General features: G+C 37.2%; 5 protein-coding genes, 3 non-coding genes and 1 pseudogene across 10 annotated transcripts; 2 read left to right on the top strand and 7 right to left on the bottom strand.

The window, feature by feature from the left end:
• Positions 1 to 20571: 20571 nt before the first annotated feature.
• LOC114278574 (small nucleolar RNA Z162) lies at positions 20572 to 20666 on the bottom strand. Its single transcript, XR_003634962.1, has one exon. It is a non-coding gene; the product is annotated as a small nucleolar RNA Z162 (small nucleolar RNA).
• Positions 20667 to 20794: 128 nt separating this feature from the next.
• LOC114278572 (small nucleolar RNA Z105) lies at positions 20795 to 20866 on the bottom strand. Its single transcript, XR_003634960.2, has one exon. It is a non-coding gene; the product is annotated as a small nucleolar RNA Z105 (small nucleolar RNA).
• Positions 20867 to 20954: 88 nt separating this feature from the next.
• Positions 20955 to 21054, bottom strand: LOC114278573 (small nucleolar RNA Z161/Z228). The gene has a single exon (XR_003634961.1). It is a non-coding gene; the product is annotated as a small nucleolar RNA Z161/Z228 (small nucleolar RNA).
• Positions 21055 to 42467: 21413 nt separating this feature from the next.
• Positions 42468 to 43761, bottom strand: LOC145822236 (protein FAR1-RELATED SEQUENCE 1-like). Its single transcript, XM_082918849.1, has 2 exons — positions 43003 to 43761; positions 42468 to 42542 (listed from the first exon to the last, which is right to left on the bottom strand). Exons 1-2 carry the CDS (start codon positions 43759 to 43761, stop codon positions 42468 to 42470), a joined length of 834 nt encoding a protein of 277 aa, XP_082774975.1.
• A 123-nt stretch (positions 43762 to 43884) lies between these two features.
• LOC114278531 (protein FAR1-RELATED SEQUENCE 5 pseudogene) lies at positions 43885 to 44487 on the bottom strand (annotated as a pseudogene).
• A 168-nt stretch (positions 44488 to 44655) lies between these two features.
• Positions 44656 to 45183, bottom strand: LOC114284654 (protein FAR1-RELATED SEQUENCE 5-like). The gene has a single exon (XM_082918848.1). The coding sequence runs from the start codon at positions 45181 to 45183 to the stop codon at positions 44656 to 44658; it is 528 nt and encodes a 175-aa protein (XP_082774974.1).
• A 1447-nt stretch (positions 45184 to 46630) lies between these two features.
• On the top strand, positions 46631 to 52856 carry LOC114278550 (BRCA1-A complex subunit BRE-like protein). 2 transcript variants are annotated; one of them, XM_028220620.2, is made up of 13 exons: positions 46631 to 46938; positions 47032 to 47119; positions 47217 to 47403; positions 47501 to 47591; positions 49421 to 49456; positions 49578 to 49676; positions 50226 to 50356; positions 50449 to 50497; positions 50644 to 50733; positions 50819 to 50872; positions 51685 to 51750; positions 52362 to 52459; positions 52554 to 52856. In XM_028220620.2, exons 1-13 carry the CDS (start codon positions 46861 to 46863, stop codon positions 52621 to 52623), a joined length of 1137 nt encoding a protein of 378 aa, XP_028076421.1. In that variant the 5' UTR covers positions 46631 to 46860; the 3' UTR covers positions 52624 to 52856. The 2 variants fall into 2 exon arrangements, with proteins under 2 accessions (XP_028076421.1, XP_028076419.1); XM_028220618.2 differs by having other exon boundaries at positions 46648 to 46938; positions 50208 to 50356.
• A 1157-nt stretch (positions 52857 to 54013) lies between these two features.
• LOC114278551 (tubulin beta-1 chain) lies at positions 54014 to 58263 on the top strand. Its single transcript, XM_028220621.2, has 3 exons — positions 54014 to 54731; positions 56758 to 57027; positions 57341 to 58263. The coding sequence occupies exons 1-3, from the start codon at positions 54329 to 54331 to the stop codon at positions 58021 to 58023; spliced, it is 1356 nt and encodes a 451-aa protein (XP_028076422.1). The 5' UTR covers positions 54014 to 54328; the 3' UTR covers positions 58024 to 58263.
• Positions 56046 to 61369, bottom strand: LOC145823107 (uncharacterized). Of its 2 annotated transcripts, XM_082922282.1 has the most exons (5): positions 60784 to 61350; positions 60449 to 60511; positions 60199 to 60273; positions 59466 to 59892; positions 56046 to 56460 (listed from the first exon to the last, which is right to left on the bottom strand). In XM_082922282.1, exons 1-4 carry the CDS (start codon positions 61129 to 61131, stop codon positions 59470 to 59472), a joined length of 909 nt encoding a protein of 302 aa, XP_082778408.1. In that variant the 5' UTR covers positions 61132 to 61350; the 3' UTR covers positions 56046 to 56460; positions 59466 to 59469. The 2 variants fall into 2 exon arrangements, with proteins under 2 accessions (XP_082778408.1, XP_082778407.1); XM_082922281.1 differs by lacking the exon at positions 56046 to 56460 and having other exon boundaries at positions 59259 to 59892; positions 60784 to 61369.
• Between the last annotated feature and the right edge of the window lie 10468 nt (positions 61370 to 71837).

Below are 71837 nucleotides of genomic sequence, written 5' to 3'. Positions count from 1 at the left end.
CAAACAGAGCCTCTCAAGAGCAAACCGGAAGGCATTTCTGGGCAAAAACCGAGTGCTTGCATCCTTCATTACCCGAGGCAGAGCTGAGGCAGTCTAGTTTAAACATCTTGCATGATTAGTTAGTGGTAATTTAATTAACTAGTTTGTTAATTAGTTAAGTGTTGTAATAATTAGTAAGTAGTTTACTAGTTATTCGATTAATTTGTAATAATTGGTCTAATTAGTTTAATTAGATTAGTTTGATTAGCTTAGCTTAGCGTAGCTTAGCTTATTTATTCGGACCCTCCTTTGCGAGGGCATATTGTTGTAATAAGTGTGTGTGTGTGTGTGTGTGTTCATGTTTTTCATCCCCACATCTTTCTCCTTTTTATTTAATGGCTTTCGATGGTTAGTTTAGGGTCACATTTTGATTAGCATACCTTATGCTTGCATGTTTGCATCATTCATCTGTCTTGCATGCACCGAGGCTCAGTGTATCATTCAAACTGCATTGTATTTCAACATTGATTTGAATGCGTGTATCAAATTGTTGCATTCATATGCCATCTTAGATAGTCGAGCCTATTAGTTGTATATTGCATGTGTTGCATTAGGCATCTTAGCATAGTTAGGATCATGTATATTTCTAACTAGCTTTTGTTTTGGCTTGGAGTACACTGTAAGTTTTACGCTTTAGCATACTTGCATGAGTGTGAGTGATGTCACATTTCGCATGCTTACCATGAGGCTATTTGCTTAAGTGATTAACTGCATAAATGTCTGTGGATGAAGGCTTGGTTGCTTGAATTAGAACAATTCGATGAATGAATGTTTTAAGCCCACTTTGCGAAATGGCAAATCATCATGTTTCAAGCCCACTTGAGGGTGGCAAATCCGCGCTTTAGCCCACTTGAGGGTGGCACTTTCAAACCATTTTCAAAAACAAACATGAGTTGATTTGTTCCAAATCTCGCGACTTTAGTCTATACTTGTATGTGTGCGTCACATAGTAAAGTTAGCTAATAACCGGAATAAGAACATATGAGGTTTATAAAACAACATATCATGATAGTATCCTTTGATCGGGCGAGCGGGGGTGCTCATTTCAGGACCTTCCCCTCTCGTACCCAAGTTCCCGAGTCGAGGCAACTTTGGTGATGACGGACACGTAGCTTTTGGCACGAGTCGTGATTTCTTAAATTTTTCAAAAATAAAATATTTAGGTGGCAACTCTGTAATCTGGCAAAGCAGTCCAGTTTTGGCATTATTTGATTCAAAATTGATTTTCCAAAATGATTTGCCGGATTGGACTCTTTGGTGCTTATCAGTGTCACATTACACTTTGTGAGATTAGATTCAGAACCGTGACAGGAGTCCAAACTGTAGGACCAATTCACGCCTCTCCGAAAGGGGAGCGATCTAATGGGATCTTCTAACCTAAGAATGAATTTATTCTTGTAAAATCCATATATATATATATATATATATAGAGAGAGAGAGAGAGAGAGAGAGAGAGAAAAAAGAAATAAGAAGAAGAAGATGAAAAAAGATGGAATAACTGAGAATATTTACATTCATCTAAAGAATTGTAAAATGCATACAAAACATAGTTAGGGTGTTTAATTACCTATAGCTCTCTAGGGTTTGGTCATCCTTCAAGATCTGCCATTGCTGGCACTGAGGTGGTGGTTCTATGGCAGAAGGAGGTGCTGCGCGACGGGCAACAGCGACGGATCGATGATGGCAGATCCAACACTGATGATGGTTGTTGTTGTTGGGGATGGGAGTTTCAACACTAGGGTTTCTACAGGGAAGAGAAAGATAATAAAACCCTATTTATTGCTAAGTGAGTAGTGAGAGGGTGAGAGGGGTAGACGAGGAGAGAAGGGGGTTTGATTTGTTCAACTGTGGATTCTACTATATATATATATAAATAAATACTAAATATAATCATACTTAATTATATATATATAATCACATTTAATTAAAAAGTGTGGTTAAAAAATATATATAATCACACTTAATTAAAAAGTGACATAAAAAATAAATATTATCACACTCAATTAAATTAAGTGTGATTAAAATATCAATTTAATTTTTTTTATCACACTTCTAATAAAAGTGAGATATTTTTATTTATCAAAGTGTGATCTTTAACTGTTTTTGTAGTAGTGATATAATCACACTTTAATTAGAAAGTATGATTAAAAAATATATAAATAATCACACTTTAATTAGAATGTGTGATTAAATATATATATATATATATATATATATATATATATATATATATATATATATATAATCTCATTTACTTAAAAAGTGTGATTAAAAAGTAGTAGTGTATATATAATCACTTTAATTAAAATGTGTGATTAAAAAATATATAAATAATCACACTTTAATTAGAATGTGTGATTAAAAAATATATATATAATCACACTTATTTAAAAAGTGTGATTAAAAAGTAGTACTGTATATATAATCACACTTTAATTAGAATGTGTGATTAAATATATATATATATATATATATATATATATATAATCATACTTAATTGAAAAGTGACATAAAAAAATAAATATTATCACACTCAATTAAATTAAGTGTGATTAAAATATCAATCTAATTTTTTTATCACACTTCCAATAAAAGTGAGATCTTTTTTTTGGGGGGGGGGATGCACCAATAAATCCCAAATTAATAACTTATGCACTTTTAGTCCTAAAAGTTTTCTTATAGACTGAAAGGTCCCATTACAATGTTAATAACATCAGATACAATGTTAATAACATCAGAGTCATGTTACAAACATTGGATTTCAAACATCTAATGTTCATCAAATTTCAATAATGTTTGAAAATATAGGATGAAAAACATCTAATGTTCATCAGATTTCAATAAATTTTGAAATTATAGAATGAAACATCAGATCATTTACATCATTCACATCATGTTGATGTAAAAATGGGACTAAATGGAGCATAAGAAAACTTTTAGGACTAAATGGTTCAACGTTTCAAAAACTAGGACTTATGGGTAAATTTTCCTTTTTTTTTTGTCCAAGTGTGATATTTAACTATTTTTGTAGTAGTGAATATTTACATTGTTGGCAAACATCTAATTCATGGGGATGTGATCCTTCAAGAAGAAAAACATATAATAAGAAAAAGAAAACATTTTATAAAAGAAAACGTTTTAATAAGTAAAAAGGAGGAAAATATATATTAAAAAATAGACATTATAAAAAAATCTTATAATTTCAATAAAAAAACAAATTTTTTGGAGAAAAATAATTATTGTTCAGAAGGAAAAAATACCTGTAAATGTTGGGCATGTGGAGAAATAGGCCACTTTGCTAATCAATGTAGAAATAAAAAGAATAATAAAATAATAGAAGTCTTAGGAAGTCTAGATTATGTAGAATTAGAAGAAGAAGAAGAAGCTTTAGAATTAGTTTTAGAGAATAATAAAGGAATAATAGAATTAATTGAAGAAGAAATAGAAATAGAAGACGAAAGCTATAGCGACACCGAGAAAAAGTCAAATTTTATGATGACAGAAGAAGCAAGTATAGAAAATTTGAGAGGAGAACAATTTGTCATAGAAAATTATCAAGAAAAAGAAATAGAAAAAGATTGGATATTGCCAATAATACGAAAGGACGAAATATATCAGAAATCAATATTCAAGTTAAAAAGCAAATATATATGTAAAAGGATGGAAGAAGATATTGAAATTAAGGACTGTGAATATGAGGTAGAAGAAATAAATTTAATAAATTATGAAAATATATTAGAGAATAATAAAGATAATAAATATAAATATATGCATATAGAGAGTGTACAAATACAAATAACACCGTTATTTGACCAAGGACAAGATATAGATATATATATGCATTTTTGTGTGATATTAGACTATGAAATTTTGGAAGATCCATAATCAGTGGAATAAAAAGTAATCTCTGTAGAGGACCATTAGGTTTTGATTGCAGACCACGATATTATATTAGCTTAAAAGATGTATTCATAAATAAATTTTTAACTCTAATAAAAACCGTAAGAATTGATATACATGAAACCAAATATCTATTAAGGATATTTTGGAAAATAATATATAGGTTAGATAATACCATAGATTCTAAAATGCAGCATAAATTATAGAAGAAAATAAATTTAAACCTACCAATGGAATACCAGTAGATAGAATTACACCTAAAAGAATAAATCCTAATGAGATCAAATTAAATAATCTATGGATATCAAGTTTTAATAATCCTAAAAATATTACAAAAAGACAAAATATAATTAAAATCGATAATATCAAAAATATTAAAATAGAAACTCCTAGCACAATAGAAAATAATGATGAAATGGATAACGTAAGCACATCGTCAGGAAGACACTTTATAGATAATTCTAGTATACAATTTGGAAGGAGTTTAGTTAGCAAAAGAATAATAGGTTATAGAACTACCAGTGTACCAGTATATGAAAATAAGGAGAATCTTATGGCACGGACAAAAGACGATGAAGAAGAGGCACAAAAAGAATATGATACATTTGTAAAACGGTATAACAAAAAGAATGAAGAAAATAAAATGTCATTATCATTCACTAATGTTAATAGTGTATATATATATCAATAAAAAAACATATAGAAGGATTTAATATCTACGAACTATGTGCTTACTTAAATAGTGGATGCTCAATATGTTTTGGGAAAAGAAAACTCTTTCTCGAATATATGTGAAAAAAGTAAAATCCACCATTAATAGTTTGAATAACTAACAATAGTACGATGATACATACTGAAGCCATAGAAAATTTAGTTATTCAAATTAATTCAGTTACCTTTATCATTCCTAAACTTTGGACAACCGATCAACTATCACATGATGTAATTATAAGCAATAATTTTCAAAGATTATACAGCCCTTGCACACAAATGTTACACTCTGTTATATTTACAAATAACAATAAGGTAGTTGAAGTCTTAAAACTAAAAGCAGCTATTACACATCATAATATTGACTTTGTACGTAGCAAGCGTGGTGAAGAGGTAATCTCTCCAACTGGGCACCAAACTACACTAAGTATTAAAGACATTCATTTTGCTTGGTTGGATTTTTCCAAAAATACTTTTTAAAAAATTCTACTTTTTTGTGTTTCGTATTTTTTTGCTTTTATTAAATTTTTTAATATTTTAAGCAATTTTAGAGATACTTAACATAAATATACCTAAAAATTAAAAAAATTTGAAAAAAATCTTTTAAAAATTCACTAAATACCAAAAATACAAATAAAAATACGAGAATTCAATATATTTTTTTATATTTTATGTATTTATTAATTTTTTTAAATATTTTTCAAAAATTTTTTATTTTTTAGATACATCTAAGTAAGGTGCATCTAAAAAAGTAAAAAAAAAGTTTAAAATTTTAAAAATATTCACTAAAAACAAAAAAACACGAAAATCAAAAAACTCAGTTTTCAAAAACTTAATCCAAAAAAGTCAAACCAAACACACTGATTAATATTCAAGAAGAAATTCAAAGAGAACAACAAGAAAAATGCAAAAATTTATATAGTGAAGAACCGTTAAAATTTTGGCATAAAGATAAAAGTATAGCTAAAATAGACTTAATCGATCCTAATAAAACAATTAACGTAAAACAATGATATATACTTATAATGATATAGAGGAATTCAAAAAATAGATAGAATATCTAAAACGAAAATGATTAATTAGAGATAGTGAAAGTCTACATAGTAGTCCAGCATTTATGGTTAGAAATCATGCTGAGGTTAAAAAAGGAAATGCTAGAATGGTAATAAATTACAAAAAAAAATTAAATGATAATACTAAAAGAGATGGTTATTTTATTCTAAATAAGAAAGTCCTTCTCAATAGAATATAGGATGCCTCCTTGTAACGCCCTCAAAAAAATAACATTAAACTCAACAAATAAAACATTCATTGACATACGAAATATCCACATTCTTCTATTCATCAGAGTTTCATTACAAAAGTATTACATGTTAACAACAAAAGCAAAATGCCCTACGGGCTTACAGCTTTCCAAGTTAACACTTGGTTACAACAAAAGAGTGCTAACTCATCTACACATTAAGCCCTTGGCTTGAATATACATGTAATACATCAAAAGAAACTAAACAGTAAAAATATGCTCGCATCTAGCCTCCCAAGCTATGTCCTTGGAGGTGGCATGCTACCTGCACCTGAAAATGATGTTCCCATATAGGGTGAGCCACAGCCCAGAAGAAATACACTAAACCAACCATGAACAATGACTAAAAGATTAGCAATTGATAGATGGCCAACACCGATACATCCACATAAATCACATTTTATGTCATACGACTTATGAGTCCAAGTTACTTTTCATTTTTCCTTTTTCAACAGATAAGCATATTAGCTCTATCATCATCTCAACAGATATGTATAAAAACTATATCCCACATTCACAGATAAGCATATAAGCTATATCCACATTCTCAACAGATATGTATAACAACTATATCCCACATTCACAGATAAGCATATAAGCTGTATCTACACTTCACAAATATAAGAATATGAGCTCTATCTTCACTTCTCTAGACAAGCATATGAGCTGTATCTATGGAGTTTATCCCCTATCTTCTCCCAATACTATCCGGTTTAGAGGTACATCCCCCATTTTCCCCTAAACCGCGGAGTACATCCCCCATCTCCTCCTTTACACATAACGTATACAAACACATTGGTTCTATATACCATTATTCAATACATACAGTTAATGTATTCTATCAACCGTCAAATTCTATGACATGTTCCATTGATTAGTTTTCGTTTGCCTAATCATTATGCATTGTCTACAACAATCACGACTATCTTCCACCGATAGCCCAAAGCAGTTATTTCTAAACAGAAAATAAATGCACAAATGGATATTCAATCAACATTTCATTTCGGTGAGTGATAAATAATTCAACTACACCCTTTAACCCCATACATTCCCAATCTCAACATTCCTATTTCATAACCTCATTTCTCACGATTAATTAACCCAATTAATCAAACAATGTAATTAGTGCATTTTCCATAATTAACATTACAACCCTTAAGGTCCCATTTTCATCAATGATTCAACATTTATTCCATTTTTCTATGCCAAACATGCATCTAGGTTTATTATAAATAAAACCCCAACTTTTGTAAAATTACACAAAAGCCCCAAACTTTCACCAAATTATCAAACCAACCCCAACATCTCAAAATACTAAAATTTAAAGACAAAATCCATAGAGAGGAGTAGGATATCCCTACCTCAAATCCGGAGCCCCAAGGGAGAAGATGACAAAACCCAACGTGCTCCAAATCCCGAAATTTTCAGATTAAAATGTAGCCCTCGACGATCAATAACTTTTTTGTAAAGGCCAAAGATGAACAAATCACTCCTACTAGATCAAAACCTAGAGAGAAGGTAGAGTTCTAGAGTGAGAGGCTCAACAATGGTGTTTTTGGAAAAGTAGGAGAGAGAAGAGAAAGTGAAAAGGTGATTTGAAAAGTCAAAACTCGGAACTTAAACCCAATCGCCCCGTTCGAGCGTCCAAACCCCCGCTCGAGCGGCACTCACAGACTCCCGCTCGAGCGGCCAAACTCCCGCTAGAGCGCCGGATGCACTCTCCCAGCATCTCGACACAACAGTTCCCCGCTCGAGCGCTCGAATCCCCGCTCGAGCGTCAATCACAACCTCCCGCTCGAGCGTCCAATCCCCCGCTCGAGCGTCCAACACTGCACAAGAAATATTGGATGGGTGTATTCCCCGCTCGAGCGTCAAAACCCCCCGCTCGAGCGGATAGGCCAAAATCTGGGCAACTAGTTTTGGTTTCTAAACTCAACCAACCTGTGACAAACCTGCCCAACACATCCTATAACTCAAATACAAGGTAAGAAAGGATGTAAACAAGATAATAATCAACTACCAACATCCACGGACACATGTCCGGATCACTATACAACAAGGGTAAATCCGGGATCGCTATAACCTCCCCCCCTTAAAGAATTTCGCCCCCGAAATTAAGCACAAGTTTTCAAAAACAGGTTTTTCTCCATTTTTAACAATGTTACATTTTAACATTCAAAAACTCGACCCATTACCGATCATCCCATCTCTTATCAAGAGGCATTTCACAATATGTAAACAACATATGTACTTTCAACATGCATCAACATTACGCATTTCCTTTCCAATTTCAATAATATATTTCAACATATATAATGTTACATTCAACTTCCATATGAGGCAAGTTCCAAAACATACTTTCAATAAATCAAAACATTTTCAATGTTTCACAACTTAAGACATATACAAAAGCTCTTAAGTTCAACAATAGTCCAAAATGTAAATACAAGATTATACAACAACAAACAAGTCCGGATATTTCTCGCGGACCTCCAACTCACGTTTCCAAGTGGCCTCCTCCACTCCGTGATGTTTCCACAAAACCTTCACTAAAGGGATGGTCTTGCCACGCAGGACTTGATCCCGTCTATCCAAGACCCGAACTGGTCTCTCCTCATACGAGGCATCCTCATCTACCTCTAAGTCGGTCCAATCTAATACATGCGATGGATCCGGCTCATACTTCCGAAGCATGCTAACATGAAAGACGTCATGCACCCCGGACAACTGCGGCGGTAAAGCCAAACGGTAAGCGACTTCACAATCCTCTCAAGGATCTCAAAAGGGCCAATAAACCGAGGGGATAACTTCCCACTCTTCCCGAACCTCATCAAACCTCGCCTAGGTGATATTTTCAAGAAAACATGATCACCTACCTCAAACGCCAAAGGCCTCCTCCTATGGTCAGCATAAGATTTCTGACGACTCTGGGCTGTAACAAGCCTCCTACGGATAAGTTCAACTTTCTCCGTCGTCTCCCTAACCAACTCCGGACCCAACAAAGGTGCATCACCCACCTCGGCCCAACAAACTGGAGACCTACACGGTCGGCCATACAAGGCCTCAAACGGTGCCATACCGATACTAGACTGGAAGCTGTTGTTGTAGGCAAACTCCACCAATGGTAAGTGCCTCTCCCACGTCCCACTAAAGTCAAGGACACAACCCCAAAGCATATCCTCAAGGATCTGAATAGTACGCTCGGACTGCCCGTCAGTTTGCGGATGATAAGCCGTACTAAAGGTCAACTTAGTGCCCAAGGCACTCTGCAAACTCTGCCACAACCTAGCAGTAAAACGAGGATCTCTATCCGAGACGATCATCACTGGGACCCCGTGCAATCTCACTATGTCCCGAATATACAAGTCGGTAAGATGGTCTACCGACTCTCTCACCCGCATAGGAATGAAGTGCGCCGACTTAGTCAACCGGTCTACAACCACCCAAATGGCGTCACTACCCCGCTGAGTCCTCGGAAGACCTACAACGAAGTCCATAGTGACATGCTCCCACTTTCACTCGGCAATAGGCAAGGGTTGCAACAAACCCGCTGGCCTCTGATGCTCGGCCTTCACTTGCTGGCAAGTAAGGCACTTCGATACGAAAACGGCCACATCTCTTTTCATACGCAGCCACCAAAACTGGCGACCCAAATCCCGATACATCTTAATGCCTCCCGGATGCACCGCAAGACGTGAATGGTGAAACTCTCGGAGTACTTCCTCTCAGCAAGACTCCGGCACAAACAAACGGTCTCCGTATCTCACACTCTGGTCGGGATACACCGTCAAACCCTTCTCAACCTTCCCACCTGAGATCTTCTCTCGGAAGGATTCTACCTCAAGGTCACCTCTCTGTGCCTCTAACACCCTAGTCACAAGTATAGGCTGCGCAACAACAGAAAACAAGGCCGCAGCCTCAACAGATTCGCCCAGTAGCAAATCAAACTCACCAAGAGCTCCCAACATCTCCCATTCTCGGATGGCAATACAAGCTGCATCACTAATGGATTTCCTACTAAGGGCATCGGCCACAACATTGGCCTTCCCCGGGTGATAATGTAACTCAAAGTCGTAGTCCTCAATGAACTTTATCCATCTCCTCTGCCTCAAATTCAAGTCTCTCTGTGTAAACAGATACTTCAAACTCTTGTGGTCCGAGAACACCTCGAACTTCTCACCATAAAGGTAGTGCCTCCAAATCTTCAAGGCAAAGATCACTGCTGCTAACTCTAGGTCGTGTGCGGGGTAATTCTTCTCGTGAATTTTCAACTGACGTGAGCCATAAGCTACCACTTTTCCCTTTTGCATTAACACACAACCCAAACCCTCTCGTGAGGCATCACAATAAACCGCATAACCCAACCCTCTCTCCGGAATAATCAAAACCGGAGCGGTGGTCAATCTACCCTTCAGCTCTTGGGACGACTTTTCACAAGTCTCACTCCACACAAACTTGACCCCTTTCCGCGTCAATCTAGTCAATGGCGAAGCTAGCTTGGAGAAATCCTTCATAAACCGACGATAATACCCAGCTAATCCCAGAAAACTGCGGATCTCAAACACACTCTTAGGCTGTGCCCAATCTTGCACTGCCTCTACCTTGGATGTATCAACAGACACTCCTTCCCCGGATACCACGTGGCCTAAGAATTTCACCTCTCCTAGCCAGAACTCACACTTCCCAAACTTGGCATACAGCCTATGGGCTCTAAGCAACTCAAGCACCACTCTCAAGTGTTCCTCGTGCTCCTCCTCTGAAGGCGAATAGATAAGAATGTCGTCCACGAAAACGACTACGAATCGATCCAAGAATTCCCGGAAAATTCGGTTCATCAAGTCCATAAAGACTGCCGGTGCATTGGTAAGCCCAAACGGCATCACCAGAAACTCATAATGGCCATACCGCGTACGGAATGCCGTTTTAGGAATATCCTCCTCCCTGACCCTCAACTGGTGGTAACCCGATCTCAAGTCTATCTTAGAGAAACAATGGGAACCCTTCAACTGGTCAAACAAATCATCTATACGGGGCATAGGGTACTTATTCTTAACCGTAGCCCGATTCAACTTCCAGTAGTCAATACACAATCTCAAGGCACCATCTTTCTTTTTAGCAAAGAGAGCCGGTGCTCCCCACGGTGAAACACTAGGGCGAACAAAGCCCTTATCTAGCAATTCCTGGAGCTGAACTTTCAACTCAATCAACTCTGCTAGAGCAAAATGATAAGGTGCCATAGAAATCGGCGCCGCGCCGGGCACTAAGTCAATGGAGAACTCGATCTCTCGATGAGGTGGCAAACTAACGAGATCCTCGAGAAAGACGTCCGAGTACTCACAAACTACCCTCGGCAAAACAACCTGGGTTTCATCACACTCACCACTCTCAAAGCTAGCAAGTAGACTACTAAGCTCACTTCGCCCTCGCGAATCATACCCCAGTGGCAAAACGCTACCAACCCGGTCTCCCAAGAAATGGAACCATTCCCTGCTCAAGGTACATAACGTGACCCTCTGGCGGTAGCAATCGATAACAGCCCGGTATGACGATAGCCAGTCCATACCCAAAATAACATCAAAGCCCTTCATGGGCATGACAACAAACGGAAAAGGAAGCCTATGGTCGGCGACCTCTATATCACAACCTCTAATACCTTGTTTCAAGATCAGTTCACCCCCAAGAGGTGACACTACACAAATAGGAGATGCTAACTGTGCTAACTCCAATTCCAAAACAGATGCAAATGCAGCAGATACAAAAGAATGAGATGCACCCGTGTCAATCAACACACTAGCAACCGAGTTGCAAAACAAAAAAGTACCTCTCACTACCGATGGAGCCGGTACTAAATCCTGAGCGGTAACAGCATACACGCGCCCAGTAGGCCCCTGATCTACCTGCTCACCTCTAGGAGCATACGACTGCTGCACTGACTGGGACGATGAAGCCCCCGGATTGGCCCTCAAGGCCTGCACAGACTGAGCTGGCTGAAAACTCTGCGTCTGCCTGGAACCAGACACTCCTGAAGTGGCACTCAACTGCGGGCAAAACCTCTTCAGGTGCCCAGGCTGTCCACACTGATAATAAGACAAGGGCTGCCCCCTACCCAAACTCTGACTCTGCGATCTAGCTGAAGAAGAAGCAGCTCTCTGACCCCCACCCTTCTGTGGGCAAACTGAAACCTTGTGACCTAGCTGGCCACATTTGTAACAAGCAAACTCCCCCTGATTGCCTCTCCCCGAGCCTGCACTCGGCACTGGAAAGGTCGATCTAGAAACTGCACCCTGAGGCTGCTGAGGGTTATAACCCCTCTGTCTCTTGCCATCACCCTGGCCATCCTGGCCCCTCTTGGAGCCCCTCTGCTCCTCCTTCTCTTCCTGCATCATAATTTCCATATGAGCAGCAGCATCTACCAGGTGTCTATACTCTCAGATGTAAGACCCGCCAACTCTCAACTTGAGGCCCCGCCTCAACTTCCGCTCAAACTCATAGCAACGGCGTTCCTCGGACGCCACCAGTTCAGGTGCAAACCTGGACAGACTGGTAAAAGTAGCCTCAAACTCGACCACTGACAAGCCCTGCTGTTTAAGCCGGCTAAACTGATCCCTCAACTTCTCCCTAGCTGCTGCAGACAAAAACCTCTCCTGAAAAGTATTTACAAACGCCTCCCATGTACCCCCAACACGAGCCTTCTCGTACTTCTACCATTGACCCGCATCTCCCTTCAACTGGAAGGATGCCAAGGTCACTTTCAGTGCTCCGTCCTCGATGCCAAGCATCTCGAACATCTTACTCATTTGCTCTAGCCACTCATCAGCCCTCAGCGGCTCCTTCGGATCACCAATAAACTCATCCGGGTTAGATCGGAAAAACTCCCTCTTCAAGAAAGAAGGTCCTGCCTCAGCTGCCTGATTCCCAGCTCTAAGAATACCCAAAGCTCCTGCTATCTCTCTAGCCAAGGCACCCATGGCCTGCTGACCTGCTGGCTCGGCCACATTGGCCTGGCCAACTCCCTCCTGCACTGCCGGATTCTCATTCGGTAAAGATACTTCTTGCCTCGCAGGTCTACCACGCCTAGCACCTCTTCCTCGTCCTGACATCCTAATAAAGGTAGCACTAAACGTTAGCACACTCATAAATGTGCCGAAACTAAACACTCACGTCCTAATGCATGGACAACTGTAATTCACTCCACGTAAGCATATAAACACATAAGCACTTACGAATTTCATTTCCGGATAATGATAGTCCCGAGGCGTTACTAGAGTTCCGGTCAGAAACAGCATTGATCAAGTGCCTTTCCAACGAGACTCCCAGAAACCCAAGGATCCAATTAACATCCTAGAAATTAAATCCCATACCCAAATAAACACATAAGCATGTTATCAATTAAACACATAGCATATGACACTACATCTAAGTCTCTACCAAGCGAGACAAACCCATTGTGATCCTAATCACTCCCCACGTACCCAAAGTATTCGAACCCGGTACGCTCTGATACCAAGTTGTAACGCCCTCAAAAAAATAACATTAAACCCAACAAATAAAACATTCATTGACATACGAAATATCCACATTCTTCTATTCATCAGAGTTTCATTACAAAAGTATTACATGTTAACAACAAAAGCAAAATGCCCTACGGGCTTACAGCTTTCCAAGTTAACACTTTGTTACAACAAAAGAGTGCTAACTCATCTACACATTAAGCCCTTGGCTTGAATATACATGTAATACATCAAAAGAAACTAAACAGTAAAAATATGCTCGCATCTAGCCTCCCAAGCTATGTCCTTGGAAGTGGCATGCTACCTGCACCTGAAAATGATGTTCCCATATAGGGTGAGCCACAGCCCAGAAGAAATACACTAAACCAACCATGAACAATGACTAAAAGATTAGCAATTGATAGATGGCCAACACCGATACATCCACATAAATCACATTTTATGTCATACGACTTATGAGTCCAAGTTACTTTTCATTTTTCCTTTTTCAACAGATAAGCATATTAGCTCTATCATCATCTCAACAGATATGTATAAAAACTATATCCCACATTCACAGATAAGCATATAAGCTATATCCACATTCTCAACAGATATGTATAACAACTATATCCCACATTCACAGATAAGCATATAAGCTGTATCTACACTTCACAAAGATAAGCATATGAGCTTTATCTTCACTTCTCTAGACAAGCATATGAGCTGTATCTACGGAATTCATCCCCTATCTTCTCCCAATACTATCCGGTTTAAAGTTACATCCCCCATCTTCCCCTAAACCGCGGAGTACATCCTCCATCTCCTCCTTTACACATAACGTATACAAACACATTGGTTCTATATACCATTATTCAATACATACAGTTAATGTATTCTATCAACCGTCAAATTCTATGACACGTTCCATTGATTAGTTTTCGCTTGCCTAATCATTATGCATTGTCTACAACAATCACGACTATCCTCCACCGATAGCCCAAAGCAGTTATTTCTAAACAGAAAATAAATGCACAAATGGATATTCAATCAACATTTCATTTCGGTGAGTGATAAATAATTCAACTACACCCTTTAACCCCATACATTCCCAATCTCAACATTCCTATTTCATAACCTCATTTCTCACGATTAATTAACCCAATTAATCAAACAATGTAATTAGGGCATTTTCCATAATTAACATTACAACCCTTAAGGTCTCATTTTCATCAATGATTCAACATTTATTCCATTTCTCTATGCCAAACATGCATCTAGGTTTATTATAAATAAAACCCCGACTTTTGTAAAATTACACAAAAACCCCAAACTTTCACCAAATTATCAAACTAACCCCAACATCTCAAAATACTAAAATTTAAAGACAAAATCCATAGAGAGGAGTAGGATATCCCTACCTCAAATTCGGAGCCCCAAGGGAGAAGATGACAAAACCCAACGTGCTCCAAATCCCGAAATTTTCAGATTAAAATGTAGCCCTCGACGATCAACAACTTTTTTGTAAAGGCCAAAGATGAACAAATCACTCCTACTAGATCAAAACCTAGAGAGAAGGTAGAGTTCTAGAGTGAGAGGCTCAACAATGGTGTTTTTGGAAAAGTAGGAGAGAGAAGAGAAAGTGAGAAAGTGATTTGAAAAGTCAAAACTCGGAACTTAAACCCAGTCGCCCCGCTCGAGCGTCCAAACCCCCGCTCGAGCGGCACTCACAGACTCCCGCTCGAGCGGCCAAACTCCCGCTCGAGCGCCGGATGCACTCTCCCAGCATCTCGACACAACAGGTCCCCGCTCGAGCGCTCGAATCCCCGCTCGAGCGTCAATCACAACCTCCCGCTCGAGCGTCCAATCCCCCGCTCGAGCGTCCAACACTGCACAGGAAATACTGGATGGGTGTATTCCCCGTTCGAGCGTCAAAACCCCCCACTCAAGCGGACAGGCCAAAATCTGGGCAACTAATTTTGGTTTCTAAACTCAACCAACCTGTAACAATCCTGCCCAACACATTCTATAACTCAAATACAAGGTAAGAAATGATGTAAACAAGATAATAATCAACTACCAACATCCACGGACACATGTCCGGATCACTATACAACAAGGGTAAATCCGGGATCGCTATACTCCTGGTTCTCCAAAATGGACTGTAAAAATTGATACTGGCAAATAAAAATGAATAAAGACAGCATCCCACTAACAGCCTTTAGTGCACCACAAGGACATTATGAATGGCTTGTAATGCCATTCGGAATGCACCTCAAATATTTCATAGAAGAATGGATAACTTAAACAATTGAATAATATTTGTCTTGTATATATAGATGATATTTTATTTTTTTTCTAGATCCATAGAACAACGTAGAATAGATATTAAAATAATAACAAAAAAATGTGGAAAACGTGAAATAATATTAGGTGAAAAGAAATGCGTGTATGCATAAAAAAAAATAGAATTTTTAAGACTTGAAATCAAATGAGGAACAATAACAATACAAAGTCACGTTCTCGAAAAAATTAATAAATTTCCTGATAAAATCACGAATAGAAAACAATTAGAAAGACTTTTAGGATGTTTAACATATGCCTCAAATTTTATAAAAAAATTTAGCCAAAATAAGAAACGTTTAAAAAAGAAACTAAAAAATGATGAGTTGGACTTGGAACTCAGCCGACTCCATCTTAGTAAAATTCTTAAAAGAAAAATGTAAAGATTTACCTACCCTAACTCTTCCTAATGAAAATGATGAGTTAGTACTAGAAACTGATGCAAGTAACAATCACTAGAGCGCAATTTTAAAATAAAAGAAAATAATCAATTATGTAGATATTGTAGTGGAAATTTTAATCAAGCTGAATGTAACTATTCTATCATGAAAAGAGAATTATTAGCCATAGTAAAAGGAATAGAATTTTTTTTAATATTTTTGGCACAAAAATCGTTTTTAATAAGAATTGACTGCAAAGGCCTACTAAGTTTCATAAATAAGAATTTATCTAACATACAGGCACAAGGAAAACTTTTACGATGGCAACTTTGGTTAAAACAATTTACTTTTGATATAGAATATATTAATAGTAATAAAAATAGTTTAATAGATACTCTAACTCGAGAACTTGCAGATGACATCCATATCCACAAGACTTACACCGCCAGATAAGAAAACACTCCTGGCATGAACTCAAGAAATGCTGGACTTGGTGACACAAGATAGTGCTGAAATTATCAGAAAAATGAAATTTGCTGGAAAGAGCAGTTCTGTGAATGAGCTTATTAAAACGACTCATTTACTAACAAAAACCTTTTTAAGATTAAAAGCATTATATTCGTTTCTTCAACTCCTCACTGAGCTCCAAGAAAGAAAAAAAAAATGTACATTTCTTAAGTTATTTCTGAAATAGTATGAAGAATGTGTCACCTATCTAAGAACTTAGTGGTGCTACTTCAACGAACGAACTGCATTGTACAGTTATAGAATGTTAAAAGTTTCATTCAATCCAGACAAGATCATCAGCCCAAAAGATCATTTGGTTCAAATGTAGAAATTGGGAATAATCAATACATTCGACGTTCCACCTCACCCACAAAGTACAATGTTCACTCAACTCACCAAATTTCAATAATTCATGTTTAGAAGAATTTATAAAATCTTGGAAGAATATCCAAGCATGGCACCCATCACATTTATAACTGCTCAAACAGAGGTAAAGGATGAACATCTAAATGCAACTCATTATCTGATAAAAGTCAAAGACAAGAAAGACTTAATCCCCTATAAATGTGATTGGTTCTAAGATTGGGATGAATCTTTTATATTAGATCCAACAGAAGCAAGGGCAAGATGATTTTTTTCTAATATCTCATGAAACTACAGAATTAGCAAGGGTTAGATTCAAATTTGTTCATTATGAAAGAGCTACGTTTGCTATAACACCATTCTTGACAAAAAAATTAATTGTTCTAAGATTGCCTTGTGAATCAGTATATGATTATTTGGAACGAGTAAAATTGGGGACATATCTATATGAGAAAGGATGTAAAATTCTAGAGAAATATCTTATGAAATAAGATCTAGAAAAATGGGATGAGATATTTGAAGAGTATGATAAGAACTATGATCTTAGTAATATCATGGATGATGAAGGGGTGTGGAATCTAGACAATGCAATGAGTTGACAAAACCATGAGTAGTTTGGCAAGCCTTGGGCTAAAGACTACATTTCCATGTGACTACCCCACCAGTTTGGCAAGCCTTGGGTTAAAGACTACATTTCCATGTGACTACCCCACCAGACGTCTAGACGTCTCTTGTTAATAAATAAATCAACATGTAGCCATATCACCTGCTTGTTTGTCTCTTATTTGTCTTCTAGTAATAATAAAATATAATATATAAAATATTGTATAGAATAGGTTGAAATCCGAATTTAGAAGTCCACAAGGTGCCTATACAAAGGTTGAGGGTAGCTACTTCTGTGAACTAGAAACTTGCCAACGCCAGAGCCCTACACCGACTACGCTTAGGTAGCGGTCAAAATCTTTAGATATTGTTCTTATTTTGAAAGCATAGTAGGCCTATAATCAAAACAATTAAAACTTTTTCCTTTTTATGAATTTTTATCACTATTTTTATATTCAAGACCTATTGCTAGATCGTAATTAAGTAATAATATTAATAGCAAATTGCCACTAACATCGTAAATTTTTACAAAGTCAACTAAGTACTGGAACTACTAAAGATATAGAAATTACTAGAAAAAGAGTTGATAAAATATTTGAAAAAATTGCATATTATCAAGAACTAGGTGTAGTATAAAAAAATAATAAAAATAAATATAAATATAAAGTAAAATAAAATTTAAAAATAAAAATAAAAATTAATTAATTAAAAAAAATATAATAATAATAATTTTCCACATCATCGCCACATCATTTGAGCCAAGTTAAGCTGCAAAAATTAAGACTACCTAGCATCACTCTTAAAAAAAATAAAAATTTAATCTACTCTCAAAACAAACATCAACTACATTGGTTCTCAAAACAAACATCAATTACACTGGTTCGCTTTGATTCTTGATGACAGGGGTGTGCACGGTGCGATTCGAACAATTTGATAATAAAATTACAAATTAAATGACGAATTAACAGGTTAATGGATTGAAAAAATTACGATTTGCACGATTTTTAACAGATTGACGAATTGAAAAATATTTTAACTAATTATCATACATTTACATAATATATAATAAGGGTGAGCAGCGGATATATCGATCTATCAAAACCGATCGAACCAAACCGATTCGCTGCATTTTGGACGAATGCGTGATGACAAGCGAACGATTGCGAATTTTCTCCAAACCAATCCGCAAATCTGACAGACGGATAGCGAATTTGAGATTCCTTTGGCCGCTCCAATCCGCCAATCTGGCGGACAGATGCTGAATTTAATATTCCTTTGGCCACAATCAAACCGCCAAACCGCGAACACCCCTAATAATTTATAAGACTTTATGTTTTCAATTTATTTAAATATTATGTTTGTGTTTTCAATTAAAAAAGAATTTAAATATTCTATTGAAAAAAAAAATTCAACTTGAATATCTTTTTTGAATTAAAAAAAATAAACGTATTATTTATCTATATTTTTTAGTTTTAAAATCTATCTCTAAAAATAATAAATAGAAAATATGATATATATTGATTGATTTTTGTTTTTAAAAAAAGATATATATATATATATATATATAATAATACATAGACATATATTTGTTTATGATTTTGATAGTTTGAATTATTTTTATATTTTAAGAATCATAAATTGTAATACTTTGTGTTACGTGGATGAATCATGCTGTGATTGTAATATGTGAATAAAACATGCAATGATTGTGATATTCTAAAATTTCAAACTTTCTTGTTTTGAATGAGGCATATAGTAATTGTAATATTTTTTTAAGCCAATGACTGTAATATTTTCTTCTTCTTCTTCTTTTGAAAAAGTGCACAAGTTGAATTATGTTAAAAATTTATAAAATTTTAAACCGCCAAACCGCCCAATCCACATCCGCCGAATTGACAGACGGATGCAGATTAATTTTCTTCAATCCACCAATCTGACAAACGGATGGCGAATTAAAAGTTTCGTGACCGCAACCGACCCGTACCCACCCTTAATATATAGCATTAATTTATATAATATTTTAACATATATAATATAAAATAATTTTACATAATATATTTCATACATATAATCATTAATTTATAATAAATTTCATATTTTAAATCTTTTTTTCACACTTATTTTTACATTAATATTTCATTAGAAGTTTAAAATATATATATATATATATATTAATTATAACGAAACGGCACGATTCAATTGACGAAATTTAAATTTTAAAATTTAAATCACAATTAACAATTAAAGCTGTGTAAACTACTGCAATTTGATATAATTTTAACAAATGGAACAATATTTTATATAACCCTACTACATTAGAAATGTTCACTGATTGAAGATTTTTCTTTTTTTAGCTGATTCACTTGATTGAAGATCAAGGATTGATTTAACATATATAATACAAAAAATTAAAAAGTCACTATCCTATTTAAGTCATATCATCTTATTTAAATCACATTACCTGTTTAGCACATCACATCAAAGTCAATCCATATAAACTAATAAGTCAAAAAATACACTTTTTTTAGATCATTCAAAACCAACCCTAATTCAAGAACTTTTCTTCTGTCTTCTTCCCCAAAGGAGACGAAGAAACCCTTTTGGAAAATAGATTTCAGGATTGTGTAGAAACCAAACATTCGACTTCAAAAGTAAACCCAAAATTTTTACTAAATTTTTTATCAATGTCTTAATTGAGTGGGACTCAAATAAAAATTTACATAAAACTTCTAAAAATCTCTTAACATTTTTGCGACTTCAAATTTAACAAAAAGTTAGATATATATTTTTTTGTTGACTTAAACTTCTTATTGCCAAACAATCTAGTGCTACAAACCTCCTTTTGAGTTTCCCTATTTTTTTTAAACCAAAAAATCATATAATTTAGGGTATACAGAAGAAGTCACAGGAACAAACAAAAGATATCAAAGAGGAGGCACTCAGAATGAAAAGGACTTTCGAAAGTTTATGTAGAAAAATTTCATAGATCTTAAGACCTCATCAAATGTGCATCCTCATCGTGCCTCTCACAGATCTGATCTCTTTATCCACGATAGAGAAGCTCTATAAAATGTATATATAATTCACAAAAAATAAAAACAAAAACGTGAAGTTGAAATCAAAATCGAAGAAACAGATAGAGATAGAGCAAGCATTCAGAATGAGTAGGAGGTGTTTTATCCTTTCATCAAACAATCGGAATAATGTTGTTATCATCACTATGCTCGCTCCAAATCTTCAATTTATCTCTCTATAATTAAATACGTAAAAAATAAGTTAAAAAAAATCAATCAAAACACTAGAGTGAGAAGCCGAAACCATCAGAAATATTGGAACAGTACATCAGAAACGACACTTGTTTAAGTGTCTCAGACGACCGTCGTGAGAATTTGAATCCAAAATCATCATATGGTTGGTTTCGCAGTTTCAAATCTAATAAAAATCTCCTAGAAAATAAAGAGAGTAAATATGGACTGAGATTTGATCAAATCAATTCAATCCATTTCTTCGCCTCCATGAGATCTTCGATTGAATTCATAAAAATCTATGGAGTTTCGCAGTTTCAAATCTAATAAAAAGCTATAGAAAATAAAGAAAAAATTTGAAAAACAAAGTAAATATGGACTGATATTTCATCAAATCAATTCAATCGATTGCTGATTACCTTCGCCAGAAATCGCCCCCATGATCTTTGATTGAATTCATTGAGGGCGCAACGGACACTATTTAAAGGGAAAAGTCTGTCATTAGGGCATCTATTTCTACCAGTCTGTATTGACGATTGTACCCTTCACGGGGTTAATTTCAGGAGCCCCTATCGCCATTCGTTGCATTGAGTTTGGAGAAATTCCTATTTCCACATTAAGTTTTCAGGGACTTTATTTGGGGATGTATTATTTTAATTTTTTATAAAAAAAATATATAAAAAAATTGAGAGAATAATATAATAATTTATAATAATTTTTTAACTTTTTAACTAAAATATTTAGTTCCCAAATAAGGCCTTAGTGTACATATTTTTTCAAAACCCACACTTAGAGAAATTTTGGCTTTGTTTGGTTTGATTTTGGGGAAAAAAATTTGGAAATACACTCCACAAATACTTTTTTAAGAGTAATCAAACTAAACAGATTTTTTCAAAAAAACTCTCAGAAATGTGTTTGGTTACCTTGGCTTCCCAGCATCCAACAATGAAGCAGAGTATGAGGCGCTTATCGCAGGACTCAAGTCAGCACACTTCATGAAAGCAGCCGAACTAATGGTATACAGTGACTCTCTGCTGGTAGTAAACCAAATTTCGGGCGAATACGAAGCAAAGGACGACAGAATGGCCAAGTACCAAGAGTTAGTCAGAACAGAGATCAAGAAGTTTGATGTGGTAAGGATAGAACAAATTGGCAGGGAGAAAAACAGCCGAGCGGACGAGCTAGCAGGCCTGGCCTCAATGGCAGATACATCGATCCCTCATCCATTACTCATCGACTTCTTACCAAGACCAAGTATAGAAGACCCCGAAGCAGAAGAAGTATATTGCACTGAATTAGGCCCTTCATGGATGGATCCCATCATCCTGTTCCTAAAAGACGGCATCCTACCAGCAGAGAAAAAAGAAGCCAACAAAATAAGGGCAAAGTCGCAGCGATTTTGGCTATCTCCATCTTTGGCATTATACAAGAAGTCATTCTCTGGGCCTTACCTCAAGTGCATTCATCCCAGCAAAGTAGAAGCCTTCCTATTCGAAATACATGAAGGGGTATGTGGAAGTCATCAAGGGGGAAGGTCGCTCGCCTACAGGGCTATTTCGCAAGGATATTGGTGGCCGTATATGCAAGCAGACTCAGAAAAATATGTGAAAAAGTGTGAAAAATGCCAGAAATTCGCGCACCAAATACATCAACCAACAAGAGAACTCCTACCTTTAACTAGCCCATGGCCTTTCGCAATGTGGGGCTTAGACATAGTAGGACCACTTCCAACAGCACCCGGAGGCAGAAAATTCTTTCTCGCAGCAACAGACTACTTCACAAAATGGGTGGAAGCAGAAGCACTGGCGTCAATCAAAGAGAAGGATGTGAAGAAGTTTGTTTGGCAGAATATTATCACTCGGTTTGGCATACCAAAAGCACTGATCTCAGACAATGGAACTCAGTTCGACGGCAGGATCTTTAGAAGCTTTTGTGAAGAGTACAAGATAGAGTTCTACAATTCCACACCGGCATATCCCCAAGCAAATGGGCAAGCAGAAGCATCAAATAAAGTCGTCTTGGATGGACTTAAGAAAAGGCTAGAGAAGGCAAAAGGCAAGTGGGCAGATGAACTTCCTCATGTTTTATGGGCCTACCGCACCACACCTCGACGATCAACAGGAGAAACACCATTCTCCTTAGCATATGGAATGGAAGCGATGATCCCACTAGAAGTTGGCCTCCCCACAATTCGAAGCGAAAATTTTGATCCAGACTTAAATGAAGAAGCCATAGCCTTAGAACTCAACCTTGCAGAAGAAAGAAGAGAAAGAGCGTTGGTCCACATCACCGCATACCAACGAGAATTAATCAAAAAATACAGCAAAAAGGTTCATCCAAGACAATTCAAAATTGGCGATTGGGTATTGCGCAAAGTAATGGGAAACACCTTGGTCCCAGGAGACGGCAAGTTAGGCCCAAATTGGGAAGGTCCTTATAAGGTGGTTGGGTTAGCCGGCAAAGGGGCATACCACCTAGAAGACAAGGACGGCAAGGCAATCCCTAGGCCATGGAATACAGCCAATCTCAAGTTATTTTACTTTTAGCTTTTCTTTTTCAAACATGTGTAATTTTTTCTTCCTTCAATAAAATGAGCAATTCTTTCTAGCACAAATTATTCTTTGTAAAAGTTAGCTTTCGAGACTAAGTTTTTTGCGAGCATTCTATTCCAAGTTAGCTGGAAAAACTAACTCAGAGGTTGGCTGGATTAAACCAACATCCTTCCTAAGCCCAAGATAAGGATCCAGGCTGCAGGACATTTGGTCGGAATAACCAAATACTATAAGTTAGCTGGAAAAACTAACTTCAAATAGTTGGCTGGAATAAACCAACACCTGTAACTCTTCAGCCGAAGTAAGTGCAAGGCTGAAGAGTGGTTGGCTGGAATAAACCAACACCTGTAACTCTTCAGCCGAAGTAAGTGTTAGGCTGAAGAGTGGTTGGCTGGAACAAACTAACTCTTGTTACTCTTCAGCCGAAGTAAGTGCAAGGCTGAAGAGTGGTTGGCTGGAATAAACCAACACCTGTAACTCTTCAGCCGAAGTAAGTGTTAGGCTGAAGAGTGGTTGGCTGGAACAAACCAACTCTTGTTACTCTTCAGCCGAAGTAAGTGCAAGGCTGAAGAGTGGTTGGCTGGAATAAACCAACACCTGTAACTCTTCAGCCGAAGTAAGTGTTAGGCTGAAGAGTGGTTGGCTGGAACAAACCAACTCTTGTTACTCTTCAGCCGAAGTAAGTGCAAGGCTGAAGAGTGGTTGGCTGGAATAAACCAACACCTGTAACTCTTCAGCCGAAGTAAGTGTTAGGCTGAAGAGTGGTTGGCTGGAACAAACCAACTCTTGTTACTCTTCAGCCGAAGTAAGTGCAAGGCTGAAGAGTGGTTGGCTGGAATAAACCAACACCTGTAACTCTTCAGCCGAAGTAAGTGCAAGGCTGAAGAGTGGTTGGCTGGAATAAACCAACACTTAATACTCCTCAGCCGAAGTAATTATGTCGGCTAAGGAGTGGTTGGCTGGTAAGTATAGTTTAACCAACCAAAAACCGAAATAACACTTGGAGTGAAAGGAAGTCATTACAAACGCAAGCATACACACAACAACTGGAATAAAAGAAGTAAAATTTTCATTCAAAAAGAAGTCATTACAAGGGGGCTTAGTTCGGTTACAGAGAAAAGAGTACAAATTTAAGAGAAAAGTTCATCTATCTCGGCATCAAAGGCCGCATCAGTATCAGCAGGAAGACCGGTCTCTGGCGGCAGGACTCCTTCAGTCACAATAGTGGCATCGACCGGAGCCACAGTGTCATTTGGCTGTTCAATAGTCAGATCTTCAACTCTAGACTCCGGCCGATCTATCTGATCCACGTTTTCAACCGGAGTATCCTCAGAAGCAGAATCTTCGTCAGTATCTGAACCCTCAAGGAATTGCTGCTGCAGGGCATCCGCAAACCCCGCAAGGGACTTCGGTATAAAGTACTCTGGAGGGTTGAAGACCTCGGTCTGTTGATCATAACCGAGCTTCTCCACAGCCGCCCTCCAGCCGCACTTGAAGAAGAGCTCCTTGGCGGCATCGCATTGCTTGACGTAGGCCACTTCTGCCTCCTTGAAACCTCGCTTGTACCCCCCCTTGTCGACCGCCTCCATGTTCTCTTTTAGTTCGCTTATTTCGGCGTCCTTCCTCTTCTCAAGCTTCAACAACTCCCGCAAATACTTGTCCTTCATAACGATGGCAGCTTTCTGCTTCTCCGCTTCCGCCGAATTGACTAGATCGGCAAGACGGCCGTTCTCCGCTTCTAGCTCGGCCATTCTCTTTTCGGCTTGTAGTAGTTCGGCCGACTTTGCTTCGGCTTCCGCCATCGCCTGCCTTGTGGTTTTGCGGAGTTCTTGGACTTTCCTATACGTGACATTGTTCTTTTGCAAGGCCTGGCCAAACAAAAATCTCATCTCAGCCGAAGTAAAAGTTAGGAAAAATTTAGACAGGAAAAGACAGACAGAGCTACTTACCAAGATCATGGACTTGGAAGCAGACCGAATTGATTTCATTTCGGTGTTCAGTTGCTTCAAGTGGTGCTCCATGTCCTTGGGGAGGCACACACTTTTGGCCATATTAAAGGCCAGTTGGTGGTCTTTTTCAGCCACGACCGAGTCAGTGGCTTTGATGTTACGGTCATTGAAGATCAAAGGCGGAGCCCACTTCGGAGATCGAGCTCGGTCCGTTTGCTCTGGTTGGGACGCAGCATGAGGACTTTGGGGGACGGTTTCGACTTCATCAACTAGTTGTTGTTCGGCTGACGTAGATCGGGCGCGTTTTGAAGGGCGAGATGAAGAAGGCCGTTGTGAAGGAAGGGCCACGACGGCAGGCTGCACCTCAGTAGTTGGTGTTACTTCGGCTCTAGTTGTTGAAGTTAGAAGGGCCCTGACTCTGCTCTTCTTTGCCATTTCTTCCTCAGCGGTTAATGGAACAAGTCTTATCTCGGGCAAAGTTGGGTCCGGTTCCGGTGCCTCTTCAAGAAGGAAGTCAGTCACCTTTGCTTTCCGTCGACCGCTGTAACGGTAGGTCGGTTCGAAATTTAGAAGCTTGGCCCAATCCCTTTCTTTAACCCGAAAAGCGGCTCGCAAGACTCCGAGGTTAGGATAGCTATACAGGGAATGGAGATGGGCAAAATCTGCAAAAAAAAGAGAAGTGTTAGTTCGGCTAGTAGACTAAACAACCGAGATAACTTACGAAGCAGAAGACCAAAGTAAAATTACCTGGCTCTCCCATTTTCCAATTTATAGGTCGGCCAGGAATTTGAGCTTGAAAATCCTCAAAGTTCCCAGAGACCCAAAAGAAATCATCATCATTTAGATCTTTATCCGGAGTATGTTTAATTATCTTCTCTCGACGGCGACGAATTCTAAGGTAGTAGACCCACCCAGCATTCTTCGAACCGATGGAATACTGATGGAATATTTCGGCTAGGCCAAGATTTAGTCCGGTTTGATGGTTTAATGCGGCTATCCCCATTATAATGCGATATGTGTTGGTGGATAGTTGGGTGGGACATAACCTAGTCTGTCTAAGAAATTCGCAAATTAACGGCTGGACAGGAAACCGTAGTCCGGTCTCTATTATGGATTGAAGGGTGAAAGGGACGAAGCCTTCATTGTCCCAGGGAGTAGCATCTTTCTTGGCCAACTCCAGTTGGACATCATCAGGAATCTGGTAGTCCTGCCTGAATTCGGCCATGCCACCAGGGGTTTCGACTAAATATCTATACTTACCCATTTGTTGTATAAATTACGGATAAGTTATTTCGGTACAAAATTTTGGCTCAGTAGCTCGGTTTAGCACACGCAGGAGTGCCTGGGCAACCTAAGTCTGCAAAGTAGAAAGCAAGGGGGTTAAGCACAGATCGTTGGACCGCGCTACAAATTATAAGCAAGATATACAAATCCTACTTCGGCTTAGTTGGCTGGTTCTACCTTGGCTCATCAGAAGGTTTCTTAGCTCGGTTTTGAGCAGTTTAGACCGGTTTAACGTCTAGGGGCAGCTTTTCTGAGTTCGGTCTAAAAAAAACTAAGAAAGCTGGTTTAGTCCCAAGGCCTAAAACGATTACAGTATAATTACTTCGGTTGAGCTCTTAGGGGCGGCTTTCTGAGTTCGGTTTGAGGACTAAGAAAGCCGGCTTAGCCCTAAAATCTTAGCTCGGTTATAGACCGAAGTACCTAGTTCGGTATGAGCAAGCTTGTTCGGTGAACTTATCTTGGCTAGAGTGGGTCAGAAGAAACTACTGATATTCCTACAAGTTCTAGTTCGGTTACGTTCTGAATCTATCCACATACATAACACAAACAGTATCCAAGTTCGGTCGGGACGTGATTCTGGATCAAAATCGAAATTTTTTCTCTAGGGTATATGACATATACATAGAGTTCTAAATAGAAGTACAAAAGCGAATCAGAAATGGACAAACTGTTTGCAAAAAGCATACAGAGCATGGAAAGCAAAATACGAAAACAAAGAAAGCAAGAAGGATAGGCTTGCTTACCTGTATAAGAGAGAAGCTAGAAATGGAGGCAATGGCAGCAATGGAGGCACGAACACAGTAAAACTCAAAAACTCAGGAACCAGGGGAGAAGAGAAAGTGAAGAATTGAAGGTGAGTGATTCAAGAAGGAGAAAGGCTGTTTTGTGAAAAGGGAGAGAGAAAATAGGCGGCAAAAAGAGGCGGGAACAGTACGAAAATTCTGAAGGACGGCGTGACAGTTGGCCACAGCCTATCAGAGTTTACCACGTGTCACGGGAATGGGAAGCGATACAGTCGCTGTGATTGAAGAGACGTTTCTGACCGGACATAGTTGTACCCGAGGTAAACTTAGCTCGGCTGGAAAGGCTAAAGGATTTTTAGCTCGGCTGAAAAAGCATGACAAACTCCAGCTCGGCCAGAAGGCTGGTAATCCCAATCATGTTGCATAAATGGAATTAAGGGGCAATTGAGAGGGTAATTTTTGGGAAAATTGGGCCGAACTTCGAGTTTGGTTTTTAGGCCCAAAACGCAGTGGACTAGGTAAAAAGGCCGTACAGAATACTCCGACCCAGAAGGGCAAAGTTACTCCGGCCTTGGGAAGACAAAGCTACTTCGGCCCAAGGAGGCAAAATTACTCCGGTCTGCAGGCAATTCACAGTTAGGCCGGTCTCAGAGTTAGTCCGGTCGCAGTATATTCTGAGAAGACCGGTGTCGGAATTAGTCCGGTCGTGACTTTCATCGGTTAGGTCGGTCCGAACTTGTTACCTGGAAGTTTGATCTAAGCGCATCAAGGTCGAACAGGGCAGCCGAAGTAAAGAGTTGAAGGAGAAGACCGAGCTAAGGATAGTTCGGCCTTCTGTGGCTCGGTATAGCCAAGTTTACTTCGGTCAAAAGGAAGTTCGGCCGTAAAGAAAACCATCCCACTTGGTTTAAGCAGTGGGGGAGGGTGTAAAAGGATAAGCATTATCCTTAAGAGATTGAATCCTAGGAGGACTCTGTATGGAGAAATACAAGTCCTACTAGGATTGTGCCATATGAAACTTATAAAAGCTCACAAGCATCACCTTGGAGGAGGTAATTGAACATAATCTTTCTGAGAACCTAGAACTTTGTCTATTTGTCAAGTTTTCTGACTTAGGCATCGGAGAGGTTTCCGGCACACACCCGCCGGCTAGCTCACGTTTGTGTTTTCAGGTGACAAAGCGACGTCGTACGGAGGAGCGTGGATTTGGTCAACAGGATTATACGAGGAGAATTATTTCCTCCCCGTACAAGCACGAAATAATTCTTCTCGTATGATCCTGTTGATCAAGTTTGTGCTCCTCCAAACAATGTTGCTTTGCTACCTGAAAATACAAACGTGAGCTAACCTGCGGGTGTGTGCCGGAAACCTCTCCGATGTCTAAGTCAGCAACTAGACAATAGACAATAAGCTCTGTGTATAAGAATTGGCATACATGTACAAAGGTCTGGTCATAAGCTTTTATAGACTTTACTTTGGCACAATCCTAGTAGAATTCCAACTATCCCTATGAGAGTCCTCCTTGGAATCACACACCCTACTCACTACCAACCAAGTGAGATGGTTTGCACAATCCCAGTAGGACTCTAACTCTCCTTAGCAGAGTCCTACTAGGAGTCTCATCACTGCAAGCCAAGTGAAATGGCTGAACCATTTACCTCGGTTATACATTCCTGACCGAACTGCCTTATCTCGGTCCCCTAGCATTCGGACCATATGATCGAAAGCCAATCTATCAAATGCCACCCTACCGAGTTATACACAGCTCGGCCCTCGCCATTGATGTTGCCTCCTTTACCTCGGCTAACATCTTTACCTCGGCTGACATTGCGGTCAACCAAGTTATTTCGACTCAGTGATACTTTAAGCACCACTGTCAGTCTTGACTCTGAGATGACGCCCTACAGAGCTATCCTTTAGCTCGGTTCTCCCCCCGCTGATACCTCGATTTTGTCTGTTTAGACAGAGCTAACTGTAGCAGTCTCTGACCGAACTAACAAGGACGAGGTCCAACTTGCGAAGCCCAAACACCACAGCTCATATCCTAAATATGAGATGTCTTCTTGGCCTAAGGCCGAGCTACACCAGCCCTTATCTTGGCCCATTGCGCGGCCCAACTTCCAAAGAAGACTTTCCTAGCTCGGCCCAATTTGTTTACAAATTACCCTCTCAATTGCCCCTTAATTCCATCTGCGCAGCATGATTGGGATTACTTTCCTCTAGCCAAGCTAAAAACGCTCAACTCTGCTGAACTAGAGAAGTTTGTTCGGTCTCACAACTCGTTCAGTCCCAACAAGTCTGGTCAGTTGCTCAGCACGTCATTCCATTAATCTGACATGTCTGATACGACATTGTCCCAAGGACATGTGGTGTGCCCCCATTAGCCCCGTTCTCCTATTACAACCGTCATGCCAAAATTTTGAATATCCCTGTTTTTTTGCCTACAACGTATATATTCTTCGAGTTTGTAATCGTACGTCGAGTCGTTCTTTCTGTGTCTCGCCGAGCAGACTAACTCGGTTTACAATAACCCTACCAACCTGCTTTGGCCGAGGTAACCATCATCCCGGCCAAAGAGTTCAGAAATTTGTTGGTCAAACCTGCCAACCTTCTTCAGCCTAGATCCTGATCTCGGCTGAAGAGAACGAAGTGTTGGTTATTCCGGCCAACCCTCTCCAGCTTAGATCTTGATCTCGGTTGAAGAGAACAAAATGTTGGTTATTCCTGTCAACCCTCTCCAGCCTACATCCTGATCTCGGCTGAAAAAAATAAAATGTTGGTTTTTCCAGCCAACCCTCTCCAGTCTAGATCCTGATCTTGGCTGAAAAGATCAAAGTGTTGGTTTTTCCAGCCAACCCTCTTCAGCCTAGATCCTAATCTTGGCTGAAGAGAGCTCAAAGTTGGTTATTCATGTCAACTTAGAGTAAAGTGTTTGATTATTCCGGCCAAACGTCCTGTAGCCTAGATCCTTATCCTCGACTTAGGAAAAGTAAGTATTGGTTTTTCCAGCCAACCTCTTCAGCCCAAATCTTGATCTTAGCTAAAGAGAGCCCAAAGTTGGTTATTCCTACCAACTTAGAGTAAAGTATTTGGCTATTCCGGCCAAACGTCCTGTAGCCTAGATCTTTATCCTCAGCTTAGGAAGCTCAGATCCTGATCTTAACTGAAGAGAGCTCAAAATTGGTTATTCCTGCCAACTTAGAGCGAAGTGTTTGGTTATTCCTGTTAAACGTCCTGCTGCCTAGATCCTTATCCTCAGCTAAGGAAATAAAAAAGTGTTGGTCAAACCTGCCAACCTTTTTTGTTGCCCTCCAGTCGGGCAAAGACTTATTTAGAAAGAGTTGGCCAATCCTGTCAACCTTCCCAATTACCCCCCAGTCGGGCAAAGACTTTTGCGCGGTCAATCCTACTTGTCAACCGTGTTAACTCTGGCCAAAAAGCTTTTTGTCTGGTATCACTATTGCGCCAGACTCTGCCTTGGTGCACGCCCCATCTTCCTCTGCCCGGATGTGTTGGTGCACTCTCTTCATTAGGGCTTCCATAGTAAGGGACGACATCATTGTCATTGAATCCCTCAACTTATTGCCAGCCGGCAAACCTCGTTTGTACTGTGCGATAGCTAGGTTTGTAGGGCAATCTCCAATCTGATTAAAAGTCTCCCAATACCGGTTTATTATAAGACCTCAATGTTTTTTTCTCGCCCATGTCTATGGAGAGAAGCTGGTCAATCTCCACTGGTGTCTTGGTGTTCGTTCTGAATCTGGTCACAAATGCCTCCGCTAGTTGCGCCCACGAAACTATGCTGCCTTCTGCCAACCTTTCAAACCATGTTAAACCCATGTCACCAAGGCTAGAAGGAAAAAAAATACACATCAAAGCCTCATTTCGCCAATACACGGCCATAACCTAGCGAAAGTGGCTCAAGTGTATGTAGGGGTCCAACTTCCCTTTATTAGTAGTGAATTTAGGCTAGTGGAAGCCTAAGGGTAATGGTGCATCCTCAATTGTCGGAACGAACGGCGAGCTCTGCAACCTTGCTAACACTTTGTCTGCTGGTTCATAGGCAAGGCGCAGCTCTGGTATTCCTACCTCGGCACTCCCATGTGTTCTAGGAACCAATCGTTGTAGTGCAGAAACTCTGCAGGGGTCACGAGCCTGAGTGTCTTCTCTCTTTCGAGCCCTTTCAGTCCTCATTCTCTCAGGCCTAGAGTAGGGTGTCCTGGAAGTCTTTGATTGTGTATCGCTCGACTTAAGGCTTTTTCTTTCAGCTTGTGATGGTGTGACTTGTCTGTCACAATCTCCTGAGTAGCAAGAGTGTGTGTTGCCATTGCGCCCCTATTTTGTTGCCACCCATTTGCCGTTTATCTGGTGCTTCATCGTCTCTATGTCAGCCGCCATTCTTCTCATTACTTTGTCTTGCTCCTTTACGCGATCTTCAAGAACTTGAGGATCCATCTTCTGCCTCTGTCTATCAGGGCTTTGAGAGCGGTGTGGACTCGAGCCCTGTCTTTCTCTTGCTTCTCTTTGCGAATTCCTTCGCTGGGGATCTAATTTCGCCATGGGTGGGATAGAAGGTAAACCTTCGCGTCTCCCACCCCCTTCCGGTGTTTGCCCATCAATAGTAGGTTGCAATAAGTCTTCATTGTGCGTTATTGCTTTCAACTAGAGAGGAAAACTTGATCAAAAGGTTTTGCTCTTTGTGAAATTCCCACAGACGGCGCCAATTGTACGAGCACGAAATAATTATTCTCGTATGATCCTGTTGATCAAGTTTGTGCTCCTCCAAACAATGTTGCTTTGCTACTTAAAAACATAAACGTGAGCTAACCGGCGGGTGTGTGCCGGAAACCCCTCCGATGCCTAAGTCAGCAACTAGACAATAGACAATAAGCTCTGTGTATTCTAGAGTAAGAATTAGAATACCTGTACAAATGTCTGGTCATGAGCTTTTATAGACTTTACTTTGGCACAATCCTAGTAGAATTCAAACTCTTCCTATGAGAGTCCTCCTAGGAATCACACACCCTACTCACTACCAACCAAGTGAGATGGTTTGCACAATTCCAGTAGGACTCTAACTCTCCTTAGTAGAGTCCTACTAGGAGTCTCATCACTGCAAGCCAAGTGAGATGGCTGAACCCTTGACCTCAGTTATACATTCCTGACCGAACTGCCTTATCTCGGTCCCCTGCCATTCGGACCGTGTGATTGAAAGCCAATCTATCGAATGTCACCCTGCCGAGCTATACACAGCTCGGCCCTCGCCATTAATGTTACCTCATTTACTTCGGCTGACATCTTTACCTCGGCTGATATTGCGGTTAACCAAGTTATTTCAGCTCGGTGATACTTTAAGCACCATTGTCAGTCTTGACTCTGAGATGACGCCCTGCAGAGCTATCCTTTAGCTTGGTTCTCCCCCACTGATATCTCGGTTTTGTCTGTTTAGACCGAGCTAACTGCAGCAGTCTCTAACCGAACTAACAAGGACGAGGTCCAACTTGCGAAGCCCAAACACCACGACCCATAATTTGGTCCAAATCCGAAATATGAGATGTCTTCTTGGCCTAAGACCGAGCTACACCAGCCCTTATCTTGGCCCATTGCGCGGCCCAACTTCCAAAGAAGACTTTCCTAGCTCGGCCCAATTTGTTTACAAATTACCCTCTCAGAAATGTGTTTGGTTATCCAATTTCCAAGATTACTTTTGAAACATGTTTGCAAAAAAGGCAAACCAAACAAGTTTTTGTACTTTTTTATCTCAAAAACTACTTTACAAAAAAAAACCAAAGTTATTTTGGAGAGAATATTTGAAAAAAGACAAACCAAACAAGTTTTTGTACTTTTTTATTTCAAAAACTACTCTACAAACACAAACCAAACAAGGCATCTATTCCCACACACCAAGTTTTCTTACTCCACGCACTTAATGAATTTTTTCAGAATCACAATTTTATCCTTTTAACAAAATTACCATCTTACCTACCACCGTCTTAGCTACCACCGTCTCACCCACACATCTCACAATTTCTCCATACACATCTCATCCACCACTATCACGCCAGCCACTTCACCAATGGACACCGCCAGCCATCGCCTCTCATACCCAAACCTTAACCATGCACAGCATTGATCTGAGTCGCCTCGTCTTGCCTTGATTAGAGCTCACAAAAAATGGATAATTCAACCCGTCACAAACCACACCACCGCTGTCAACCACTCACGCATCGCCGCTCATAGTGCTGCTCTTTCGCCAGCATCCCCCGCAGCTTGAAAACCATATGTTCTCTCATCCCAAACCTCCTCCCAAGCCTGAAACGCCCTCGAAATCCGCCGGTTTGTTCCCGAACTCGCCTCATAGTAGCGGGCTCGGCCTCGTTGGCCAAATTGACCCACGCCGAATTTTATCCTCCAGCCGCGTCTCCTTCATCGACTCTAACCACCCCATAGTCGATTCGCTGCTAGAAATTGTGGTTCTAATCGCTAATGTGCAGTCGATTCGGTGATGTCGCCGATGCCCAAGGGTTCGTTACGTTCAGGTTCAAGTTCGGCTGATAATAGTGTAAAGGAGGAGGATGATAGTTTTGGAATTTTTGATGTGAGGTTGAACTTGAAGGGGAAGAGTAGGGGTTCTTTGGTGCTGGAGCTGAATTTAGCGGCATTGAGTACGAGTAGGTCCATTTTCATGGACTTGATTGTGGATTGTCGAAAGAGTGTAACCGGTTCGGCTGCTAATCTGTGTAGGATTGAGGTTCCTGAGGTGGAGAACTTGAATGTGTTTCGTGACGCAATTAAGCTGGTATTTGATGACGATATCCCCAAGCGGCTTTTAAAGATTAGGGTTTATCGGTCCATTGATATACTTGAGGTATCAGCAGTCATCATGTTCACCAGGGGTGTTTTGTTGTGTTTAAGATACCTCGAGGTAATGCCTTAGAATGAGGAAGAAGAGAAGAAATTGAGGAGCTTGTTTAATAGGTTTAAGCTTGATGATGATGCAACAAGGGACATCCCTGGCAAGACTCTATTTATTGGACTTGGTAGATTTCCAACAACGAAATTTAGCTAGAGAGTTGGTATTGTCCATCATCACTTACCAATGATGGAAGGAGAGGATATGCACTGAGAATGTAAGAGTATATTTAGAATGTGAAGTGTGTGGACTGAGTTAAAGAAGTAAAAATCAAATTACTATAAATGTGTGGATTGAGAAAATATATACATAGAGATAATTTGGTGTGCGGAAATAGAATTTCCTCCACATTTAGGCTTCATTTTGAATGTGAGTTGGCTTTTTGACTACTTTAACTTGCGACTATAAAGTCTTGTTTGGATTGATTTTTTTGACTATTTTGACTTTTGGGAGAGAAAAATAATAATTATTATGATTTAGATGTTACATTTTATTTTATTGATTTTTTAGTATATTTTGTTTTTTTGTAACTATTTTAGCCGAATAGCCCCAAAAATTAACATGTCAAACGAGGGCTTAATAAATTTAAAATTTTATATTTTGCTCAATACACATTTTACCATATAAAAAATACCCTTACTTTCTTCATCATTTAAACCCTAATTGTAACCTCCTAGAATCCTTATTTTCTTAACCACTACCTTCGTTGCTAGAAACTTGTATTGTCGCCACCACTTTCATCCTTCTATAGTTGCCGGTCACCATTATGAATCCATTTACTCCATAGCGTCTACTTTTATTACCCACTATTTCTTTTTAAATCCTAGCCATTATGACTCTCATGTTTATATCGCTCCATCCGCTATGAATATATGCCATGTTTGTTTGGGTGGACATGAGCTTGGGATTGGACTAATAGTCCAATAAAATTATTAATCCGATGTTTGGTTAAATAATTTAAGTACGGACTAATTATTTTAAACTTGACTATTAGTTAAGATAGGATACATAATCCAACGGATTCGTAATCCTAGGACTATTAGTCATGGGAATGCTAATTCAGTCCGCCTAAACAAACATGACCATAGGGTCTTCCACGTCTTCCAGTATTAGAGAAGGGGTTAAGGAGGATGACATCAAAGAAATTAGAAAAGATGACATTGAAGAAAAAGTGGAGGAGGTTGGTGCCGCCAAGGGAATGGTAAAGAATTAGAGTTTTAGATGAAAAAAACAAGATTACTCTGATAATTTTATTTTAAGATAACATTGTAATATAAAAAATAAATAAAAAAAACCATTGAGTATGTGCACCTAGTATCTAATTTGTAAAAATAGAATTACCCATTCTATTCTAATAATATTAGTATATGAACCCGTGCGACTCACGGGCTAAATAATAACATAAAATTTAGAATAACATAAAATTTATTTATAAAATATAGAAAAATAATTTAGAATAAATTAAATTTTAATCATTTTATTAGAATATATATTGCAGTTGTTGTAATTTAATTGGTAAAGAGGAAAAAAATAAAATAAATTAATATATATATATTTATGATAAAATAAAAATAAATTTCATTTTATACATTTTTTAGTTTTAGTTTATTCTATGTTAAAATTTATCATAAAACTTAACGACTATGCTCCAGACTCCCCACACCCTTACAGCATTTGTGAGAGAGAGTGAGAGAATAAAAAATAAAAAAATAAAATGAATGGTCACAAATCAATTGGGAGTTGTGGGGATCACCAAAAATGAGGGTCCCAAGTATTTTTAACAATATATATTAATAAAATCGTTAAAATCAGCCAAAAGCCTAATCAATTTACACAAAAATTAATTAATTAAAACTTTAAAATTTAAATTATCTTCAACTGAAACATGCACAACATTATAATATTAAATGGGAACATATGTTTACTTTATATAACTGAAACAATTAACTTTTTCCTTATTTTCCTGATATGGGATTGAGTCAAATAAAAATTAACAATTGTTTTGACGGAAAGTTTGTTTCGAATCAAACAATATCAATCATTTAATCTTTAATTAGATCACTTTTTAGTTTATTTTAAATCAAACAAATCTAACTAATATATTTTGATAAAACTGCTAAGATTGCAATTAAACCAGCGAATCAGTTAAACTAAAAACGATTCAGCTTAATTAGTTAGGTCAAAAGACCAACCAACTTATATAAAAATTAATTAATTAAAACTTTTAAATATTATTTTATTTTGAAAATTTAAACTGTCTTGAACTGAAACATATACAACACTACAATATTAAATAGGAACATAATATTCATTTTATATAAGCGAAACAATTCATTTTTTCTTATTTTCTCGATGTACGATTGTAAAATAAAAGTTAATAGTTGTTTGAGCGGAATGTTTATTCTAATCAAGCTATCAATTGTTCAATTTTTAATCAAATCAATCTTTAGTTTATTTCGAATCAAACAAATCCAACCAATATATTTTGATAAAATCGTTAAAATCACAATTAAACCAGTGAATCAGTCGAACAAAAAATGATTCAACCTAATCGGCTAAGTCAAAAGATCAACAAACTTATACAAAAATTAATCAATTAAAACTTTCAAATTTTATTTTCAAATTTAAACTGTCTTTAGCTGAAACATGCACAACACTACAATATTAAATAGGACTATAAGATTCACTTTATATAAGTGAAACAACTCACTCTGTCTTTATTCTCCCGATCTGGGATTATAAAATAAATTATATCATAAACTAATTAAAGTTTTTATTTTAAAATTTAAATTATCTCGAATTGAATTATGCACAACATTGCAATATTAACAGGGAGTATAAAATTTACTTTATATAAGTAAAACAAACTTTGCTTTTTATTCTTCTCCCAATATGGGATTATAAAATAAATCATAAACTAATTAGAGTTTTATTTTTAACTGGTTAAATGAAAGTTAGCCAATGAATTTTTTTTAATTGTTTAAAATTAATAAAATCAGTATTAGAAATCGCGATTAAATCGACGAATCAGTCAAATTCAAAATGATTCAACCTAATCAGTTAAGTCAAATGAACAATCAACTTATACAAAAATTAATTAATTAAAACTTTTAAATGTTATTTTAATTTTTAAACTTAAACCGTCTTGAATTGAAGTATATAAAATACTACACTATTAAGGTTTATTTTTTATAAGTGAAACAACTCACCTTTTTTTTTCTTCTTCTTATTTTTCGGATATAGGATTATAAAATAAAAATTAACAATTATTTGGATGAAAAGTTCATTTATAATCAAGTAATTTCAGTCTTTCAATCTTTAATCAGATAAATTTTTAATTTATTTCGAATCAAACAAATCTAATCAATATATTTTGATAAAACCGCTAAAATCGCGGTTAAACCAATGAATCAATCAAATAAAAAATGATTTAGCTTAATCGGTTAGATCAAAAGACGAACCAAGTTACACAAAAATTAATTAATTAAAACTTTTAAAATTTAAACCATATTGAATTGAAATATGCACAAAATTACAATATTAAATGGATGAAAATATAAGATTCACTTTATATGAGTAAAATAACTCATTTTTTTCTTATTTTCCTGATGTGGGATTATCAAATAAAAACTAGCCAATGAAGATTTTTTTAATTGTTTAAAATTAAGAAAATCAGTATGAGATATTGAAAGTTTCACAAAACTACTCACTAAAAACACTACAATATTAAGAGGTTATTTGGGATGATCTAAATTAGTGTACTTTTTGATTTTTTTATGAAATATGGATTGGGCTTGAGTTAGGTTTGAAGTGATGGGTTAGAGACGTAATGTGACTTAAATAGGATAGTGACTTTTTGATTTTTTTTAAGCATGCCAAACCAGCCCAAAATATGATGGGAATACAAGATTCACTTTATAAAAGTAAAATAACTCATTTTTTTATTTCTTATCCCAATGTGAGAGTATCAAAATAAAAACTAGCCAATGGAGATTTTATTAATTTTAATTTAAGAAAATCAATATAAGATATTAAAACTTTCACAAGACTCCTCATTAAAAATACTAAAATATTAAATGAGATAGGAGTATAATATTCACTTTATAAGAGTAAAATAATTTTTTTCTTTATTATCTTGATGTGAGATTATCAAATAAAAACTAGTTAATAGAGATTTTTATAATCATTTAAAATTTTAAAAATTAGTATGAGATATTAAAATTCTTAAAAATTTCATTTTATTTATATAATTTATAATATAAATTTTTAAATTTACCATAATGGAAAATAAATTAATTTTTTTTATAGGCCTTAAATATTTTTCTTTTAAAAAAAAATACTTGGTAATTCAAATTTGTGTGACCCTAAAACGTCGAGATATGAAAAGAAAAAGGAAAATGCTCCGTAGCTCGAGAAAGTGATGCTCGAATGGCACAGAAAATATTATCTTACCGGTAAGAGAATCAAAAAACATCCTAAAACGACATCGTTTTGGGATTTCGAGCCACGGAAAATTCGAGCTACGAATTGGAACTGAAAGAAAAATGACTTAGACCTTCAAAAAGGACACCTCCACGATCCTTCTCTCTTTGATTGGTCAATTTTTTTTTCTTTTTTCTTCTTCAATCACCAACTCTTCCGTGTGTGTGGGGTCAATTTTTTTTTTCTTTTTTCTTCCCCAATCACAACTCTTTCGTGTGTGCGCGCGCGCGAGAGAGAGAGAGGGGGGGAGGTGTGTGTGTGTGGTGGTGGGGGGTGTTTTGGTGATGGGAGGGGTTGTCAATCACTTCCTTTAGGAAAATTGGGGCTACATAGAGCGTGCGGATCCTCTAGAGTAACTCTCTAGAGTGATCTCCTAAAGTGGATGATCGGACGGTTATGCTTAAGCCTCACCAAAACGACGTCGTTTTGGTGAGGATTTTCAAAAAAAAAAAAAAACATTTTCCTGATTTCAAAATTCCCCCCAGGCTAAAGAGGTATATCAGACGAGCGGGAAGAAGCAGAGCTGCGAAAGAAGGAGAGAGGGAAGAAGAGTTAGAGAGGCTGCTCCGTCGTGCATCCCGTCGCCCCACCGTCGCAGTCGCCCCGCTGTCGCTGCCGTCCCGCAGTCTTCCCGTCGCCCCACCGTCGCAATCGCCACTGTCCTACCGTAAGTTTCAGTCTCTCATCTCATTCCCTATTCCTCTCTCTCTCTCTGTTCTATTCTTGTCTACCAACAAGTTAGGGTTTTCTATTTCATGTATTGCTTAAATCATTGATTTGCACCCTTTATACACATATATGTGTGTAGATATATATGTATTTCAATCTTATTTCAGTTTTGCTTGTAGATTTTACACTCAATAATCTCTCGAAAATTGGTATATGAGTTTGTTCTTTGTTTCGTTACCTTCTGTTTGGTTACCTGGAAAACGAAGAAAAAGAAGGAAAACACCAACATTGTTGTCTTACTCACTCAGTTGGAATGCTCACACACCAACTGTTTGATAATTTGCTCCTTCCAACTGTGCACACATCATGCCCAATCCTACCTTAGTTTCACTATTTGTTCTAGTCCATTAGCTGTTAAATGAACTCTTCATAGCTCTGCTCAACTTTCGTACCTGACCCAAATGACATTATTCCTTCTTGGCCTCTGGATTATAGCAAATTGTAAGTCCATAACATTGCCACAGGGCGAAGATTTAGATTACACAACATACATTACACACACACGGCGACTTAAATTCAAACTCGAAGATAAATTACAATCAGTACGGCCAAGTGATACAAGTTCATACTAAAAATCCCAACAGGATACTGCATTGCAGTCATTCATGATCTGCATTCTTCACGACTTCACGACTGTAACAGGACAAGCAGCATTGTTCAGCACGTAGTTGCTAACACTGCCCATGATAGCCCTAAAAATTTGAAATCAAACAAAACCGAAAACCAGTCAATTTCAATAGATAACATGGCGCGCAATCATGGTCTGAATTACGTTCCATTTGAAACTAATCAAAGAATGACATTGTATCAGCTTCAAGGTAGATTGTTTCCCTTGAGAAAACAGGACATTAAAATGAAAGTAACACGATGATGGATGCTCTTCTTGTTAAGTAACACGATGATGGATGCTCTTCTTTTCAAGCTCCACCCAGAGAGCTTATCCATGAAGAAACTTTAACACTGTATTTGGATCATAGACTTGGGTAGAGGTGTATGAAGAGAAAAGAAATGGGAAGTAAAGAGTGAATTAAATTTAACTACTACTTCATACACTTTTCCCATCTCATTTCTATTCCCTTAACAAATTCCTCCCTAAGCACAATGAGAGTGCATCCAAAAAACGTATAATTTCTTTATGTCAAAAAATGATCAAGTTTGCAGTTAGGGATGAGCACTGCAGCATTGTTAGTTGGTAGTTGATTGTGGCCACTTTGGCATTGCTTGTTATGGTTGTCGTGTTGGTTCCTCACCACATGGACAGTGATGGGGAATGATAAAGTATTCACTTCTATGCTAATTTAACTAGGATTGAGCTGTTATACTGTGATAACTTGATTTTCCTAAGACACTTGTTAATAACTTGTTTTTTATGCAGAAAAAAAAAGGCTTCATCTTCTATTGATAATACGAACTTAAGATTAAAGCCAAGGTTTTGTAATTGTGGAAGAATAGCTTACGTGCGTATTGTACGAACCAATGCGAATGGAAACAAAGGACGTGTCTACTTTGTTTGCCCAAGAAAATATGTAAATACCTGTTATATAAATGAATCTGTTACTTTTTACAAATTTCATTTGTCTTTTATTGATTAATTGATTCTTGTCCATTGTAGGATTCGAACGACCATTGCAATTACTTTAGGTGGTTCGTAGATGACGACGACGACGACGACACTACCTCATCAATCCGTGCCAATGCTGGACTTCGGACAGATTCAAAAATAGAAGAAATTAATGATCTAAGGACAAGGCTTGGTGAGCATGATAGAAGGCTTCAAAGGATTGAGAACATCTTGAAGGCAATGACTTATGTCATTGTATTTTGTGTATTTTTGTACTTCATCATGTAAATGACTCAGTTCTTAGGTTTTGGAACATCCTATGAATGTAATCTACTTTTCTACTTGTTTTGTAATTTTTTTTTTGGTGCTTAAAAATCTGAAGGTTTGCAAAAACAAGTGTGTAACAGGTTTATTTGAGATGAAATGTTGAATGAACAGTTTGTGAAATCTATTGAATTATGTTGGTTGCTTAACAATGTGTATTATATGTGATGGTTTGAAAATGTTGAATGTTGTATAACAGGTTTCTGAAATGTTGAATAATGTTGAATGTTGAAATGTTGAAAATGTTGAATGTTGTATAACAGGTTTCTGAAGTCTATTGAAAATGTTGAAATGTTGAATGTTGTATAACAGGTTGCTGTATTGTATGAAATGTTCAATGTTGTATAACAGGTTTCCCAAAGCAGAATTTTAAAATCTGCAACAGTTTAAAAATCTACAGCATTGTAAAAGCTTATTCTAAGTCTTGCCTAGCATCATCCACACAGAATTTGAATCTGCAAACAGAATTGAAGCAAAAATTCTGTCAAGTATTTAAGCAAAAATTTGTATTGCCTTGCATCATCCAGACAGAATTTAAGCAAGAATTTAAGCATTATAAAAGCAGAATTTAAATCCATCAAAGCTGCAAACAGAGATATTGCAACTCTAATTCTATTTCAGCAAAAAAATCTGCAACAGTTTAACTCTATTTCAGCAACATTTCATCAACTCTATTTCAGCAACATTTGAGCATTATTCAAGCAAAAAATTTGCAACAGTTTAACTCTATTTCGGCAACATTTCAACTCTATTTCAGCAATTTTTCAGCAACAAATTGAGCAACATTTTAACTCCATTACAGCAACATTTCAGCAACTATTTCAGCAACATTTCATCAACTCTATTTCAGCAACATTTGAGCATTATTCAAGCAAAAAATCTGCAACAGTTTAACTCTATTTTAGCAACATTTCAACTCTATTTCAGCAATTTTTCAGCAACATTTTAACTCCATTACAGCAACATTTCAGCAACAGTTTCATGAAAGGTTTTCAATATTACATATCCAACAAAAAATTCACAAAAATTTCCAAAACAAAATAACGCTAAGATGTTGACGTGTGATCCATATGCCCATGCCCACGCCCACGCCCACGCCCACGCCCACGACCATATAGTACCTACAAAAAAAAATAATATTACGTCAAAGGAACCATAAAATAAATTGGAACTTTAAATGAATGAATGACAAAATAAAAGAGGAAAGGTGAAAAATAAATTACTTCACTACATGCGGGACTATTTGAGGCTTGCGAGTGATAACTACTTGCATTGTTAAGCAATGCTTGATAGGTTCCATGGACGGAATACATCGATGGCATGGAAAAATGCATATTGTGATGAAGAAAACTTGGTTGCAACAATAACAAACATATATCAATTTCAAATGATAATACTCACCTACAAATCTCTACTAAAACTTCTTATTAAACTAACTTACATCATAGGCGGGATACATAAATTGAGACGAAGAAGCTCTAACTTCAGGAACACTCGGCGAGAATGGAGGAAGTTGAGGAGCACTTGAAAATAAAGGAGCCGTAACTGAGGAAATAAGGGAGGTGCTTCAGGAGCACTTACCGAAAATAAGGGAGGAGTTTGAGGAGTAACAGACATGGAAGTTTGAGAAGCATTATATGAACGTGTTTTATTTTTCTTTGCCAACGCAAGCTCCAAACCACCTTTTATCCGCCTTTGTCCCTTGCAAGTGCACTCTCTTCTCTTGAGTCCTTTTGCTTGAACTACATTTTTATCCGCTACACTATCCACTTCAAAGCTTTCGGAGGGGCTTTCTTCTTGAATAGTATCCGAACAAGGCATATTGAATTTTGCGCTTAACATGGTTTCAATGTCTGCAATTAATTCATCCGCTTTCTCGACCGTCAAATTATATGTTTCCTCACTTTCAGAAGCTCTACACGCTACTGATCTGAATATTGCCATCAATGATCTATAACGTGAAGTTTGATGCAATCTTACATCAACCTGAATATCATGCCCACACCTATCTTTCACATTTTCAGATCTTGCTTTTTTAGTCCATCTCTTCAGAATATATTGTGAAGGAATCTCTTTGAATTTGAGTCTTTCTCTAAGGATCTTCAAACAATGACTACACAAAATGCCCTTCATTTCAAACTTCTTACAACTGCAAGTGATTGAATCATCACACTCATGCCTCACATTCCTCACCTTTATACCATCACTATCAAAAACCGTATAAACGGTACTCTCACCATCATTTTCAATTTCTTCAATGTTTACTTCAAGGGACTTGACATACTCATCCTGAAATTCTTCAAAAATTTTATTTGTGTAAATATCTGCAGCTTGCTCCATAATTTTCACTTTAATATTCACCCTTGGCAACTTTTGGCATAGAGCATATTCGGCTTGTAACTCTTTGTACCTCTTCTCAGATAGAACTCAATCAAAATGCATGAAAATTGCATTAAGTTATGATCAGACTGAATGAAAATCCTTCAAGAAAGCATTAAAGGATTCACTAAGTTGGGTGCTACTCATGCCCGCACCCCATGTATTTCTAACATATGGCAAACCCCATTTTTCCTTCACCCCAAATGTTAACTTCAACCAATGATTATCTTTTACTTCATACTTGTCAAGCATTTCCTCCCATTTTAACGTAAACTCTTCCTCATCCTCAATGTCGTACATAAACGTGGATAAAACACTCTTTATCCCCTTATCCTTCACCGCCTTATCCTTGAAGATAGAATTTGCATGCCTTAATGCATTTTGCATCAAATGCCAAGTGCAAAGGCAGTGGGTTGTGTTAGGCATAACAATAGGTATGGCCTTAGCCATTACAGCATCCTGATCCGTAAAAATTGTTTTTGGAGCCTTACTTGACATTGTCTCCAAGAATCTTCTAAAAATCCATACAAAAGAATCGGCGGTCTCATCATACATCAAAACTGCACCAAATATCACAGTTTCCCTATGATGGTTAAATCCAACAAAAGACGCAAATGGTCTATGTGCACTATTTAACTTGTAAGTAGTGTCGAAAGTCACAACATCACCAAATTGCCCATAATCCATGATCATTTGAGCATCGGCCAAAAATATGTTTGTAATCTGCTCCTCGTTATCTAATTGGACCGAGTAAAAAAAAGATGGATTCTCCAATGATTTGTCACGAAAATATTGCAAAATGCTACCTGCCTCCCCTTATGCTAAACTGTTTTGCCTCTTCGTTCTCAAATAATTTTATTGGTCCAGTTTTGTGAACCCAAGTGACTCTCTTCCACCAACTTCATTACCCATGAGCTCAAATGCAGCATTAAGACGGATTCCAGATTTTTCGGCTAAATCTATTTCGATTGCCTGTGATGCAGATATCTTCCTTTGGGATGGTAACATATGCGTACATTCTGTTGGTACAAAGATATGATTATGTTGTTCAACAAAATCACTAACAAAAAATTTCTGCATATTCCTATCCCACTTAATGACAAGTTGGGCTTGACAACCAGTCCTCACTTCCTGCCTAGGATTTTTTGTTAATGGATCTCGTTTGTCGACAACCCGAAATCCCTCCTTATTATAAACAAATTGCCTTGAAGTGATTTGCCCCTCTTTGCTCTTGTTTACATAACCCCTTCTAATACTAAAGCCCAACCTTCCTCCATAAGTATTATAGAAATCATATGCTTCTTGTTCTGTATCAAACATCATGCGAACTCTAGGCTTCCAATCACATTCACCCCCGTCATTCTCATGATTGTTAGGTTCCATATGAATGTGCCAAGTCACTTAAAAAATTAAGAAGTGCTCAATATTAGCATAAAAACTGTAAATTATGTTTGCAAAATAATACAAACTAAATAAGATAAACAACGAATAAAAGAAATTAGATAATCAAGGCAAACAAAAAAAATAGAAATTAACAAAAACCAAATGCCAAGTGCAATATGCTATCTTTGTGGTTAGAGTTGCAGTAACAAACTTCATTTGAGGAGGGTCAAACTTTATCAATAAAGTAGGATAGAAGAGAAATAAAAAGAGTTGATGCCATTTATATATGAATGGAATTTGGGCTATGATTAATGTCAAATAATTTCTTTTCCCAGTATTGCTTGGTAGAGAAGGGCACAAATGATACATTTTGCATTAGCTATAAAACTTAAAGAATGAGCCTATAACAAAAACTACAGAACGTCATAACAAGTTTCTAGCTTGTATGTTTGTTACAGAGATTTATCTACACAATATGTTTGTCAAGTTTCATTTTACTTGAAATTCTATCAGAAGAAGAAAGAAGCACCTATAAAACACATTGAGGAGCAACCCCATTGAAAAAAAAAAAAATTGATTAATGAATATCTGATAAAAAAATACATGTTCCCTCAGATGTTGATTAATGAATATCTGATAAAAAAATACATGTTTGTTACAAAGAAGCACCTTCTCAGATGTTGCCAGTGGTGGACGTTTCTTTATATGTTCCCTCAACCCAATTAATGAATATCTGATAAAAAAATACATGTAATGACTACAAAGAAAAACAATGACTACAAGGAAACTTCAGGATGTAAATTGCCTATGTCCACTTAAGAAACAGGAAAAAAAAAATGTTGTTTGACAGAGAAATAATCTGGTTAGATTTGCATACAGAGATGGGAGAGCTTCACGTTGACTTACATAAGCATACAGAGCTGAACCCATTTTTTTCCTAAGGTTGCTTCACGTTGACTTATATATAATGTATAATGTATATATATATATCTATTATCACAGGGATTGAGCAATATATATCAGTAAGATTGAAGCAACATTTGTGTGGAGCAATATATATCAGCAAGATTTCAGCAAAAAAGGCAAGATTTCAGCAAAAAAGGCAAGATTTCAACATAAAATTATATATATAATATAATCACCTATATATTGCAGGGGCAGGGGCAAATGGCTTAACAACAATTGGAGCAGGGGCAACGGCCACGGCGGCGGCGACGGTGGGCCGACAGGACGCTCTTTGCGACGACGGCCAACTCTTCTTCACTCTCTCTTTCTTTATTTGATTCTTCCCACCGTCTGTATAACCGTGTGTATACATATAGAAGGAATTTTGAAATTCCTTTTGAAACCCCTAATTCTGATTTTTTTATATTTTTTTATTTATTTTTTTTTGAATTCTCACCAAAACGACATTATTTTGGTGAGATTTAAGCACATCCATTCGATCATCCATTTTACGATATCACTCTAGTGAGTTACTCTATAGGATCCGCACGCCTACATAGAAGGCGAATAACGTTGTGACGCGTAGGTCCGCACTACACGAGTAGAAGATGACTCGTGTACCAGACTCCAGACTTTTTTCACTTCCGCTGTAACTCGGCGATCGTTTCACAACTCAACGGCGAACCGGTGATACAATAGCAGCTTGAGATTGTGAACTTCCAAAACTCGGCCATGGCGATCGATATTGTTCCTCCTCTCATCGGCGCACAGCTCAATTACCTCGTCACTCACTCTCCTCTCCCTATCAAGGTAAGCCTTAAGCACATTTCTCTCACAAACTAGGGTTTCATTTTGGCATTTTCTAAACCATAGATCAAAAATTGCTTGCATTTGATGTTTCAGGTTGAGCAGATGTGGTCTGGATCCAAGCACAATGGCTTGCTTGATCGCTTTACTTTAGCCATTCCCTTTTGCCTCGACTATATCAGATGTCAGTTTGATTGTTCTTCATCTATACATAGAACAAATGTACGATTCTTACTTGATTGTGATTAATTTTTTGAGTTTTTTGATGGATTTGATTGTAGGGGATGTTATATATAATGCGCTTTATCCATTAGCGGCACCAGACATCATCTTTGGACCCGAAGATGAAGGCTTTCGTCCATACCCTCCGGTGAGTGAAGAAGGAGATTTGAAATCCCCGAAGAACGGTTTGTCTGATTGGAATTGCAAAGACCCAACTCGCCTGTTGTCTCTCATTCTTGAACTCAGGTTAATTCACCCTTTTTCTTTTTAAGGGATAAAATTTCATTGAATTTACTAGTTTTGGGCGTTTTTAGCTAAGATTTTAGTAGGTTTTGCTTTGTAGGGAATTGTATATGACCTACCAGAAGAAGCGGGTTGGAGAAGTTGATGATGAGAGAGTGAAATTTGAAATTAGCACTATAGTTCCAAGAGAGGTAATTTTTTCGAAGTCTAAATGCCTCATTTCACAAAAAGAGGGAACATGAATGGAGTTCTTCTCTTTTCTTTGCATGTATAAGGTTTCTAGTCTACCTTTGTGATTGAAAGTTGTTTTAAATTGGGAAGCTGGAATGGAAGCGCTATTGCATATTGTCATTGAAATCTTTGATAACATTTTTTGATGAGAAAAATATACATCGTGCCTTGTGAATTGGTTTAGAAAACAAATTGTGTTACTACTGCATAATACTGATGACTATGACCTGACTCTATGATGAGTTGCATAACCTGCAAAAGTAGCTGTCTTGTTTCCCTCCGTTATGGTTCATAAAAATGTGTGAAGATGGTTGGAGAGAAATTGAGAAAAGCATTACATTATATGGTTAATGAGCCACATGCCGGGCTTTGTATCAAATGTTGAGGCCATAAACTGCAACAATCCACTTGGCATATTTTTCTTATGTCAATTGCAACCAAGAAGCCAAACATGGCATATGAGGGCCCAAATTGCTGCCAAGTAACCTAGGCCGGGACTGAGTGAAAATTTTCTATTGTTCAAGCTATAATCTTAGAAAAAATGTGGTCTGGAAATTTTGCTTGAAATAATAGATTGATTTAGAGGAAAATAGAGACATGCTCCGCTTCTCCTTTTCTCTTTGTTTTCCCTAGTTTTGAAAGCTTATAGTGCATTTGGGAAACTAATAGTGGTATACTTCTTTCTTTAGTTTAGATAGTTTAGGAGAAAAGAGTGTATTAAGGCCAAGTTTGGCAAGTTGAAAAAAAGTTAAAAATCCAAAAAGTTAATTAAAAAGTTAAAAAGTTATCACTATTCACCAAAAGTCAAAAATTACGGCTGCACAACTCCCAATCTTAATTTTCCCCTACATATTAATTTATACAAATTTTTAATACACATTTTTCTATAAAAAGTCAAAAAGTTAACCTAAACATCCATATTTTTTTTCTCAATTTTTTAGTCTAAAAAGAAAAAAAGTACAATAATTTAGGACACCCCAAACAACCCCTAAATTATGCCCTCTTATTTGGGAAAGATAGAAACAGTAAGGGAGCTTGGTTAGATTGCCTGAATTTGTCAGTCAATGAATTCAGGAGCTCATCCTTCTTTGAACTTTTAGCATGTGACAGATAAATCTAATTCCATACTGTTGTATACAGAAAGTGTGTAAAACTTTTACTATTGTGCTTTCTATTGTATAGTGTTTATATTTACACGGTGGATTATATTTTTCACAACATTTTCACTTATTTTCAGTGTAATTTAGGTTCACTTTTTTGTGTAATTTTAAGAAATGTCTAATTCATATACAAATTATTATGCATTTTTTTGTTCTTTTTGTTGGGCAGGATCTTACGATCCTTGAACCTATCCTATGATGATTCAATCCTATAAACCCCTCCAACGATCCCAGAGCTGCTTATAAGTGTTTCTTTCTCTCTGGTTTGTTGTGTTCTTCGTGTGAAATGCAATACACCACCAATCATACTTCTTTTTGAATGCATTCATTATTGACAATTAACGGCTTGGTTATGTTGGTTGATAATTTGATCCCCTCATTGGGCCATTGATATTTACTTCGCCATAATCATCTTTTCTGTTTATTTCTCAAGTTATTTGGATATTAAAAACATGATTGACTGAAGTTTGAAGGAGTACCTGTTGCCTTAAATTTATTTCAGCCTCGCTTAACATTTTCTTTACTTGCTTAAATCCACATTTCATTAAATCCACACTTCATTAGATATTGTTATTGTTGTTGTTTTGAGAAAGTAGATTGTTATCTAAACCTTAATCATCATGCTGCAGGGAATTGAAATGTACATGGGCACAGGTATTGAGAAGGTATTTTTAACAGGAACATCTTTGCATCTTTATAATTGATTTTATGAGCCTGTAAGAGGCAATCATATTATATTAGTTTTGACTGTATTACGGGTTTCTTTGCCTCTGTATTGTAGTGTAGACAGAAGAGGTAAAATTTGCAGTTCCTTTACTGGATATGGATATAAATAAAATGGTCACTGGTTGCCCCTGGCGTCACCAGCAGAAGATATACTTACAGGTTACTTTTCATATATCTTTTATTGGGAAATATACATGTATGCAATTTTTCAGACCAACATGCTTATGGGAGCCTCCTTGGAAGTCAAAGGAAAGTACTGATTGCCAAATTAATGAAACAAAACTTAGGGAGTGTAGATCTTCTCTTATATCCTGGAAACTGGAAAAAGAAATATGGTTTTGAAAATAGTCCTCACTTTTGAAAGTGGAGGTGGCAACAACTTTGGAAGACTCAATTTTCTTCTATTTCTTTTCTTCTAAGTGAAAATTAGGAATGGGTTTTCTTCCTATTATTTAACTTTCCACTAGTCACTTCAGAAATAGGAAGAATTGACTGTAAATTTTCTGATAAAATTCCAATTTCTTTGCCAGTCGCTGCAATCTATCTTGTCAAAATATAGTGACACTTAATTACTCGTTATCGATCCCAACTGGAATGAGTAACCAGTTATAAGGATTTTTCTATATTGCAGATTCTGAAAACTATCATTTCATTGTTACTCTTTCTCCCTTTGCTTTATATTTTAAGCAGATTCGATGGTGGGTGCAGGTTATATTTCCTATTGGCAGAAAATATGTGCCTGCCCCTTCAGCCCCACGATTAAAATTGGTATCTTCTCCTGAGCTGAAGGCTCTATTTTCCATTGAAGATTTCAGGCTTCCCGCATGGTTGGAGGGAATGTATGTATAGCATGCAGTTCTTTTTCTTCACATTACTTTTTTTCTGAGGTCATATTAGCAAATTTCAGCTATTATTTCTCTTCTCTTGAAAGGTGCATGGCCGAATATCTTCCCACTTTAGAAGAGATGCTTCAGTCACAGGTCAGCTGCATTATTGATCAGCTTAGCTGACAACTTGAACATTCCTTTAGTTGATGATGTTTTCAAGTGAACGGCTTGTATATCAACAATCAGAGATATGGCTTGAAAGATTTATTTATTTATTTATTTTTGGTTTTATTTTAAAGATTGTAGATGCAGTTTCATCTATCGATGTTAGAAGGATGTTTATTGTGTCACTAGTTCCTCTATTTGGACGGCCGGTAGAAGCTGATCCGGTATAGATCCTTTTACATTATGTAATTGATTCAATATTTAGACCGATTAAACAAAATTCTGATTTCTCTTTGATTTGGTTGGCAGGTCTTTTGTAGAAAGGCAACATATCTGGCTTGTTCTGGGGTGTTTACATTTTTGGTAAGATATAGTTATATAATTTCATATTTACATGATGGGGACTCTTTGATTTTTTACTAGTTAATTCATGCAACATTTCTGAGCTATTTTATTGTCAATCTGATGTCTTGCTAACATTGCTTTAGATTTTTATGTAACATGATATGCTGTACCTTTTTCACTTAAATGTCCATGTCATTTACATGGATAGTTCTTCTTCCCCTCCTCTTTCTTAGTTGAAGCACCTGTATGGATATTGACATTCCAAAATATATATCAACAAATTCACAGCAAGTGCCTGTGTGGTTTGCTCTTTGATTTCACAAGTAAGAAATGAGAAGAAATATTTTATTTTTGAGGCATCTCTCACCTACTATTGTGTTAAGAGAGTAAATATTGTAGTTAACTTCCAAATAAACAGATTGATGTAGTTCCAAAAAAAAAAAACGAAAAAACAGATTGCTGAGTTAGTTCTCATTTACTGAACTTTCTTGGAGATAGCTAAAAACACAAGGAAAGTATTGTGATGATGCACCTGGGGGGCAGCTCCCAGGCAAAATATTCAGTGCTAGACTGATAAGGGAAAGTGATGACACCACACAGATTATCATTTTATTGTACAATGGATAAGCACTGGTGTAAAGAGATTTTATTAGGAGTGCCAGACTAGTTCTTTGAAGTTGTGAAAAACATATGGTCTTGTAATAGTTTTCTGGTCTCATAATATCACCACATGTTCATTGTTCAGTTTTTTTATTGTCATGTGACTCCAATGCTGTTGCTTATTTCTTTACTCTAAACGCAAAGTTTGATTGGGAGTCTGGTTCCTGTAGGTGCATTTTTCCCTTCCACTCCAGTTCCCAAAGCAACAACCAGCTTTGATACTTCAAAGTTCCCAGGTAATGATATAAAAATTATATATTATATGTTTTCTCTTCTCTACTTAAGCTTATTTATATTTTGTTGCAACACATGCATGCAGCCAAACTAGTGCATTTTGTTCTTCTGCATGTGCACTGGATGAATTTTTTGATTATCAAGCTACGGTTTCATTTTTAAATTTTGACTGCTTAGAAAGTGAATCTTAACAGTGTACTGGTTAACTTTACCGCTCTATTATGCTGCCCACTCGGCTAAGCAGGAGAAGGAAAGAGGGTTTTAGAAATCAATAACTCTTTTAAGTTATTTATTGTTGACATGTGCCTGCGTAGTGTGTGTGATTCTGCTATGCTTTTTAGTTCTTCTCTCTTTCCTCCTTTTTCCACCAAGAAGGAAAACTTTGTAATATTGTGCTCTCTATCGGAATTAATATGATTAGCCTGAAGAATTTGTACTTGTTATAACTTTTTCCTCTTTCCTTGTGATTTTTGTAATTGTTTTTTACTATAAAGAACCTTCAAGAACTGTTTCGATTTTACACATCTTTTTCATCATTCTGCTGAAATATTGAAGTTTAAAATGAAATTCACATTTATGATTGGGTTACACTTTTTTCTTTACCCCTTTGTAGCATTTCAATTCTCATGGTGCACCCATCAAGTCACCTATTTTGACGGAGTTTCCATGGAGTCCCAGATGGGAATCATCAGAAATGGCTGAGCGGATGTAGTGAGTTTTTCCTTTCATCCTACCTTTTTCCTTGAGTTTCCACGAGGTATGTCACTCCCATACCTAATTCTGATGATCCAAATGATCTTGGCAGTGATTTTCTGGTGGAAGAATGTTTGAATTTCAAGAAGTTCTGCAATGAGAGTATGCTTCAGCAACGTTAGTGCAGTGCGTTGGAGACACTTTTAATGTTCCTTGAGCTCTCACCCTTGTGAATAGAGGAAGACAATGTGTTAGTACAGTTTGAGACAATTTGGGATTGAAAATGATTCTCATGTGTGAGATGGAGGAAAAAATCAAGAACATTCTGACTTTGTGATTGTAATTCATGGTGAGCATTGAACTTCTTTTGACAGAATGATCCGGGTGAAAGGCTGTATGAGGGAAGTTTTTCTGATTTGCTTGTGTGTTTGTTTTAACTGTTCATCTTGTTTCGCTTAGTGCTAAAAAAAATAATTTGTCTTTGGTGAATTTTTTTTAAAAATTGTGTAAAATGTTTTTACATGTTTGGTCCTTCTATTCTAGAAAGATTTGAAAAAGTAAAAAATAAATAAATAAATAAATAAAAATTGAAACAATTTTAGAAATTCACTAAAGTGATATATCAGCTTACTTGAATTTTTTAAACAACACAAAAATAATAATTTTTAACAATTTTCTCAAAAGCATAATTTTTTTCTTTTAATTAAATTCAAGTGAAAAAAATAGTAAAAATGCAATTCTCAAACCAAACCCGGCGTCAATGTCAGAAGTATTTTATGAGCCTAAGAATAATAGTAATTATGATAAAGTTGAGATTAGGAGAAGATGTCCTTGAAAGGAAGCTGAGGATAGGATAAAGTTACTTTAAAATTAAAAAATAATAATAACTAACTAACTAAATTAGATAAAGTAATTTTTAGTTAAAATATACCAACAACAAAATCCCAAAAAGAAAAACACAAAAAATGTAAACTAATTTTGGTGAGAATGCTCTAAAGAAGCACAATCTGCAAAAAAGGTCTTTCAAAGGAAATTGAGATTTGTTGAAAGTTCACTTTCAATTAAAAAACCTAGTATTACTTACAATAATTTCCTTTCTTTAAGGTAAACCAAATTTTTTTTAAATTTTTTTTTTAAATAGCAAATAAATAATTGTTACAGCCCATGCAAACTCGGTTTTTATATAATTTAATAGAAATGATTGATGAAGGGTTGAAAAGTCTATTTGTAAAATGTACGCACCTATAAAGAGCAAGAAGTCTCAACATTTGGAAAAAGTCTTATAATTTTATTTAAAAATATAATAATATGTTGATGAAAAATTGAATTTGAATTACACATTATTTATCTGGATAACATTTTTTGTATTTTGTTCTAAATAGCTTTAGGTTGAGATATAGTAGTAATTTTCGGAAAATAAAAAAACCAAATAATTTTTTTTGTTTTGAGGTGGGTTGGAATTTGGAGGCTGACGGGTAAACGGGTTGTCGGACAAACCCGCCAACCATTGGCAGTTGTCTGTCATTCCCAGGCGTAGAAATCGTGAATCCACCGCACGGTAAGTTAAAAAACTGTCTTTCCAAAAATAACGCGACCCACAACAGAACGAAGCAGCGGTGCGCACGTGGGGCTCACACTCTTAACGTGCACCTCGTCTATCTCCTCTCCTCTCCTCTCCTCCTCCGAGCGGTTATCTTATCGTGTTAGTCTCCTCCTCCCTCCATTGTCACCTCCTCTCCTCTCCTCACATCACACACTCCACTTGAAATACCCTCCGAATCTCCCTCACGTCCCTCCACCTCGCTCTACATTTCTCTCTCATGATTCATATATGATATGACCATTTAAATTAATCATCTCATCACAAACAATCTAAAAAAAAAAACAATGAGGGAGATCTTGCACATTCAAGGAGGCCAATGCGGAAACCAAATCGGTGCCAAGTTCTGGGAAGTGATCTGCGACGAGCATGGCATTCAACCTGACGGCCATTACAAGGTCGACGGAGCACCCTCCGATCTCCAACTGGAGAGGATCAACGTCTATTTCAATGAGGCTTCTGGTGGCCGCTACGTCCCCAGGGCGGTCCTCATGGATCTCGAACCCGGTACCATGGACAGCATCAGATCGGGTCCCTACGGCCAAATCTTCCGCCCCGATAACTTCATCTTCGGCCAGTCCGGTGCCGGCAATAACTGGGCCAAAGGTCACTACACTGAGGGCGCTGAGTTGATTGATTCTGTTCTCGATGTTGTTCGCAAAGAAGCTGAGAATTGTGATTGTTTGCAAGGTAACTTCCATCTTCTTTGTTTTTACGTCAAACATACACTACACATGTATCATCATGTATGTATGCATCTATCTATCCATCTATCAATCATATATATGGAAAATTGTTTGTTCAATGCTTATGTAGATATAATTTTGTTTATTTTGGTTTCATTTGTGTTTTGATGCAATTGTTTGCGAGAAGCGTGGTTTAAATCTATGTACCTCACATTATAGATTGAAAATTCACAGCTTTGTTTATTTTGGATTCAAGTTATTGTATACAACAATTTTATATTATGTACATTATTTGTGCTTTGATGCAATTGTTTGTGAGAAACGTCCTTCCTTTTTTTTTCAGAGGAGCATTTGATTTATGATTACATATTTGCAGTATTTTTCCTAACCTGTGCATGCATCAATATCTATTAACCTTAGCCTTAACGCATATTGGGTAATTTGCCTAACTGATGATGCATGCATCAATATCTCTTAATCTTAGCCTCAATGCATATTGGCATCAACTGCTATATTTTTGGATGCCTATGCTTATGAACTGATTCTGATGACTACCAAATTTGATCATCGTCATAGTCTTTTGTGCATTCAGCTAATTTTTTAAAAGCAATTCTGAAATATATTAGTTTAAGTTTCTCCCTTACCCCCAGAATTCTCATTTCAAAAATGCTAAATATATAGAATTTTTATAAATAAATTGATATAAACCATTCTATATAAAGTTTTTGTATACATTTTTTTTTTTTTTTTGAGTATAGCATTACCACTATGCTTTTTATTTCATAAAGACAGAGTTAAGACAATGGAATTGGTTGTAGTTGTTAAAGTCTCATATGCTTCTTGCTTTTGCTCATTAAATTTGATTAAACATGTATCAATTCCGTGAAATAGGATTGGCACATTCATTGAAAAAGCCAACTAGAAGCATGACTTTTGGCAGGGGATTAGAAGAATGGTTCTCTATATTTTGTGTTCTTGGTGTTCACCTTTATTTGTTGTATAGTTTGTCTCACTTATGAATGCAGATCATATTAAGGAAGGCTTGTCACTGCATTATTGCATAGTCCTTATATTTTTATTTTTAACGTTGTATTTCTTATCTTGAATGGAATTTCCAAATTTTTCATTAGTTGGTTGTACGTTTTCTAGATTTCTATTCACAGCACTTTGCAATAATCAAATTAAAATTGCTCCAAATAACAAAGTTGCAGTTCTTCTAGTTTAAGTTCCATTATTGATTTGTTAAACATGTGATGCTGAGAAGGTGGACCCCTGTTATGATACCACCAGTTGGGTCACTTTTGTTTGTGTGTGGACATTTTTAATAAAATGAACATATATAATGTATATAAAATAGTAAGAACATACCAATCACGTTGATTTAGCAATGTCGGATTCAGTAGCACCGACAATTTTTCTTCTTTTACCAAGTTGAAATTAACAGTGGCCAAAACAAAAGGAGGTATTGACAAAGCAAACAGTGCATTGTTGGTTGTATGGTCTGCATTGCTGAGCAGCTACACCCTGGCAAAATAGCTACACCCTATGAAGTTTTTCCTGTAGAAGTTTGTATAATCATTGTTGGATTTATCGGGGCCTAGTTGCTAGGAAGTAAATAACTTTGAACAACTTGGAGAATATTGAGCAACTCCTTGTATAATACTGATATATGACCAAGAAAATCATGCATTTTTCAATCTTTGGGCTGGGGTATTGATTTTCAGATTTCGGACCTGCATTTGAGTATGAAAAACAAATAGACAATTAGAAGCTGGGTGGTATATAATTTTGCATCCGTAAGTCTTCACATTTGTTGATAACTCTTTGGAGTAAATTGAAGTCATTTTTTGAGATAGGATGAAAAAACAGGATCTGTTTAGTGGCTTGTTTTGTTATTAATGTAATACACATTGCTTTTTTCAGATAATCAAGAATATTGTTCCTGTTATATAATAGTCCCCTAAATAAAAATGGTGGTGGTTAATTCAAAACTGCTTGATGTGGCTGTGCTGTTCTTGTTTATGGGTCAGGTTTCCAGGTGTGTCATTCGCTTGGAGGGGGCACTGGTTCCGGCATGGGAACCCTCTTGATCTCAAAGATAAGGGAGGAATTCCCAGACAGAATGATGCTCACATTCTCTGTTTTCCCTTCCCCAAAGGTTTCCGACACAGTTGTTGAACCCTACAATGCCACCCTCTCAGTGCACCAGTTAGTAGAGAACGCTGATGAATGCATGGTCCTTGACAATGAAGCACTGTACGACATTTGCTTCAGGACATTAAAGCTCAGTAATCCAAGCTGTAAGTACTATTCTACTTGTACATTATTAGTAGGGCAAATTATAGTTGTAGTTCCTGTAATTTATTTCTTATGTCAATTTGGTCTTTTATGGTTCTACCTACATCAATTTTCTCTTACATTCTTCACATTGTGTCAATTTAATTCAACTGATAACATTTTTTTAGAAATTGGACTGAAACTCTCCTGATTGATTAACATTCAATTTGAAATAGACCATTTCTATCTATATAATTTGCCCTTCTTGTTACAAACCCATAGGGGCTCCATGCTGAATACTAAAAGCTTATTGTTCATTGCATCTTTGGTTTGCAGTTGGTGACTTGAACCACCTGATTTCTGGAACAATGAGTGGGGTAACTTGCTGCCTGAGATTTCCCGGCCAGCTGAACTCTGACTTGCGAAAACTGGCTGTGAACCTAATCCCATTCCCACGTCTTCATTTCTTCATGGTGGGCTTCGCACCCCTCACTTCTCGCCGGTCCCAGAACTACGTATCCCTCTCTGTCCCTGAACTCACTCAGCAAATGTGGGACGCAAAGAACATGATGTGTGCAGCTGACCCACGCCACGGACGCTACCTAACAGCCTCAGCCATGTTCAGGGGAAAGATGAGCACTAAGGAGGTGGATGAGCAGATGATCAATGTCCAGAACAAGAACTCATCATACTTTGTGGAGTGGATTCCAAACAACGTGAAATCAAGCGTGTGTGATATTCCGCCAACAGGGTTGAAGATGGCATCAACATTTGTTGGGAACTCAACATCGATTCAGGAGATGTTCAGGAGAGTGAGTGAGCAGTTCACAGCGATGTTTAGGAGAAAGGCATTTTTGCATTGGTATACAGGGGAAGGGATGGATGAGATGGAGTTTACAGAGGCAGAGAGCAACATGAATGATCTGGTGGCGGAGTACCAGCAGTACCAGGATGCAACTGCCGATGATGAGGAGGTGGGAGAGTTTGAGGAGGGTAATGAAGAGAATTATGAGGGCTAAATACTTGCTGAAGCAAGTCTGACTAAGGCTGTTTAGCTCCGAAACAAAACTCTGAGATTTTGATGGAATTGTTTCGCTTGTCTTGCTTATATACCACCACTATTTGGCTATCATTCTTTTCTTTTCTTTTATTTTCTTTTCATTTTGTGGCATTGTTATTCTCCTGTGACACTTTGAACTTTGTCACTGTTCTGTTTACGTATTGGAATATATATAGATGTTGCTGTTTGTTCCATTCAATTCAAGAATTTCAAAACTCATTCGAATTTCACTGTCAACTTGATTATTATTTTCTTCAGAATTAGAAAGCCGGTAGCCATAATCAAAAGCCTCTACATAATATCATATTTACTTTCTAATTCGGGATTTTTTTTTTTTCCCCAACTCCATTTATGCATAAGTGTTTTATGAGATAATAACAAATCACAAATTCAACCCCAAAATGGAACAACAACAATGATTCATCCCCCCTTTTCCTCCCACCCCCTTTGACCCCCCTCTCTCTCTCATTGGTTACATTTTCTTTTTCTTTTTCTTTTTTTTCCTGCTCCTCCAATCACCACCCGCCACGTGGCAAAGGGAGGGTGAGGGGGTGACCCCCAAAAGGGGATCCCAAGTATTATTCAATGGAACAAATTTGAACAATCATTGAAATTTTTGTACAAATTTCTGTATTTGATGTTTTTTTTTTTTTTGGGAAAAGAAATAGTGGTGGGTGAATTAATGGTTTACTGCATATGTTGGTTTTTCCAATTTTAACATAATCAATAGTGTGTGGTTATGTGAAAGGGTATTGGGTTGTAATGTTATGTTTTGTTTTGTTTTTGGGCCAGGCTAATCAATATTCTTTTTTGGGGCTAATACTAACAAACAAGTACTAAAATGGAAGTCTAATGGTCGGGCTTTTCACGTGACTCTCTCACGGACTGACATGGTGGCCAAAATCCAAAATTCAAGCCCAGACCCAACCCAAGTATTATTATACAAACTAGTCTAGCTCATGGGAAATGATGACCACACAATTACATGGACAAAATACAAATAACTCCCTAATACAAAGAAGATGGTCATTTTTCTATTCATATTACTAAATATATGAATTAAAATTTTATGAGTGTGATATAATTATGCTAAAACAGTTAAGTTGGCAATAGAGCTCCTGTAATTTACATGTCTAAGTACTAAAATTAAACAATACAATAATGATAATATTAAAACTATGTACTCAATTAAAATACTAATAACAATTTTGTTCCACTAAATTCAGATCTGCACTACATATTTAAATTGAGAATATTTTACCAAACATTTTGTTTAGTGCGTAGCATATCTAATTTCTAACACAATAAAGCTATGCCAATGATATAAAATCAATATCAATTTAGAGAGCTATTTTAATGAGGAAGAATGAAAAACCCAAAAAAAAAAAATTGATTTATTACATCATCACCGTGGTGGTTTGATGGCTGCAACAGCGCTCTTCATCTCTTTGATCCTAACCATTCTTCTCTTCCTTGCTTCTGCAGCTTTAGCTCTGTCATCTGTAACAGCTCTGTTATGATCCAACGGTTGTGAAGAGTCCGTCCCAAAAGTCTCCTCTACACTGGCAACTACGTTAAGATCAGGAATGCCAAGTGGACCAATATGGTTGACATTGCCCAATCGGGAGCCTGATGACATCAATGGGGACACGTGGCCAAATGGGTACTGAAAGTTCTCACTTGTGTGTGATCCATAGGATTGTTGTTGATGTTGATGATGATGATGATGATGAAGAACCATGCAATGAATTTGAGCATTTTCAACCAGAGTTGATTGGATTATGGGTTGGCTTTCCATCCCAAATTTTGAGCTTTTGTTGAATCTTAGCTGTAAAAAATAAAAAAAAAAGGGATAAAAACAGAAATAAAATAAACACAGAGACCCCACTTCATAAAAAGATTTAAAAAAAAAAAAAAAAAAAATTAGAGAGAACTCATCATCATCATCAAAAATAGTTTATGATGAAAACCATGAACTATTCAATGTTTATTACATCCATTTTTTATATTTTTTTTTTCACACAAAAAAATAGTTTATGAAAATTGAAAAGCATTCCCTAAAAGTAAGGTGTGTGTTTCAAAGTTTATTTCTAAAATAAATTTTAAGATCAAAACAGACTGGAATCTGTCTTACCTTTTGTTTCTTTGCTTTCAACTCCAAATTAAGAGTCTTTAGCTTGTTGTAGAAACTCTTCACAGTCTCTATCTCCTGTGTGAATTGAACACAACAAAAAGGGTTTTAGTTTTCTTTTCTTTTCTTTTCTTTTAATAGTACAGTGAAAAAAAAATCCCCCAAAAAATAGAAGATAATATAGTGACAGAGACATGGGTGAGAAAAATTAAACAAACAGACAAAATCCACAACCACAAATTTACATACTTACCCCTCTCAACAATTCTCTGCGCTGAATTAATCTCTCTGTAATCTCCAACCACTCCTCTTTCTTCTGCAAAACCATCAAGAACAAGAAGCTCAGAGAATGTAAATCATCAATACACAGAATATATGTATATATATAGTAGATATAGATATAGATATAATTGAGACCGACCCAGAACAGGGGACACCTTGAAAACAACAAAACAAGATTTGGAAACCAAATGGCAGACAAAACCCAACTCTTAAAGAAAATTAAACTATTAAAAAAACAGAGAAAGATTGAAACAGAGTACAGATTTGGGAATATGGAGAGAGAGAGAGAGAGAGATAAAGAGAGACCCTTTTCTTAGAGAGTTTCTTGCGAGAGTGGTTGGACTTGTAATCAGATTCGCTGGGAGAGAAAGAGAGAGGAGTAGAGGGACTCGATGCCTCGGTCTTGATTTTTTTGGGTCTTCTCTCTGTGTCGGTCTCTCTGTGAAGATGTGGCGATGAGGGACGAAGACGAGGAAGAGGCGGTGGGTTGGAATCGATTGCAGATCTCCTTCTCTTGACACCCCACCCGGACGCAAATCGAAGACGAGACTCCGATTTGAAGATTAGATTTGGAAGATTGACCAAGATTTCAGCCACTTCTATCTCATCTTCACCGAACAAAGACCAGAGACTGCTACTAGTACTCTGTTTCATTGTTTCAGTAAAATCCCATCAACAAACAAAAGGTACCACAGACCATAGAGAGAGAGAGGGTGTTGCTTGGAGAAGAGAGAGGAAGAGGGTCTTATAAGGGAAATCCATGGAGAGTATGTGGAAAATGCCACGTGTCAAGCAAAGAAAGAAAGGAGGGTTGGTCTAGGGTTTAGTGTGTGTGTTTTGTGTTTTTGTGTGTGTTCAGTACAAAGAAGTTATTGATTGGTTTTGGTGCACTGATGTTTTAATGGTATTGTAATTGGTATTATAATTGGCAATACAAGTTAAATGATTTTGTATTATATGATTAAAAAATATAAAAGGATATAATGAATTGTGATTAGCGAGAGTTTGGTCATGTTCAGTGCATCTTTAAATTTATAAATTTAAAATCTTTGGTAATGTTTGGTCTAATTTTAGAATTATGATTTAAGAATAGAGTTGTATTTTGAATTTATGAATTGTTAAATCATGATTTGAAAAGAAAAAATTTATTTGGCTATAAGTTTTTGAAAAGAATTTTGAATTAAATTTTAAATTTTTTAAATGAGTTTTGAAATAAGAAAAGTTGTTTTGTTATAAATTTTAAAAAGAATTTTTAAAACTTAATTCAAAAATTTATAACTCATAAACAAATACATAACTCAAAATTCTATTAAAAATTATATTCAAAACTTATAACCAAACTCTTTTTAAAATTCAATTCAAAAAAATATTTTTTTATTTAAAAAATTCAAAATATTTTTTTATTTAAAATATTAAAAAATATATATTATTTTTTGTTTTAAAAAATATTCAGCTAGTACTTTATTGTATATTTGATTAGATTTTTTTTATAATTGTTTTGTTTAAAAATGTATATTTTTTATTTTTTTAAAGTTACTGTAATAATTTAATTTTTATTTAATTTTTTTGCTTAATTTTAAATAAATGGCCAAATAATTTGTCATTTTGGTCAAAAAAAAAAGTTCTATATTTTAAACATATCAAAAACAAATATAATTTTTTTTTCAAATATCAGGTAGCAATTGCAAAAAAAAAACTGTTCCGATCAACCGGCCAGACGTCATGAAGGATGTCCAAGGGACCCAATTTCAAAATTTAAAATTTAAAACTCACTCAGCCAAACATGTTCTGAAAAGAATTTTCAAATATAGGTATAAAATCAAATTTTGAAAACTATATCTAAACACAACACTACGTTTGGTTTGAGTTTTCTGGATTAAGTTTTTTGAAAATCGAGTTTTCTGGTTTTCGTATTCTTTTGTTTTTAGTGAATATTTTTTAAATTTTAAACATTTTTTTACTTTTTTAGATGCACCTTAGTTGTATCTAAAAAGTAAAAAAATTGTGAAAAAATATTTTTAAAAATTAATAAATACATAGAAATATAAAAAATATACTAAATTCTTGTATTTTTTTATATTTTTGGTATTTAGTGAATTTTTAAAAGATTTTTTTTACAATTTTTTTACTTTTTAGGTGTATTTATGTTAGGTGTGTCTAAAAAGTAAAAAAATTGCTTAAAATATTAAAAAAAATCAGTAAAAATAAAAAACACAAAAAATAAAAAAATAAAATTTTCTAAAAAGTATTTTTTAAAAAATGAAAATAAGCAAGCTAGGATTGTGGAATTATGATTCCAAGGCTAAACCAAACAGAGCCTTTATTTGTCACGCTCATTGAAAGCGCGTGTGTTATAACACTTGCCCATTTTGGTAATTTTCGAGCCCTTAAAAAATGGAAATTAAGTCATTAATTGCCCCGTTTTATTTTTTAATTCGTTGCTGTATTTGGTTTATTATATCCGTTTTTATCTTCCAGCTGTGTCCTTGCTCGTGCTGTTTATTAATTCCTTGAAGAACAAGTAAAAGAAACCCTAATTATAATTCTAAAGGATTTGTAATAACGATATATGATTTTATTATATTATAATATGTACAAATTTGAAGCTTATATCTTAAATAAAAGGGTATAAATTTATTTTTTTAGTTGCCTATAAAATATTAGTATGCATTAATAATTCTATTTATTTTGTGTTTAATTTTAAATTTAACAAATTCAAGATTCAAATGTACTCTTTATCTTTAGTAAGATATAATCATTTTCATGTGCACATATATTAGTGAACATGTACTAATCATTTTTTATTATGATGCATTAAAACTTTAATATACATTTAATATTATAATAGCATAATACACATATTATGCATGGTCATAAATAAATAATTAAATAATAATTTTTAAAAGGGTGGTTTCGTTGACTATCACAATGTACTAAATACATTATACAAGTGTTTTTACCCTTTTTTTTTAATTTTAAATATAGACTTTAAATGTAATAATTAATGGTTAGAAAAAATACTTAATTCATTAATTCAAGTTACAGTCTCGTCAAATAAAATGTGTAATTGAGTGTGGTAGTGCACTTGGTAACATTGTATACTATCAAACTTACTAACTTGGCATTAATATTTTATGTGAAATTTCGTGAGGGCAATATAGTAAAATTGTAATCATGCTAAAAATTGCCATTTTGCTCCCATTGCGCTAAATTTAGCACGATGTCTAACAAGTTGATTTTTTTTGTTCTCATCATGCCAAATTATAGTATTAACACAATCATAGAATCATTGTTGAAAAAGTTTGAAAACAACAATAAAAAGTGCATACTTGTTATGAAGATTTGAATATATCCACGGCCCTCACACCTATATTGGCCTTTCTCCATATTCTTTAAAAACGATTTAAATTTTTTTGCCACTTCTCTAAATGCTTGGAATTTTCCTTTCTTGTATTTTTTTTCTTGTTTGAACGGACTGGGTAAGGGGAGATTGTAATCCATTGAACTATTAGTCCTGAAATACATTATTCCGGAACTATTTGGTTGGACTAAATTGGTATCCTATGTTTGTTTAGTCATTGGATTAGATGTCTGAATTAGACAATTTTTAGTTATCCAATATTTGTTTAGAATATTATGGAGAAGGATAAATATTCAAATGACTATTTTATTCTTTTCAATTATTTACTAAGTAATAGCAATATTAAACATAGCTTTAATATTTTAATTATTTTTAGCTAGACTAAATAAAAATTTATTTTATTTTATTTTTTGCACAATATTTTAATTATTTTAATTTATTATTTTCAATTAAATTAAATTTATAATTTATATTTTTTATTTAATATATAATTTTAAATTAACAACAATAAAAAATAATTTTATTTAATATATAAATTAAATTCTCAACAACACAAAAAAATTTAATTTATAAGGCCATAATTTATAATTTATTATTTTTAAATAAATTTAATTTATATTTTTTTATTTTTTATTTAATATATAATTTTAAATTAACAACACAAAAAAATAATTTAATTTAATATGTAAATTTAATTTTTTAACAACACTAAAAAAATTTAATTTATAAAGCCATAATTTATAATTTATTATTTTTAATTAAATTTAATTTATAATTTAAATTTTTTATTTAATATATAATTTTAAATTAACAACGCTAAAAAAATTATTGATAAATGTTCAAAAGGTTATTTTATCATTTTCTAATTGTTTGCTAAGTAATAACATGGAGGGTAAAATGGACATTTCACAAAATAATCCCATGGGATACCAATCACATGGTTTCTATCCCACCTCTCCCCATGGGATAGGATAGTCCTATATTTGTGGAACTAATAGTCTGGGGGACTATTAGTCCGGAGCAAAAAAAAAATGAAACAAACAATGGACTATTAGTCCGGTGGGATTAATAGTCTGATCCCACCCCCTAATCCTTCAAAACAAACACATACTTAGGGTGTGTTTGTTTGGACAGACTGGATAAGGAGAGATTAGAATCTGTCGGACTGTTAGTCCTGGGATACATTGTCCCCGGACTATTTGGTTGGACTTGATTTATATCCTATGTTTGTTTAGTCATAGGATTATATGTCTGGATTAGACTATTCTATTGAATCCTATATTTGTTTGAGATATTATGGAGAAGGATAAATGTTCAAATAATTATTTTATCATTTTCAATTATGTACTAAGTAATAATAATATTAAACATATTTTTAATAGTTTAATCATTTTTAACTAGATTAAATAAAAATTTATTTTATTTTATTTTTTGCACAATTAAATAAATTTATTTTTAAAAAATAAAATAAATTAAATATTAATAAAAATATATGTTCTTTTTAAAATAAATTTATTTTTAAAAATAATAATAATTAAATAATGAAATTAAATAAAATATAAACAAAAATTTATAATAAAATATCTATAAAACATTATTTTAAAAAATTAAATAAAATTAATTTATTTTTAAATTCAGACATTTAAATTTTACTAAATATAATACATAATTAAATAGTAGAGAGTCAAAATAATCATTTCACCATCTAATCCCATATCCCTTCTTATCTCCCATTTGTGTCTCAACCGCCCCCCCCCATAAGACACAATTAGTCAAACATATTTAGGACTAATAGTTCGAAACAATAATTTTAAATCAAACAATAAATTATTAATCTAGAGGAGCTATTAGTTCAATCTCATATCCCAATCCTTCAAAACAAACACCATCTTACAGTTGTATTACGAGCACTATAATTATGAATTTTTATTTTGTATCTGTGCATTTGTGCACGAGCCTTTCTACCTCTAAACTTTGTCAATTCACTAAACACACCTACAACCAAAACCAAGAGAATTGCCATTTTTGAAAGCAACAAAGGCTTTCTTTGATTTGTATCTTAAAATATAACTTTTAAGAAAAAATTTTAAAATTTTGTTTAGTTTAAATTTTTTGAATCCAAAATTATTTTTTCTCTCACACAAATTTACTCAACTATAATAAAATATCAAATCATTTCAAACTCTTAAATTTTAAAACTATTTTCAAAATATACAACCAAACAAACTAAAAAAATTTCTAAACTGTCTCTCTTAATTTTTTTGGAAAATTTATCTCAAAACACAAATCAAACACAATGTTTCAAAAGCAAGTTTGGGTATACATGCAGTTTATTACTCTCAGATTGTATTTTAATCATGAATTTAGATAGAAATTTAAAAAGAGAAATGAAAATAAAAATATTTATTTATTTATCATCAATATTTGTCTCATTTTTTTTACTTTTCCTTTTTAAAATTGTACCTAAATTCATAATCCAAACAGTGTAAAAGTTAGTCAAATCTCTATATATTTGAATGGTGATGAGAGGGGAGATTTGCACTGGTTAGTACGGCCGAGCTACGGTAACACGGGTCGTGGCAAACCGCACGGCGCCGAGCTGTTTTCTCTCCTGACGCGGCCCTTCAGCCTGTTTTGCACAACCGAAGAGGTTGGCCGACTAGACACGATCTAAGGTCTGACCGAGCTGTGACCAGACGTTTGGCAGGGCACACGGTGACGCGTGTCAACCGATCTAAGAGTAGCCCGGGCTAGACTGATTACGGGCGAGGACCGGCATGCCTCTAACCGGTTGGCCGAGGTGGACGGACTTCGTATAACCGAGAATGAAGGTAGGACGGGGAGAGGCCGGTACGTCTCACGGCCGATCAACCAGGATAGACCGACCAAGAGTAGCTCGGCCATGAGAATCAGACTTTCGCTTTTTCCCCGAAGGATAGGTCGGCGAGATACAGCTCGGTTGTGCTGCTTGTGATGGCAACTCTCCACAAGGGCTAGGCCGGTCGTGGTACTCCGGTTAAGTGAGTCACCTGGGCCAATGGCGTGAGGGAAAGGACATCTGCCCCAAGCACGCGTCAATACCGTTGGGCAGTTCTGCGTGTACTGTTTGGAGGACTAGGCCTTTACACGCGTGAGGTGGTGAGAGGCGAGCACTGCCACCTGTCCAGGGAAGGACAGCAGAGGTAGTGCGCGCACAATCTTGAGGCTGCATGGCCAGCCTAGAAATGGGGGAGGAAGATGAACATCAGAGGTAAACAACTTGCGCTATCAGAAACACCCTCTCTCTCTGGAATAGCCTGCTTCTTCCTCAAGTGATCTGACTTGATCGTCGGCTATCCGGCACACCACTGCTGGGCAGCTCACCGTTCTCTGTGTTGCCAGGTTAGACGTCGTCACGGGAAGCTTGAAGTCCAAGGAGTACGGAAAGCAGAGGATATTTCGCCCTCGTACAATTGGCACCGTCTGTGGGAAGATCTTTGATACTCAACCTTGTTTTTCAAGCTTCTTCGACCATCTCTATGGTCAACAACGACGAAACTCCACTGTTCGTCGTCGATGGCGTCACACCAGAGTCTGTCCGACGGAGAGAAGGCCCCCCAAATGTTCCAACCATGGCGGACCTAGAAACTTCTTCGCAAGGTGCACGAGATAAACGCGGAATGAGTACTGATCGCTCAAAGAGTCCAGAGGGTCGTTAGCAGCGGGGGGAGTCCCGTGTGCAGCGCCTGGAGCACAAACTCAAAGACCAAGACGCCCTCATTCGCGAGATGACGGCGGAGGTGGAGATGCTGAGACGTCAGATTAAGGGGAAGGGAGTTGCTGGAGAGGGCAACCTCAATGAGCGCACCCCGTCTCCCCGTTCCAGCAGTCGCCGCCAGGAGAGGACCCACTCTCTCTCCATTACCAGGAACTATGGGTTGGAGATTCCGACCGAAGGGAGGGCAGATCCCTCACTCGAGACAGCACATACCGTCCCTCGCGCCCGTCTCCGACGTTACGATACTCTTTCTCCACCCGTTCCAAAGACCTGAGGGATATATTAGAGGAGAGGGCGCGCCGTCGAGAGGCTCAGAGAGTGTCGGCGTGGCAGGATTGAGCGCCCCAGTTCATTGTAGCGAAGAAGTGGCGATGCCAGCGCCCAGAGTGATGGCCCATGCGCCAGTGGACAAAGAGCTGGCGAGACTTACAACCACGCCGTTGTCTCCGGAGATCGAGAGTACACCACTCCCTGCCAGATTCCACCAGCCTAAGTTCACCTTGTACGACGGCAAAACGGATCCATACATGCACGTGAGTCATTACCGGCAAGTAATGGCTAGCCACCGGCGTAATGACGCCTTGATGTGCCTCATATTCCCAGCAAGCTTGGGAGAACTGGGCCTGAAGTGGTTCGAAAGGCTTCCAGAAGGGAGTATAGAGGGGTGGTAACAACTAGCCGAAGCCTTCGTCACCAGATTCAAAACCAACACTCGAACGCCGAAGGAGGTCGATCATCTTCTGGGCGTCAAGATGGAGTCAGAGGGATCATTGAAGGCATACAACGCGAGGTACTGGGAAACTTACAACGAAATCCTCGACTGCCCTACCAATCTGGCGATCACTCAATACAAGCGGGGTCTCCCAGTCGGACATAGGCTGCGGGATTCGCTCACAATGCACCAACCCACAACCATGGAGTCCTTGATGCAGCGGATCAATGAGCACATTCGTGTGAAGGATGATGCCGCCTCCGCGACCGAGAAGGTTAATCCGGTCGCAGCAGACAGAAGGGTAGCGGGGAAGGTTCACTCGGTCGGGCAGGAGGATAACCGCCCAAGTGATCGGCCAAAAGATCAACGACGTGGCCCAAACCGCGATGACAGAAACAAGGGTCACAGAAACGACCGAGCTAACGCTCCCCGTGATGTAGCGGAGGATGCTAAGAGAAAATTGAAGGCGCAGACTGGAATCACCACGGTCTTTAAAATCCCTATCTACCGCATCTTGAGTGAGATCAGAGGCGAGCCTTTTGTCCGCTAGCCGGCCAAGTTGGGGAATGCACAGGGAGGCTTCAACTCAAGGTATCGCTGCACCTTCCATGAGGAGCGGGGACACCGAACGGAGGACTGCTTGCTGCTCAAACAACATTTGGAAGAGCTAGTGGCCGCGGGACATCTTGACCAATACATAGATGGGGGTATGAAAACCGCGCTATTGGGGCAAACCGAGCCAAACGGCCTAGCCGCCCTAGAGGCAGCACCCCAAGGCGTAATCAACGTCATCCACGGCATCGTTGAACTAGCAAGGGTCTGCGAGCTCAGAGGGATGATTAAGAAAGCAGAGCACATGAGGGAAGTGCTCTCCGTTCGGCCCGTTGTGAAGAAAGGGAAGACCGAGGAGAAGGACATTCTTACCTTTTCAAGTAGGGACTTGAAGCGGATCCAAATGCCCCACAATGACGCCCTAGTGATAACTCTTCGCGTCAAAGACTTTGATAACAAGAGGATCTTGATCGACCAGGGGAGTTCGGTCGAAATTATGTACTATGACGCGTTCAAACAAATGAAGTTGGAGGACAAGGACTTGGCCCCTGCGACGCCACCTTTGGTTGGCTTCAACTCTCAGCCAGAATGGTCGGTAGGGAAGATCATACTGTCGGTCAAAGCGGGTTCAGTTACAAAGCAAGTAGAGTTCTGGGTGCTCAAAGTCCCATTCACGTACAACTTAATTTTAGGCAGGGGCTGGTTGTATGCCATGCAAGCAGTAGCGTCGACTTACCATCAGGTCTTGCGCTTCCCGGCGCCAAACGGACAAATAGAGGAAGTCTGGGGAGACCAGGTGATGGTGAAACAATGCTTCGTTGCAGTAAATAGCAGCCGAGCACCTAAAGGATTTGTCCAAATGATTGAGGGACCCGAGGGAAAGGAGGTCCTTGAAGACGTAGGAAGAAAGGCCGAGAAAAAATCGGTCGAGGATTTGGTGGAAGTGCGCATCGACGAGAATGACCCAACTAAGTTCTTCCTCTTGGGATTATCTTTGTCTAGCGCCGAACGGTTGGATTATGTCAACTTCTTGGTTTCCAACATGGAGGCTTTTGCGTGGACGCCTTACGATATGCTTGGCGTCGACCCTAACTTCATTTGCCATCAGTTGAATGTCTTTCCTAATGCACGGCCGGTCATCCAAAGGACACACCGCTCAGCTCTGCACCATGCCGAGGTAGTAGCAGAGGAGGTCAAAAACTTGTTGGAAGTAGGAGCGATAGAAGAAGTACAATACCCTCGATGGATATCCAACACGGTGGTGGTCCCGAAAAAGAATGGTAAGTGGCGAGTTTGCGTTGACTACAAGACGGTCAACCGTGCTTGCCCAAAGGATAGCTTCCCCCTCCATCGAATTGACCAGCTGGTGGACTTGACCGCTGGCCATCAGAGGTTTAGCTTCCTGGATGCATATCGCGGCTACCACCAGATAGCAATGTATGAACCGGACTGAGAGATCACGTCGTTCACTACTCCTAGAGGCCTGTATTATTATAAAGTCATGCCGTTCGGTCTGAAGAACGCCGGGGCAACTTTTCAGAGGATGGTGACAAAGATGTTCGCTCCTCTTTTGGGCCGAACAATGGAGGCCTACATCGACGATATGGTGGTAAAGAGTAAGGAAAAGTCGCAACACCTCACCGACCTAGTAGAGATGTTTGCCATACTTAAGCACCACAAACTTCGTTTGAATGCCTCCAAGTGTGCCTTCGGAGTCGGCACCGGGAAGTTTCTAGGGTTTTTGGTCACGAACCGAGGGATCGAAGCCGACCCATCACAGATTAAGGCTATACAAGAGCTGGAGCGCCCAAACTCCACGAAGAATGTGCAACATCTTACCGGGATGGCAGCCGCGCTAAACAGATTTATCAGTCGGTCTTCAGATCGTTGCAGGCCCTTCTTTAAAACTTTGAAGGCCAAGTTCTTCTAGGATGACGAATGTGACCATGCACTGGCAGACTTAAAAATATACCTTTCCTCAGCCCCTATCTTAGTCACTCCCCGGCCGGGCGAAGAGTTGTATCTCTACTTGGCAGTCTCTCAACATGCTGTGAGCGCCGTCCTAGTCCGCGCTGAAGGCATCCAGCACTTGCCCATCTTCTATGCAAGCAAGACTTTGCTCTCGGCCGAGACGAGATATCTTCTGCTGGAAAAATTAGCGCTGGCCCTGATGATGGCATCAAGAAAGCTGGCGCACTATTTTCATGCCCATACAATAGTTGTGTTGACCGAGTTTCCACTTAAGATGCTTTTTGAAAAGGCAGACTTCATCGGAAGAATTTTGAAATGGGCCGTGGAATTGGGGCAGTACGATATCAAGTTCTGCCCGTGCACCGCAATCAAGGCTCAAGCTCTTGCAGACTTTGTGGCGGAATTTGCCCCTGGAACGCATCCAGTTTGCTCAGCTGATTTGGCTGGTGCGGATTCAGCGCAGCCCATGGTTTTGGCAATAGAGACGAGTGTTGGCTCGCAAGTGGGAGAAGGGCGAAGAGCGACCGAACTGGAGGAGCCGGGAGATTTCATGGAAGACGGACTCAACCAAGGCAGGGAAAGAGACCAGAATGAACCGATCAAAGACTTGGGGTTGAGAAGTTCCCAGAACCCCTCTGATTACTAGAAGCTGTTTATTGGCGAGATGTGGAAGCTCTTCATCGATGGGGCATCCAACAGGCATGAGGCCGGGCTGGGTATCGTACTGACTTCACCGGACGGGCTGATCATCGAGTAAGCAATTACGCTCGGCTTCCAAGCACCCAACAACGAGGCGGAGTAAGAAGCCCTCCTTGCCGGACTAAGAAGCGCATTGAGAATGAAAACGTCAGCCCTTATGGTATTCAGCGATTCCAAGCTGGTGGTCAATCAAATCTCAGGGGAGTATGAGGCCCGAGATGAGCGAATGGCGAAGTATCAGGTGCTGGTACGCACCGAAATCAAGAAGTTCAAGGCTATAAGAGTGGAACAGATCAACCGCGAAGAAA

This window comes from Camellia sinensis, chromosome 3 (genome assembly GCF_055761805.1).
Source record: "Camellia sinensis isolate YWXY chromosome 3, ASM5576180v1, whole genome shotgun sequence".
Taxonomy (NCBI): Eukaryota; Viridiplantae; Streptophyta; class Magnoliopsida; order Ericales; family Theaceae; genus Camellia; species Camellia sinensis.
This window is presented reverse-complemented; position numbering and strand designations above follow the sequence as displayed.

Coding starts and splice junctions, on each gene's coding strand:
- LOC114278551 (XM_028220621.2), top strand. CDS start 54,329: ATGAGGGAGATCTTGCACATTCAAGGAGGCCAATGCGGAAACCAAATC. Junction 54,732..56,757: donor GAATTGTGATTGTTTGCAAG/GTAACTTCCATC, acceptor TTTATGGGTCAG/GTTTCCAGGTGTGTCATTCG. Junction 57,028..57,340: donor AAAGCTCAGTAATCCAAGCT/GTAAGTACTATT, acceptor TTTGGTTTGCAG/TTGGTGACTTGAACCACCTG.
- LOC114284654 (XM_082918848.1), bottom strand. CDS start 45,183: ATGGAACCTAACAATCATGAGAATGACGGGGGTGAATGTGATTGGAAG.
- LOC145823107 (XM_082922281.1), bottom strand. CDS start 61,131: ATGAAACAGAGTACTAGTAGCAGTCTCTGGTCTTTGTTCGGTGAAGAT. Junction 60,512..60,783: donor AGAAACTCTCTAAGAAAAGG/GTCTCTCTTTAT, acceptor ATGGTTTTGCAG/AAGAAAGAGGAGTGGTTGGA. Junction 59,893..60,198: donor TGAAAGCAAAGAAACAAAAG/GTAAGACAGATT, acceptor TATTTTTTACAG/CTAAGATTCAACAAAAGCTC.
- LOC114278550 (XM_028220618.2), top strand. CDS start 46,861: ATGGCGATCGATATTGTTCCTCCTCTCATCGGCGCACAGCTCAATTAC. Junction 49,457..49,577: donor TGGGCACAGGTATTGAGAAG/GTATTTTTAACA, acceptor ATTGTAGTGTAG/ACAGAAGAGGTAAAATTTGC. Junction 50,498..50,643: donor AAGAGATGCTTCAGTCACAG/GTCAGCTGCATT, acceptor TTTATTTTAAAG/ATTGTAGATGCAGTTTCATC.
- LOC145822236 (XM_082918849.1), bottom strand. CDS start 43,761: ATGGAGCAAGCTGCAGATATTTACACAAATAAAATTTTTGAAGAATTT. Junction 42,543..43,002: donor AAACTCCTCCCTTATTTTCG/GTAAGTGCTCCT, acceptor TTTTTTTTGTAG/GTACTATATGGTCGTGGGCG.